We start from the raw sequence: 70825 nt of genomic DNA on the forward strand, positions 1-70825 counted from the left end.
CTTCATAAATGTCCATCCCAGCTTTGTTGAGTCCTCACAAAGCTGGAAAGTCACCACCCTGCCACAGACTGTGCAGCTGTGCCGCTGTTTGGGAACTCTCTGTTGTGTTTTGTTTATTGCTAGAAATGCCTTCAGCATTCTAAAGGTTTCATAGCAATTAAAAAAAAATCAGGAGGGAGGCTATAACATAAAATTGAGGTTATAGGTGCAGAGAAGCATAAGCAAATCAACCTTTCTGGTTAACATGAGATATACCATGAGAGTAGTCTTTTAATTATAGTGTTTCTTGTATACATTATCTGTAAAAAAGCACTTTTTTTACTTCTGGAAAGACACTGTATTGCTCTTCAGAGAATTCTGTATATTTAGGGAATGTACAAAGCTACTGTCAGATAAAGAAATGAAGTTCAGGAAACCTGAGTTGCAAAGCTGAAGCAACTTGGGAATAATTCATGCCAAGAAACAAATTACAGTAACAAATTAATTTCAGGAGTGAACCCGGCATTTGCCATAGAAAGAATTGTGTGGTGTAACTGTTCATTCCCCACAGTGGAGGGAAATGCAGAAAATTCCTGTTTTCTTTCTGTTACTTCTCTTTTGTTTTACTATTCTTTCTTGTTTTACAAATAAGGAATCTAGATTGATCTGACATCTAATATTCCATTATAATTTTGCAGTTGGAAAATAAACGAGATGCTTTCTTTCCACCTTTACATCAATTTTGTACAAATCCAAACAACCCTGTTACTGTAATACGTGGCCTTGCTGGAGCGCTTAAATTAGGTAAATTTACCTTTTTTTTTTTTTAACTTTGGGGAACAATTAATGTTTTTTAAAGAGAAGTCTCTCAGTTCTTAGAAGTGGATATTTTATTTCTATCATACTGTTTTACCTGTATATTCCAAGTCATTAGGGTAATTTGTCATTTCTCAGTTTGCTGCTGTTTCTAATCTTGGTCATGTCAAAAAAAACCCCACCACAAATACAGCAGATTTTATTGAGCACAGAGAGAGGCTGAGCTATGGATATGGAAGTTTACAGCCAGATATTTTCCTATAAAAAACTGGATGCATGTTTTAGTGTTTACATCTAATGATCTCTAGTTTGACTGTGTGCAATATTTTGAAGTCTCTAGATAGATAAACTATCACTGCTGGTAGGAAACATGTTTTATGATGGAAGTACATTCATAAAGCTCTGATCTGAAAAATACCTTCTTGGTAATAGATTTGAACATTGTTTGCAGATTTGTTTACCCAAGGCATGTAAAATGTTTTTTGTAATACAGTCTATAGCTGCCAGGATTTTTCTAATTTTCTACTGGATGTCTGGAGAAAAGGGTTTTGGGTGTCAGTAATTAATGTTCAGATGGGCAGTGTCATGAGGACTAAGGGGTAAAAATGATTTTAGAGTTAATATTTTGATAACTTCAGGCATTTTCCTGATTTTTTTAAAATTCTATTTTAACCTTCATTTATTCATTTTATTGCTGTTAATTAGATCTAGGACTCTTCTCTACTAAGACATTGGTAGAAGCGAATAATGAACACATAGTAGAAGTAAGGACACAACTACTGCAGCCAGCAGATGAAAACTGGGACCCCACTGGAACAAAGAAAATCTGGCGGTGTGAAAGCAGTAGATCTCACACAACAATTGCTAAATATGCACAGTACCAGGCCTCCTCATTCCAGGAGTCTTTAAGGGTAAGTTAATTGCTGCTATTCGAGTTATAATTCAGAGACTGCATACTGACTCTGGAGCCAATTAATAATGGCTGTTGGAAAAAAGCAGAAAGTGCTGAAGAAAAAGAGACATTTCCATTAGCATGAAGAGCACAGGTAAATTTTCAAAAACTATTTGGAGTAGAAGGTCAAACAGTGTATTGTTCTTCCCAAATGCTTAGTGTAAATTTCAGTTTAATAATGTAAAACTCATGGTCATTACATACTTTAAGAGTTCATTAGTTTAAACTTTTGTATTATCATGTCAAAATACATATTAAAATATTTGGAACTCGAGGGGTTTTTTATAGTTTGAATTGCTTCTAATTTCACACGTTTTGGAATCAGATTTCTTCGTTCTTCCTACTATCCTGAATTAATTCAGATGTGGCTTATTAAAAGTTTACACTAATACTAGTCTTTTGTTGGGTTCCAAACTTAACAGTTCATATTTAGTTTAGAAGTTTTTAGGCTTATATGACAGAGTGAAGTATTAGAAATAATATTTCCCCTTCCTGCCTTGGCAGAGGGGTTGGACTCCAGGATCTCCAGAGGTGCCTTCCAACCCTAACTATTCTCTTACTCTGGGATTCTGTGAAATGTGATTTTATTGGTATTTTTAACATTTTTTACTGAAGTTCTGAGCACAGTTCTTGAAACTGGCCCTGGAGTTTGGAGGCTTGTGTTACCTGGTATTACAAAAAGATTGGGCTACGCTAGAGCTAAGACAAGATGATCATTGTGACCAGTTGCTTGTTAGAAAATAGGAAAAAGGTCAGTGTGAGGAATTGACTATTGCAGTGTTCACTGCCTTTACACAGAAACAGGAATGATTTCAATAAGAAGGGAAGGAGAAATTCTGAATTTAAATTTTGTGCGTTAGAGGAAAAGATTAGAAGCAAGAAATCAATTGCTAGCTGAAGAGAACAGAAGGGAATCTAGCCATAAAGCTTTGAGCTGGTACAGGATAAAGAAAATAAACAAGAATAACATGGGAAGTGGGGGGCACGGAAATCTTTTAGAACTTGGGAATTTTCTTTCTCTGCAGTGGTAATAAACTTCAGTAGGATATTGGCTGAAGTTTTCTGGTGGCTGAAGGTTTCTGGTGCCCCTTGAGGAGTGGCACCAATGTTGTATTCCTGTATGTCATTCCAGAGGGGCTGGAGAACATAATAAATATTTCTCTGTCTATCTGTCTCTATCTATATATCTTTGTTTAAAATTGTACATAATTTCGCACATACCACTGAAAGCCTCAGCTTTGGATTTACACCACAATGTGTCCCATAGGGTGTTCTGGTTTTTTTTCTCCCTCACGGTTACAAACTGATGGTAAAAATGCAATACATAAAAGAGTTTTTAAGAGTGATGATTTTCATTTTTCCCCTGGAAATCAGAAAGACACTGTACATGTGTCCTTTGCCTAACACTGCTCTGACCTGTCCTTAGGTGACTTTCCAGTGTTTAAATGAAAGCTTTATTTCTTCTTTCTATAGCCACAGTTCTCTTGGCTTGCCCTAAGTGATCTTTTTTCTTTATTCCTGTAACAGCTATTGCATTGCTTTTCTAACATGTCTTGCAGCATTTGATAAATCCATCATCACTAGGTTCCTTTTTGTTTCTCTTTGTCCTTCATTCAAAGGATGAATAAGACTTTCTCAGGTACACAGGGCACTTTGAGATTTAACAACAATCCCATTCAAAGCCACGGATCTTTGGATAGAATCCAGACAGTTCCTTCTTCCTTTTTGTCTCTTTCTTTCTCCTTCCATGTCCTTATACTTGCCAAAATAGAAGTCTTTAGAATAGGGTTTTGAGCACGGTCTGCTAAAAAGATCAAATTGCATCATTTAATATTGGTTGGATTTTTTCCACTAGTCATGGTCTCAGCTACTGCTAGTGCTAAAATAGCATATGGCTATGAAAAATTCAAAAGATTTTATATAATGGATTTTATTAAATTACTTTTATAAATATTAGTCATCCTAGTTTCCTGTCAGAATACCTGCTTAACTTTGAAGGAAGTAGATGTTCTTATTTGAAAAAGTTAACAGAATTCTTTAGTACTGGATTCCAGGTCACCCTGGTAATGGAGCAAACCAATAAACTCATTTCCAACTTGAATGCAAGCCAGCAGAAATATTTACACTGCAGACATTTTCTGTTGGCCTGGCCTGAGTGTCATGGAATCTGCAGCCATGAAGATTTTTTTTCCAATGCATTTGGCTAACTTATTTTCTTCACAATGAAGAAATGTTGACAAAAATCTTAGGTCAATATCTTGAAATAAATGTACTTATATCTATGCCTATGTTATCACCTTATGCCTATATGTATTTTATCTGTTCTTTTATGTGTGTGTATGTATGTATATATAAAAACATTGCAAAATTGCATTTTATAGGAGGAAAATGAGAAGAAGAGTCACCACAAGGACCACTCAGATAATGAATCCACATCTTCTGATAAGTAAGTGTGGTATAACTCTATTAATTCTACAGTTGGTTATTTTTGCTATTTTACATCATTCCTTTTTCACATTTGCCTGATACATTTGTTACATTTGCAGCTCTGGGAGGAGGAGAAGAGGACCTTTTAAAACAATCAAGTTTGGGACCAACATTGACCTGTCAGATGACAAGAAGTAAGTTGATTACAATTTCTCCTGCTCACAGTGGGGTTCTAGATGATGATAATCCTTCTGGAAATCCAGTGTAGTATTCTCAGACATCAGTCAGTCTGTTGATAATTCCACTTGCACACCCCGTTTCCACAATTAAATGGTTACTTTTGGTCTTCAGACTGTTGTTGCAAGTCCTCCATATGCTAAAATATCTTTCCAAACTTCTCTTTCCAGGATTTTTGGTTTTCCAGAAATGAGTTTAAACAGCCATCAGAAACCTTTCTAGTCCTCCTTCTAATCCATTCCCTTTGTTTCATTGTGAGGCTTTAAATTGTTTGCTAACTACTTTGTTACTTCTGACAACACCAAGATTAAAAGGGCTTTTTTTTAGCTTTTTTTTTTCTTTTTGCCTTTTTTTTTGTTTGTTTGTCTGAATTTTTTGTTATTCATGGGTTTTTTCCTTTCATTCATACTGTCACCTGTTTCCACCTTTTCATAGCTCTTACTTCTTTATCCAGTAGGGTTCAAAATATATATCAGAGACCAGACCAGTGCTTACCTGTGGGTAAGCCATGATACCTTTCAAGAGCTTAAAAAAAAAAATTGAGTATTATTTAAGCTATATAACTTTCTGTGAGTAGATGAAGGTAGCATAGAAAATATTACAAATACTCTGAAAGGATGTTTTTATTGTCCAGTAATAATTACTTGGTTCAATCTTTGGTTAATAAATACTTCCATTAAAGATCCAGCATGTCTAGGCTGTCAGTCCCACCAGCTGCAGTACAGCAATTCTGGCCTACTTCAATTATAAGAAAAGAAGAAAAGTTTGTGGTGTTTGGGGAGTAAGGACCACTTAAGATGATGACATCTTTTGTGGCAGAGTCACTGGAACATCAATATGTGCATCTGTGGATGTGATTAGAGGTTGTTACAAAATTTTAGATATTGATGCCATTTTTCTCTGAAGGAAATTCCATCTGTCATGCAAACTAGTTGATAATTAACTATTACTCTGAACAAGCCATTGGGAGAGAGACTTCAAATGAAGCTAAGCTGAACTAACCTGAGGCTTATAAGGAATTGGATTTTGATATTTGGAATAGTTCTTGTAGGATCCTGGATTGATGCCAGATCTTCTGATCTGTAGTTTCAACTTTTGCTGCAAAGTTACGTTTCTCCTCAGCTAGCCTGTCAGATTTGTGATTGTATTAGGAAATATTTTAAAATTGAAAGAGTAACGCAGATACCTGTGCTAACAATTCTTTGAAAATGTTCATGTTTCCCAGACTCTTCTAAGAGTTTCAGGGATTCACAGTTTGTCAATTTGCTATTTTGCTGCAGGTGGAAGTTGCAACTCCATGAACTGACAAAACTTCCTGCTTTTGTACGTGTGGTATCAGCAGGAAATCTTCTAAGCCATGTTGGTCATACCATCCTGGGCATGAACACAGTGCAGCTCTACATGAAGGTTCCAGGAAGCAGAACACCAGGTGAGTGTAATCATCAAAATCACATGAAAAAAATCAGGTTCTACTGTGAGGTGCTGGATTTAACTGCACTGCAGATTTCCTATATCTTACAGCATGCCTAAATGTGATAAATATACATATTCAGTATTTTTAGAGTTCTTACTTAACTGAACCCTGCGTGTTCAAAGCACTTAGAGTGGAAATTTCTGGATTTCTGCAATGCTAGGGAATTGCCCTGCTGACCTCTTGCATACAATAGTGGATTCTTGAAGGAGAAAAAGAAAGTTTATTTTATCTATATGGACAGTATTTGTATTTTACATACCTTGGAAGTTTTTAGAGGCTTCCCAAGAGGGTCTGGTGCAATCCTAGAAGGAAGAGACTTCCACTTTTTTAGATTTTTACTGTCTGAGAATAGAACTCAAACCTCCATGATGAATTGTGCTGTGTTGGGGCCCTGGACTGGGACTTGAGGAATCTGGACTAAATTTAAAAAAAAGAAGGTTTTTTCTGAACTACATCTTCAGAAAATTCCATTAGGGATTTTGGCTCAGTTTTCCAGCTGTCTAAAGAGGGTAAAATACTGGGCATTTCTACATGAATCTTTCAGAAAGATTTTTGTACTCCTTGTCTGTTCAGTGCCTGAAGTCACAAAGTTTTGCACCTGACCAGAACTGTCAGGAGATAGCATGAAACACAAAATCTGAGCTTTTGAAGTATTTATTTTTACAGGAGGGAGGAACTGCTGAAATACTGGTCAGATCCCCAAGATTGGTAGTTCCAATTTTATTTTCCACAAACTAACAAGAGCAGAATTCTCATGTCACTGGTAGCTTAACTGTGTGAGGCACCTAAAAAGTGTATGTAAGTGTCATATAAAAAACATAAAAATACTTCAATTGTGGTGTAATTTTTTTAGTAGTTTTGTCTTTACATTTCGTGACATTGTTTTGATAGAAGGGCACACATAAAGTGTATTTACTTTTCTCTTGTATTTCAGGTCATCAAGAAAATAACAACTTTTGCTCAGTAAATATAAATATTGGTCCAGGTGACTGTGAATGGTTTGTTGTCCCTGAAAGCTATTGGGGTGTCATGAATGACTTCTGTGAAAAGTAAGCTGTTTTTCTCTTACTTTTATCAATTTTTTGTGCCTTTCTCAGACCTGAGAGGGGAAATTACTGAGGGTGTTCTAAGGGGACATTATTTTATGGGTTTTCCCTGTAGTCAGAAAAGTCTTTTAAAAGTAGGTCAAAATGCAAAATTCTAGAGTTCATACAAAATACCTCATTTGTACAGTTCACAGAAGCTTGGGTTGCCCTGACAAAAGCAAAAGCAGAATTCTCTTGTCAGAAGCAAATACAGAGTCACTGGTATTTTGACATGTTTTTTTGTTGCATTTAGAGTGAAAGCTTAATTTGCTCAGACCCCAGGAGGTGTCATGGCAGGCTTTGCTTAGACTTTGTATTTGTAACTCCCTGGAAATGCTGAGGTACCTTGAGCATTGAGGAACTACTCAGCCACCTCCAAGATTAGGATTTCTCTGCTGTGCCTTACATGGGGGGGGTTTTAAAAACAAACAGAACAATACTTGTTTTAAATGTACACACGAAAAAAGAGGGAGCATCAGTTGTGTCCCCTAATCATGCCAGTACTCAAACAGGAGCCTCTGAGGTTGATTGTATAGGAGAAGCTTTTTCTTACCCAGTTGAAACTGGATTAAGCCCTTGACTTCAGAACTTTTCCAGAGCTCTACAGATTCATCTGTGTCTCTGTATTTTCTGCCTGTCTACTGACAGCTGTTCTTATTTCACCCACCCTTACAAAGATAAGCCATCTCAAAAATGTAATTTCCACCAATGGAATTGCCATGTCCAGGCACAGCTGTCCCTTTTACTTGCATGTCACTGTCCTTCTGAGGCTGACAGAGAAACTGAGAGCTTGGTAACCTCACAAAATGCCTGCAGTGCCTCTACAGAGGCACTTGATTGTCTTGGAAAGCTGTGCATTGCAAATAATCCCTGATGATGCAGTATAAAAGCAGTATAATATTGGGATAAAGATGGGGGAGGAGTCATTTTACATGACCATAGGGAAGAGTTCATAGTTAGGAAATCCATATGGAGGTGTTTTTCTAGGCTGCTCAGGAGGATCAGCATTTCTTAGCTGAGAGCACTGACCCATGGATCACAGCTGAAATGTTGCCAAGAGGTTGCTTGATGTGTGGGTAAAGTGCACATGCACACACAGACAGTGTGGGTACATGTTCAGAACAGAAAACATCCTTGGGAGCTGCTGTGGTCTGTACAGATAGTCAGTGATGAAAAAAGCAGCGTTGACCACACTGGATCTGATCAAGGGTTGGTCTGCATCAGCATCAATAAAGTACTGGGAAACTTAAAGGAAAATAGAATTTAACTAGAAGCTATAAACTGACTTCAGATGGGCAGATGGCTGGGCAGGTGTTGTAATGTATTGCAGGATGTGAAATGTGGAATTATGATCAGGAATTTTATACATTACACTCTCCTTTTGGCTGCTCTTTGTGGGTCACTCATTAGCTGCAGAAAAATTTCGTGGTGATGGTCATTTTTTACAGATTGCACTGAAGTAACTGCCACTAACATGTCCAGTGCTAAATGCTGAAGACTTTATCTTTCCTCTTGTTTCAGGAACAATATGAATTTCCTAATGGGATCTTGGTGGCCAAACTTGGAAGATTTGTATGAAGCCAATGTCCCAGTTTATAGATTTATTCAAAGACCAGGGGATTTGGTGTGGATAAATGCTGGCACTGTTCACTGGGTTCAGGCTATTGGCTGGTGCAACAACATTGCGTGGAACGTTGGCCCTCTCACAGGTAGGTGTGACCTGTGTGGGGGTAATATTGCACTGCACAGGGCACAGAACCTGCCAGTTCTTACTAATTAGCCAGGCTTTACTAGATAAAAAAACCCAGTGTGCTGTGTTTTTAAAATATGATGTGTTGAAGCTTTAAATAATTTCATTTTAAGAGGAAGAGAAAGCAGCAAGAATGCAGTCTTGGTAGTCATGCTTTGAATGGGCCAGTAGAAGTAAAATGTGTATATTAATTCATGTACTGTCTTCTTAGGCCATTTCTTAATTCTCCCAAAATTGTTCTACCCAGCAAACTGCACTAGGGATTTCCTACAAATTTAAGAGCTAGTCCTCTAGTATTGTTGGGACAGTGGGTAACTAATAGCTTTGTGGTGAGAGCATCAGGAAATGCAAACAGTTAAATTTAGTTCATAAAGGAACATTAGGTTTCTCAGACCTGCTGCTCTAGAATTCTCCAGTTTTGAGCCATGGTCTTGAAGGATTTTTATCTGTGAGTGTGGAAGGAAATTCTGCATCTATAAGAAGAGTCTGTCAAGTGTTTGAAGAGAATGTACTTCCAAGAAAACTTCTGTTTTCTTAAGTAGTTTAAAATGTGTCTTTATATGGTGCAATAAAGAGTGTATCTCTAGGATTGTGTGATTGACTGATAGACCTCTCATGTTCAGTCACAGTAAGTTTTGTAAAACATTTTTAAAAGAAGGGTGGAGTGAGTAGGCTGCTTAATGAAAAAGTCTGACTCACTTCTTCTCTCAAGAAGGGATTATATACCACAGCAGTGTAGAATCATGATAAACTGTGAATAGAGTGAGATACAGACATTTCAAAACTGGATCTTTTTTAATCTGGAATATTTGAAAATTTACTAATTAACCATTTTTTAAATACTTCTCCATGTTCAGCAAAGAAATCAAGCACTTGTCAGTAACTTGGCTTCACAGGGATTTGTTGGTGCTGTGGTATTGTGTGTTCTTTCAGCATCATAAATACACTTTTTAAAAAAGACATTTTAAAGAATGGAAATGTACTTGGAATGAATGGCCTATTGTGAATGAAGCTGACCTGTAGAAGATATAAATTACTATTACAGACAGAGTGGTGTTGGTTGATAATTGTTCTTAAGCTGGCTGATTGCCTCTGTCCCTGTTTGTGCAGCCTGTCAGTACAAGCTGGCCGTGGAACGGTACGAGTGGAATAAGCTGCAGAGCGTGAAGTCCATAGTGCCCATGGTTCACCTCTCGTGGAATATGGCTCGCAATATCAAGGTCTCAGATCCAAAGCTTTTCGAAATGATAAAGTAAGTTTTGTTCATTTCAAGATTTACTCTGCCCTTTTCCCTTTCGCACATAGACCAGTGGTTGATTTATAAATGGTTCTTTGTGAGACTTTTCTGTTCCTGGGAACCAAATGAAAACTACTTTAAATTCTGTTTTCAAACACAACCTTTATAAGTATCCCTAATTTTATTATATTCTATGCAATTTTATTGTGGCATAGCTTTAGAATCATCTAAGTGACATTGTTGAGTTAAATGTGCCGTAGACTTAATTCAGGAATTTACAGAAAGTTGTCTTTGATCACAGCAGCTGTTCAGAGTATGCATCATCCAAAATAGGAAAATTAGGTCATCAACCCAAATATTAGAATTGGAATATATAGTCATTTTTACAGCAAATACTACATTTCCAAAACTTGGAGTTAGTGTTCTCATGCTGTCATTTGGAAATCCAGTATAAATCTTTTAAATAAAGGCAAGTAGGAACTTGAGAGCCTCCTTCCCTTTGCTCTTCTGAACAATGAATTGATTGATGTGTAAAATGATAATTGAGTTTAGTGACATTTCTCATAACACATATTCTGAAATGCAGGAATATTCCAGGCTTCAAGCATCTGTAGTGATTTTCTTTAAAAGGTGCAACTTCAAGAAATGTAAATCTCATTGCAGCACCATACTGAGGCTGGAGAATGAATGAACATTTCAGCATATAATATAGGTTTGTCTCAAAGTGGGGGAATGAATTCCAAAGCATATTACTCACCATGAGAATCCTCTGGTAGCAGCACACTCTGCTTTGCCTGAGTCTACCAAAGCACTTTTGAGCCCCTCTTAGTCTTACCAACATACTGGATCAACAAGCATTGAATCCTTTTATTATTTGCCTTGAAATGAGCTTTAAAAAAAATGGATGAGTTAACTTGTGAAAAAAAGGGTAAAGAAAAAGAGTATCTTTTTTTCCCCCAGTGGGATTTATTGGTGACATCTGAGTGCGACACCTTTTTACAGTAGGAATTTAATTTAGGCTTGAACATCTGTTGCAGAATGGTGGCATTGGGGAAATGTTAAATTTGTAAGAACTGAAAATGTTAGAAGTTGAAAACAGGGAGGTTTGTAGTCCCTCTAAAGCTTGATTATAGGGTAGGAGTTGTGTGTGAATACTTTCCTAAAATTTAGGATCTTATACTTAGGGTAAATAAAGTATTTGCTGAAGGCCTGGCAGTCCTGCCCCTTCAATTTAACAATTAGTGCTCATATTCCTAATGCCAGCTGTCATAAAAAGGAGAAGAGAAACTGAATATTTAGAAATGAGAAACAGGGGAAAATGCAGGAGAGTGTGGGAGGGAGAAAGCCAAAAAGTCCATTTAAAAATACCAAATCCCCAAGCTTCATTTTTATATTTATTTATATAAAATACATATAAAGCCCAGCAGACATCTATTGTAAAGCTCAAAGCAGTTCTGGAATGTTCTTGAAAAAATATGGATTTGGTATTTTGGCACTTGTATTTTGCATTTGCCATGGTTTGGATTTAAAAGGAGAAGAACGTGACTGAGCACAGCATCCTTCTCCAAGAGAATTGCTTAAAATGAAGAAACACAGAGGACAAAATGGAAATTTACTGTTGTCTTGCTGGCTGACAGCAGCCCAGCTTTTTCTAGCAAGAAACTCAAACTTCTGGTGTACATTAGAAATAAACAGAGATGCTGAGGAGCAAATAGAAGTTTGGGCTGTGCATGCATTGGCTTTTTCCAGTCTACTGAAACCATTTCCACTTTACTTGGATTAAGCCTCCCCCATCCAGGTTAGTTGTCAGCCGAAACTCAAGTTCCTGCTGTGAGTGCAGAGGGGGAAGAGGAGGGGATGATCAGCTCTGGTTTGTGAGGTGCAGTAGCAGCAGCCTGAGATAACTTTTTGTGGTGGTCACTCCTGTAGTTATGGAACAGCAGTTCCTGGAAATCTGTGTCAGCACAGCCTGGTGTCTGACCTTGGCTTTGTAAACACACTGCAAGAAACCTTCATGGATTTCCTTAAGATAGGGAAGCACTTGCACAGTTTTCCTGTGGACTCCTCAGCTGCAGGAAAAACCATCAGGCAAGCAGCTGTTTTCCACAGCACCTGGATTTTGTACGTACAAAATAGAGACATTTGTCAAATACATATGTGAGTGTATGCATGTGTATAAAAATGCTGGAAAAAAGAGTCATTTTTGATAGAGCTGGTTGAATTTCATCTTGGATAGCTGGCTTCATTGTCATCAGGAAATAAAAATAAGTGACACAGCTGTCATCTTTTTGCTGAGCACAGGTCTGTCTAAAATTGCATGTCAAAGATGCATAAAGTGTTTGGATAGTTTTGACTTCTGTCTCTGGGACTTCTTAGGTATCAGCATAGCACAAAAGATTATCTCTTGGAAAATGATAAAAAGTAGCTTCTAATTCAATTTGAAAGATAAATGCAAATATGTCTTAGTTGGTTATGTGACAGTAACGCCCGCAGAGGCAATAAACTAAAATCTGAGCATAGATACAAATATTAGGAACTAGTTTAGTGATGAAAAGAAATGGAGTAGCAGAAGAGAAAAAGCAGTAGAAGGAAACTTTGCTTTTGGAAGAAATCTGATGCCTCGTTATATTTTTAGTTAATGTGCAGTTCAGTGCTGTCTTGCAAGATAAAAGTCAAAGAGCAAAGCCTGAAACTTTCTCGTGAGATGTTTTTTGAAGATTTGATTTTAACAGTAGAAGCATGAGCAGGAGCACAGCAGAAAAAAATTATTTTAAACTTGGCTGAGGGAGGACAGCCCTCACTAAAGGAAAAATTAACTGCAAACCTCTTAGATGGAAGCCAGAAGGACTTTTAAAAATGCATCTGAAGAAGAGAAGAATTTTAGAGGTAGAGTGAACATAGTAATAAAGGCTTAAAAAATTAATTCCAAAGTAACTGAAATACTAAGTTCTATTACAGAAATAGTTTCAGAAATGTAGAAGAACATGACATGGGAGAAATTATTTTGCACTAAGTCATGAAGTCAAGTAAAATACTTTTCAGTATCGGGGAAGATGTATTAGTGGAAGGTACAAAGAGGTCAATTCTGCATTGCCATTGGGATGGTCTCCATGGTTTTGAGAAGTTTTACTGAATATCCAAATATCCAAATGGGTTTATCACTGCCATTCCAGAAATAATCAGGATTATGTCCATTTTTAATCCTCTTCTGTTGAATATTTGAATTTGACTGGACATGATTTATTCACATCTTTATGCCATACCTGCAAAGAATTTGAGAGGGGGATGGTCTAGATTTTCTTCCAATTGAATTTTCACTGTACCAGAAGAAAAACAGGCCAGCAATACTAAAAGCTGACCCCACTGAACTTGCACAGTCACTTTGCTAGGAACCTTTGTGGCTTTCTTAAGGCTTCCCAAACTTCAGGAAATCAGGCATATTCACAGTGATATAGTTTGTATCCTTTCCCTCATATTTAAACACATGAAATAGTTAATATTTACATTTTCAAGTGCTATTACTAGGATCTGAATTTTGTCCAAAGAGGGGGAGTTCACCTTCAAGCTATTGTTTTCTGCTTTGTTGGTGAATTTGGCAAACATTGTAGCAGTGTAAGTGGGTTACATTCTGGGCAGTTCTTTTTTCACAACTGTAACAATAGAAAATGCTTTGAAAATTACACTTTAAAAAGTCTCTGGAAGTCAAGAGTGGAGAACAATGGTGGCAGGTGTGCTTGCAGTTGCTTTTTGGGAAGCCCAAAGTCTTTTCCAGGTAACAGCAGAAGAGAAGAATGGCAGCTTTTAAGTTTATTTTAAACAGTCAGGCTAAATTGCATAGATTAATGCTTTCCCAAAATTACTGAGCTTGTCAGGAGCACAATAACCCAATGCTCAAATGAATTAATACTTAATCTATCACCTGTGGTTGCCCTTAACATCATAACCCACATTCACACCAAACTTCAAAAGTGCTGAAGGAGTTACAGCTTAATGAGCTGTATAATTTTCTTGAAATAGGGTACATGAAAATAAGATGTTTAACAGATCAATACACTTTGAGTTTTGTATTATCCTTCCAGTGAGGCTGTGAGTGAAGCCACTGTTCTTAGTGAAGATGAACAGTATGAGTGTAAAGAGGAGAGTATTTCAGGATCCTGAGATCCTATTAACTACTTGGAAACACATGAAAGAAACGTGGTGGTTTTTTAAACTAGACAATGTATGTGTTACATGTTTCAGGCTTTAAAATGGGAGAAGGATCAAGTTGAAAACACTTGATAGAACTCTTGAGCACTTTGTTTTCTGTCCAGTGTTTGTTTTTACCCTTAATTTTTTTCAGTCTTCCTTCTGCATCTAACGAGCATCTAAGGTAACCACCCTGTGGAGGAGAAAATTGAAGGCTGCAAAGGCTGCAGCTGAAATAAATAGGGGAGCTGAGAGCTAAAATTATTGTAAATAACATTGTAATTTAGAAATTTGGCAACCTATTTTGCCAGCTTTTTTTTGAAGAACATACATAGCTCATAAAATGCTAGAAAACAACTTACATTTTCTTGTGAGGAAGAGAACTGTATAAAATAGTGACATAAAATTATTTAGGGTTTTTTTCCCTTTATGGGGGGTATGACAGGGAATGGTTTTGTTTAATTTGACATTTGAACAGTTCTCTTCATTTATAAAATAAGTGCTAGAATTACTTTTTTGTGTTGGTTTTTTTTCTCATAATACCAACCTGTCTGTTCTTTTTCCTTTTGCATGGGAAAAGATACATGTTCATGGATTCTATTTCCGCTGTGTGTAAAGTGATTCCTGGCAGAACTTGGGATAATAAAGTTTAGTTGTGCTAAGAAAGTAACAGGAGTTTTGGGATGTTAAAAGAGTTCTTTGGATCAGGCTTTGGTCACACAAAATATAAACAGCTATGCTGAACTTGGCAGTTCAAGCCAACTTTTTGCTGACAAATTTATGGTTCAAAATAAAATACGTGGATTGCTTTTGAAAACACATTGTTCTATTGTGCTTAAAGGAGCATTCATGTGTTTCAGTCAAAAATGAAAGGTGCAGCCTGTTTGCAGGGCAAGGAGCAGTCCTGAAAGAGGTCCAGAAGCACAAGGTCTGACTTTTCCCTGAGCCATGAGTCCAGTGATTCTTTCTAGGCAGCTGTTTCTGAACTCCCAGAGGAAGAGCAAGCTCCAAGTACAGGGTCTTGGAAGAAACTGAAGCCTTCTTCAGTTTTTCTGTACAGTTGAATGTTGAACTGAACACACAATTGCTTTTTGTTGCAGGTACTGCCTGTTAAGAACTCTCAAACAGTGTCAGACACTGAGGGAAGCTCTGATTGCTGCAGGAAAGGAGATTGTCTGGCATGGACGAGCAAAGGACGAGCCAGCTCATTACTGTAGCATTTGTGAGGTCAGTACAAATGCGTTGGGTCATCTACTCTTGTAATATTCATTTAAATTTTGCCCTGTCTTTTGTTGTTGATGATGTTTAAATTTCATTTTTAAGCTGCAGCATCTGCTCTGTGCTGTAAGCACATCTGTGTGATGCAGTGCTGCCTTCCAGGAGCTCATCCAGATGTTTTTTTCTAGACATGGGCTGTGTTTTGCTGAAGGCTCTCCCACACTCCTTCCACAACATTGTTTTTCACTAGGTCGATTTTCAATTCTCAGTTATTATAAAATGTTGTTATCCCTTCCTGCATAAAATTTGATCTGCTGATCTTCATTTTAAAGGTTTATCTGTCTTCATTTCATAAGTCAACAACACAGCCAGAAGAGAGAGAACTTAAGTCCTTTTTTTCTGCAGGATATACCTTTTTTGCTGATTTTTTTTCATTTTACTTACTGTTAATAGTTGCTTTAAAGTATTGGATAGTAGTTTTCATGAAGCTTAAAAGAGAAAAACATTTTCCTATCCCCTGAAAATCAGTTTCTACTCATTTTCTGACAGAGCCTCTCGGGCATGATGAGCACATGGCTCAGTAGTAAGGAAATAAATAACAAACTTCTTTAACAGACAGTAAAGAGGAAAAATATGTGTAATTGTTTGAACTCTCCACCTTACTGAGTAACCCTATTCAGCAAATGAATCCTGCTTTGTCAATATTGACCCAAAGCTTTCCCGTGGTGCTGTTCATGCAGACATTCTAAGTGTAATATTAGTGGTTTTACACTGCTTCACTTCTCTGCCCGAGCCTTAGGAGAATAGATTTTCCCTGAAAAAATCTAATTTTTCTCTTTGCATGCACAGGGTAAGGTTGTAAATCTTAAAGAAAATGCAGTTTTCATGGTTTTAACTTTAAAAAAAATGAAATTGTAATGCTTGGCTTTCTGTTTGCTGTCTAATAGGTGGAAGTCTTTGATCTGCTTTTTGTCACTAGTGAGAGCAATTCTCGAAAGACCTACGTTGTCCATTGCCAAGACTGTGCACGAAAGATAAGCACGAACCTGGAAAACTTTGTGGTGCTAGAACAGTACAAAATGGAGGACTTGATGCAAGTCTATGATCAATTTACATTAGTAAGTCAAATTAATAAGTGGGTGCATAAATACATTATTTGTAAAGCAGTTGTAGACTGTCTTGGTGCTCCGTTGTACGAGTGCCGTGGACTTTCTGATTCAAATGGAGGTTTGGGTTGTGTGTGATATTTGCAGAACAAACCTGAAGAGTCAGAATTGTGTGAAATACTACAGTAACTTACTGCAGAACATAACCACTGAGTTTTCAGGAAAAGTATGATGTTACAATTCATAAAGTTGTGGCTTTAAAAATCCAATAGAGATCACCTGAAGACCATAACTGGATCAGATGGAGATGGGAAGAATCAGGACAGTGAAGCTTGGAGAAACTAGCACCAGGTTCAAGAGCATCTCTAATACATTGGTTGTGGTATGAAGTCAGTATAGCAGCAGAGCATCCTATGCACTCAGACCCTTCCTTCCCCTTCCCCACCCATCCCCTCCCAAATCAGCACTGTCCTTCTGCTTAGCAAGTGGATGCTCTCAAACAGTTCTGTCTCTTGGCTTGGGGCCTCCTTTGCATTTCAATTTAAAGCAAAAAAGCCTCTTGGCCATTATAGCTCTGTGCTATATATGGCAGCCTCCTGCTTTGAACTGTGTCAGCACAACTGTCCTAACATTTCACCCAGGTTTCATTGTTCCAGGCAAAGATGGCTTTTTTTGTAACCACGATGAAAGCGATGCTGGATGTATTTATAAGCCTTGGCTTTCTGTCGAAGGAGACAAACATTGGACTAAGTGTTATGGGAATTTCATGTTGGATTTAATATGACAGCCCAGTAAGGGCTCTGCCTTTTGATTCATTTCCAGGTGCTGCAGAAAATGTGTGTTTAGTTACTTCATGTATTGGTAGCATGCCAAGTTGTGACCTTCTGAGTTAAGGCCTCAAGATTTGTCAGTAGAGGCTGGCGAGAGTGTGGGACCATGTCCTGTGAATTTAATTCTCTTCATTAGTCCCACAGAGCCTGGGTTGGTTGAACTTCTAGGAGGTCACTGTCATTATAGTCTGTGAAATGCTGCAATTTCAAAGTGATGATCTGTTACAGAAAAACATACAAATAAACACCTGTTCTCAGATACTTCATCCAGTTGAGTGGAAATGGGGAAGAATGTTTCTGTATGGAGATGAGAGGGAGGAAGGGGTATTTTGTTATCTGTGCCTATACATTATATAGGTAACAGCAGTGATGCTGTCCCTAGAACAAGGGTTCTCAACCTGTGAGTAGCTCCTTCCCCCTCCAAAACCTAAGGCTGGGGCCCTGAAGGACATTGGTAATTGTTCTTGTGTGAAGTTGGTGTGCCATTCATTGCTTTTAAAGGGGATACACACTCAGTTGGGAAGAGTCACAGCCCAGCAGTGACATCACTCAGATGTAGGAGGAGAGTTAAGGTTTCTTGTAATCACAGGGTGAAGATAATCTCAACTGGCAAAGGTGCAATAAGCCAAAGACAGACTGGGGTAAAGTACCAGAAGCAAAGACGGGGATGAGCCAGGGTTAGAGTTCCATAGCTGGGTTCTCTGGTATGATCTAAAGTGTCTTTAAAGACTGTGAGCAGCTTCTTGAAGGGGTTCCACTGATGAGCAGGAAAAGAGGAGGTAATGCCATCAAAGACTCAGTACTCTGATGGAATGCCACAAGGTGCAATGCTGGGAAGCAGTTAGATGTCTCCTGGCAGCAGGCAGGAACAAGACACTTCAGTCTTGAGGCACTTTGTCCCCATGTCAGAGAATCTGAGACCCTTTCCACAGATACCTGAACCTCAGGAGGGTATGTTTTTGCTCAGGTAGAGGGGAGTAGGGAAAATGAAGCCCACAGAGGCTTTGGAGAGACACAAATGGACCATCTCCCCATGGGTAAACAGGTTGAGAATCCCTGTTTTAGAGTGTATAAAGATATGTCTATACTGAGGCCACATGGAGCCCTTTGCTGCCACAGTGGGACTTGTGGCTGCTCACATCATATTAACACAGACATCCCCACAGCATACTCCAGTCACCAGTACAGGCAAAATCCTAATGCAGAGTGTTCATAAAATACATGTTGTGTTTGAGTAAGGTGGAAAAAAATGCCACTGTTCTCTCAAAAGATTCCTGAAGTGTAAAAAAAATAGTGTGTGTGACTTTTAAACTCTCATGGTTACAGTTTGTGCAGGTCTTAGTTAAACACAGAGTTTTGCACCCTTGTAGAAAAGGTAATTTAATGTTTTCTCTTTCAGGCTCCTCCATTGCCATCCTCCTCATCTTGACATTTTTTCATGGACATTAAATGAAAACTTTTCTGATATTCAGGAAGTGACCCAGTTCTGCACCACTGATTTTTGTAGCTATCCCGTAAGGCTGCTGGCTGAAAGCTGTGTCTATGCAACCTTCCAAGTGCGGAGTGTCAACCAACTGGACAGGAGAGAGCACTGCCTCCTACTCCAGAACTCAAAACAAATAAAGCTCATCCAGCTGTACTTCAAAAAAATAATTCCATGTTTTGTATATATCTGACAAAACTGGCAACATTATACAGACTACTGACTTGAAGACCACCTCTTTTGTATTTCTCTGTTTCTGGGCTGATGAGTTGGTTTCATCCATTTTTCCCCTTTCAGAATTTCCCTTGGAAAAAGTACTAGCTTAGCTGGTCATTTCTTTGTAAGGTAGTTAGAAATTTTAAGTCTTTCTTTGGGCAACTTTTTTTTTCTTTTTTTTTCTTTTTTTTTTTTAATGTGAAGAGTAGGTGATATAAATTTTTTACTGCTTTTATGTTTTTCTGTCTTGTTTTGAAACCATGACGGTTACACTTTTGGTTCCTAAATAAAATTTAAAACAATTAACAGCCAAGTCACAAAGATAAATGGGTTGCACATAGACTAAGGAATAAACTTCAGATTTGTGATTTTTGTTTCTAATCTTGATGTAAATTTACACTATTTATAAATACATATTTATTGCTTGAAAATATTTGTGAATGGAATGCTGTTATTTTTTCCAGATTACCTGCCATTGAAATTTTAAGGAGTTCTGTAATTTCAAACACTACTCCTATTACATTTTCTATATGTAAATAAAACTGCTTAGCATTGTACAGAAACTTTTATTAAAATTGTTTAATGTTTAAAGTTTTTCTATTGTTTGAGTTTTAAAAAGATTTTATGTACAGTGCCCAGTTTTTGTTCTTTTTTGAATCTGATTATATATATTTTATATATACTCTTGTGCTTGTGTATATATATAATATATATAGAAACTCGAATATAAATATGTGTATAAAGATTTAGAGACTAAATTTTTCTCGTTTTAAGTTTTACATCTATGGTAGATTTGAGGTGTCTACTGTAAAGTATTGCTTACAAAAGTATGATTATTTTTAAAGAAATATATGGTATGTATCCTCAAGACATAGAATGACCTTCAGACTGGTTTATTGTTAAATTGCACTTTTTGCAATAACAGACCAATAAATAGTTGCTGCCAAAATGTAGTAGTAGAAAATAAGTAACGGCTAAATTTTAAAGCTCTTCAAGAAAATACCAACTTTGCAGGAAGTTTGGCACTAGTTTTAGAGGAGTGAAGAAGATTGAGTTTTGGTGGGGATGTTCTCTAGATTTCAACCAAATTGCAACTTATATATTACAATATGTTCTATTAACAATTTTAAAAGTTAAGACTGAATCATCTTGGCGTCATTGTTGACCCCGAAAAAGGACGTTGTTTTGTGGTATTCTATTGTATTTTCACATATTTTGTAATACGAATTCACTGGTAAATTTTTGAAGCACTAGGTTTATTTAGGACAAGTTTATAATATATCATTGTAACAGTTTGCAGTTTTAATGATGGTATTTATTTTAAGTTGCTCCTTTCTCATTAGCTTCTTGAAAATGCATTAAATCTAAATTTCAAAATTGATAGCTTTCTTATCGATCAGAGTTGACTGATGCGGAGGGTTCTGCATCGAACAGTTTCTCATAATTTCTCATTAGTGGGGTATGTTAGTGATTGCATTGTTCAATTTTTTGTAATCAATGTGAAGTGTTACAGGCACAGAGCATGCAGATAGTTCCTTTTGAACAAACAGAATCGCCTCTTACGTTGTAGCTTCGAACGAAGGGTGTTTTAATGAAGAATCAGCACAGCTTATCTAATGCTGTCACAGCAGTTACACCACAGTTAGGGCTGACTTTCTTGCTAGTTCTTACTAGTTGGGCAAAAGGGTGTAGAGATTAAAGAAAAGTGTAATGAAATGCTGTCGCCAGCAAAATTATCAACTAGCAGTTAGGAAGCCAGTATTTGCAGTTCTGTAAAGGTGTGAGTCTCAGCTCTTGATAACAAACTCTACAAATCATAATTTTTTTTTTATTTATGTATTTTATGCAGTCATAAATATTGTAATCTTGACAAACCATGCTGCAACTGAAAAGCTACTCCTTTAAAGTAGTCTTAAACCCAAATAAAAGCAAGATACGCTTACCTCAACTAATGGTAAACAAAAGGTCCTCATTTCTCAGTGCTGTAAAAGAACATTGCTAATTAGGCAAAGAGCTACTGTGTGCTAATCAGAAGGGCTTTGTACCTTTCCTCCCCTTTGGAAAAAAGGATATGGCATGACCCAGGAAGGATACTCATATTTTGCCCATGAGCAAGTAGACCAAATCAGCAGAGCATCAGGCAGCATTCCTTGTGCTGTGGGAAGGGTTGTCATGAATTGGAATTGCTGCAGGGCTTTAATATTTTGCAGTTTCCATATTTCTTAATCACACTCTGCTCCCGAGCGATGGGACAGTTTGGGTCTATAAGCTGCTATGATTTAGAATGCTTTTGTTTCACTTTATTAAAAAAGCACAAGTTAATATTTCGTCAGTTGTACTTCTTAAGGAGCACTTCTGCTTCTTCAGTTGTGAAGCACACGATGATGCCAAGTGAAGAGTTTGTAGTCTCTGGGTGTTTCCAAGCATTAGGATTTGGGCAGGGTGGGGGGAGGCTGGAGTCTGGAGCTGAACTTTCCAAGGAATCTTGGTCTTGGGGCCCTTGAGCTCCCCAGCTGAGCCCTGCTGCAAGGGATTCTGATCTGTTTGTGGCTGCTAATTGTGGTAGCAGGCGGATTAAAAATGAAAATAGCCAAAGACGGGGCATTTGTTGCAAGAATTTTCATGAAGTTACAGGCTGAGAGAAAAATGATACTGTTAGGGGATGGATGAAACCAGAGATAAAACCTGATGTTTTTAAAAAATAGTATGAAGTATAAATACAGATAAGAAGGAATTAGAGCAATTTGCTACTGAGCTGTGTGTCTGAGAACTCTCCTTGAGCTTGACAAAAAGGGATCCTTACATGGGGAGAACAAGAGCCGTGTGTTTGTCAGCCTAATGAAGTGCTTCCATAAATATATTCAACAGAGCATTTGATTTTAAAGCTTTACTCCAGATACATGACTTGGGAGCAGTTTATCTTTGCTTTTTTGGAGAAGTCCTACCAGTGGTTACAGTTTAGAAGTAGTGATGTTGGTATCTATGTATGAAGTATTTAGATAAAAGTCACTAGAAAGTGAGGAGTATCTAATGACAGGAAATCTCAAAGATTCCTTAATTTGTGTAGCAGAGTACTTGCTGATCCTGAAGACAAAGTACCCTGAATCTGTGCCTTGCTATGTGCATTTAATACTTTCCAAATAGCATTAAAATGAAGATGCTTTGCTTAAATGAGCACAGCTTGGCTAAGTTGAGCCGATTCTTGAGTCAAAGATGGGCAAGGCTTGGGGATTTCACAGCTGGTGATTTCCTGGCCACAAATACATTTATTGGTTAATAAAGAGGAAGATGCAGGGGCTCAGCCAAGACCACAGGGAAGAAGGTGCTTGTCCTTGGTTGCTGCCCTGATCCTACCCCTGGGAAGGGGTTCAAGCGTGGCACTTTGTGCAGGGGTTAGGAGGGAGGAGGGTGTTTAAACCTGAGCTTACCTAGGTCAGAACCTTTTTGTCTGGAGCCAGAGCAGAGAGCCGTGATGGGGCCAGCAAATAATGTGGTAGGAAAGCTTCGTGTAAGAAGGACTTTCCATAAGAAGGGCATGGAACTGTTGGAGCAGGGTCAGAGATGGGCCATGGAGTTGGCAAGGAGGACTGGAGCACATCCTCTATGGACAGGCTGGGAAAATTGGGGCTGTTCATCCTGGAGAAGAGAAGGTTGTGTGGAGAGCTCAGAGCACCTTCCAGTGTCTGAAGGGGCTGCAGAGAAGGTAGAGAGGAACTCTTTTGCCAGAAACTGTGGTGACAGGAAAAGGGGGAATGGTTACAAATGGAAAGAGGGGAAAATTAGCTCAGGTATTTGGGAGAAATACCCTGTGGGGGTGGTGAGGCCCAGGCTGCCCAGAGAAGCTGTGAGTGCCCCATCCCTGGCAGTGTTCAAGGCCAGGCTGGATAAAGGCCTTGAGGGACCTGCTCTGGTGGGAGGTGTCCCTGCCCATGGCTGGGCTTTGGGACTAGAAGAGCTCTAAAGTCTATTCTAAGCCCTTAACCAATATGATTCTGGAATCTTCCACGGCCGCTTTAGCCAGTGTGGGAACAGGCAGAGGAATCACTCCAGCTGAGAGTGCCAGGAGAGGCTGAGGGATGTGAGGTTTACCTCAGGGACAGGTCAAAGCCAGCCCGTGCTGCCTGTTCCCACCGTGCCGAGTGGAGGAAGGAGGGTGCAGGTGGTGCCCAGACAAGTTCAAGCACAAAATGAAGCTGAAGCTCAGCCCCAGGCGAGCTCAGAGCAGGGCTGCAGCCTGAGGGGAGGAGGAGGAGGAGGGCACGGGGTGCCAGGGACGAGGCTGCCAGCAAGGCAATAATGTGGGCACAGGGTGGGCACAGGGCAGCCCCATTCCAGGAAATTCTGGCATTCCTCCAAAAAGAGGGGAGAGCAGGGCATTTGGGGGAGGTGGGACACGGCCTTTCCCTGTTGGTGCCGCTAACTCCGTGCAAAGCTGGTCAGCTGGGTCTGACCAGGGGCACGGGGACCACCCCTGAGCCCCCCAGGAGCTGTCCCCTGTCCCCACAGGAGGGAAGAGCTGTGCTGCCAGCCCCTGAGCCCCCCAGGAGCTGTCCCCTGTCCCCACAGGAGGGAAGAGCTGTGCTGGCAGCCCCTGTGCCCAGCAGAAGCAGTGCTGGCCTCTCCTGTTGCAGCGGGAGCAGGGATGAGTTGCAGAGGTGAGGGGCGAGGTGGATATATCCATATTTATTTTGGGAAGCCATAAAACCAATGGAAGGTTGGAGGATGGGAAGAGGCACCTCAGGGTGGCAGCAGCAGGGAGGGCTCAGCTCCCAGCAGTGTCAGTGTTTCACTGCCAGGACCTTGTTAAAGGGTTCAAATGCAATTGCTGCTGCCCCTGCCTGGGAACAGTGGGGCAGTGGGCACACACAGCAGCTGGGGGACATGTGTGGACCTGGGATAAAAATGGATTTATCATTGGAGCCCTCTGCCTCCCTCCTGTCCTGCCCCAGGGCTCCTGATAGGCAGTGGCTCCTCTCTCACAGAAGGCAGCACCTTCCACTTTCTATCAGGATGGAGCACTGCTCTCAAATGACATCCCACAATTATTTTTATTTTTTCTCATAGGAGATATTTTCAAGCTGTAGGACAGAGCAATTTAAAAGTAGCAAAATCCCAGGCAAGGGTTAATGGATGGGCTAATGGTTAAACAAATGGGCTAAAGCACAGACTCCTTTAATTCATGGAGCTGGCAAGTTCTTGCTGGAGTCACACCCGAACAACTCAGCCATTGCCAGAGTCCCTGGGAGCACTGAAATGTGGCTTTTTGAGAGAGTTGGCTCCAAGGACATGCAAAAACTTAAAATCATTGAAAGAGTCAGGAAGGGACGCCACAGGAGAAGACTGGGAGAAGAAGTAGCCTAAGATGTGTGCAGTGACATGGCTGGGCTGTCATTGAGTTCAGCCTTGTGGGCACAGAGAAAATGAACAGGCATAAAGGATATTTTCACTACCTTTCATCACCAAATCAGTGGGAAACTGAGCAGTCCCTTGAGGAAACTGGGCTTTTCTTGTGGCAGTGGTCACTCAGCTGTAGCTGTCAATGCCATGTGCTGAGTGCAACATGCAGGTCCTGTCCTGGATGCTGCTGGAGCTTTAACCTGTTCATTTTTAGCACAGATAAAGTTTAGGGGTTTGGGGTTGGTTTTGTTCCCCCAGTTTGGGGCTGTCCCATGGGCTGACCTTTACAGCAGTGGCTTGAAGGATTCTTGTGGCACCTGCAGAAGGCTGAGTGGTGGTCAGGGCTTGGTCACCTGCCTGCAGGAGAGGTTCAGGTGTGTGCAAAAATGACCTATTCAGGAACCAAAGTGGTCCTTGGGTAGGAGTGAACTTTGGCTGCTGGAGGATGAGTGAGCCACCAGGAACAGCCTCATTTGGTTGTGATGAAATCCAAGAACAAGAACTTGTCAGAACTGGCAGCAGTCACAGTCTCCACGTTTAGGAGTTTTTTGGGGGGTGCAGGGGGGAGTGTGGAGGGCTTTTGAAGAGCAGTAGCACTAGGCAGGGTATCCAGTGCAAAGAGATGAGAGCATCTGCTGTGGTTCCAGTAGCTGAAGGTCTCCTTAAAGGTCAAATGCTTTCACAGCTGAAGATCTGGAAATGTATTCCAGGGGCTCAGGAACTGCTGGCAGGCTCAGCCAGCAGTTACAGCTCGGGGTTTATGTGCAGGACTTTGTCCTGTTTGAGATGCCAGTGTTATCTCTTCTGTCTTGGATTAAATGCTGATTTAGGGATGTGTCCCCTGCAAACAGAGCAGCTCTCCCAGCTCCTGCGTTGGGCACCAGGAGGAGGCAGGAGCAGGGAGGAGCTTGATGCCTCAGAAGGCTGACCTGGAACAGAGACTGGACAGAGCCAGAGAATCAAGTAGGGATTTATTGAAAGGCCTTCAGGACACACCTTGGGCAGGACAGGAGCCCTGCACCCAGGGTCACAAAATGTGAATGGTCACACAATGTCTGAGCAGTCATGAGATCTCACACTTTCATAAGTTTTGGTCCACTTGCATATTGGGGTTTAATTGTCCAATTACAGCTTCAGGTTGAGGTCCCATCCTTCTTGTTCCTCTCTTCAGCCCACCCTTGTTTGTGCTTTTGGGTCTGACAGTTGTCCTTGGTCTCCAGCAGGAAAAGGATTTGTTTTGTCTCCCTGCTCTGCAAAGAGAGCTCACTAACACTTAATATGAGGCTCAGAACTGCCCCCCTGGGCAGCACAGAATCTGAAAACATGAAAGACAAAACTCAAGGCATCAAGCTGGCACAAGACAGCAAATTATTCCAGCCCTGCCACAGCAATCAGCTGCTGGAGTCCCCTGGACTGTGTGAGCCTTTCAGGAGCACAGCAGCTCCTCAGCCTTCCCTGAGTCCTGTGGGAGGAGAGCCCAGGGCAGGGCTGAGGAGGGCAGACTGCAGCAGCTGGGAATGCTGGAGGGGCTTTGGGGCTGCTGCTCTTTAATATCTGCCCATCTTGTTACCTCCTGATGCTTCCCAGGCTGCTGCAACCCTGGAAACCTCGTGAGAGCACCCAGAAAGGTTTTTGTTTTTAGGTGGCAAAGTAATTGTAATCATGCATGAGGAGGCAGAAGTGCCTGGGCAGCCCAGGGATGCTGAAATGCAGCCATCAGATGAGGGTGAGGATAGCAGATACCTAGCTGGGAGATTTAAAAATAAAAAATTGGTTTCAGTGACAGGTTGAAGGGGTATAATGTTACAGAGGAATAGCAGGGAGGGTTCAGCCCAGGGGTGCCCATGGCACATGTTTTACATCAAAATACTGAGCTGTGGTCAAGAACCAGCCCACAACAGATCCTGGGCAGATGGACTTCTTAGGAGAAAAACACCTCAGCTCCACATGGAATAGATTTCTTTCATCATTATCCATTCCTGCACTCAAATGCAATGAGATTTTGGTATTCCTGAACATGGATGAGGGAAATTTCTGTGAACTGGGTGTTGTAACCATGTGATTCTAAGTCAAGTTGGAGCCTCACATTTAAATCCTGCTTTAGTATCTTCATTCTCAGGAGGAATTTCTTCACTGAAAGAGCTGCCAAGCATTGGAAGGGGCTTCCCAGGATGGTGGTGGTGTCACCCTCAAGTGTTCAAGAAACAGCTGGATGTGGAATTTAATGCTGTGGTTTGATTGGTGTGGTGGTGGTTGGTCAAAGGTTGGACTTGATGATCTTGAAGGGCTTTTCCAACATCAATGATTCTCTGATTTTTTTTGATCTTTCAGCCTTTGCCCGTGTTCTCCAGTCAGAAATTCTACAGGGTTATCTCTAAGATAGATACAGACATTTCCCTTGTAAAAGAAAAATCAGAAGATCAGGGGAAAAAAATCCCAGTTTTTGTGAGAAGTATCTTAGTGGTGCAAGAATACCATTTTTTTTAAAGTAGCAAATGAAGTAGAGGAGCAGATTCTAGCAGGGCAAAAGTCTGGGCAGGCAAAAAAATTGTTTGACTGAGTGCTTTGTAAACCCCCCTCAGTTCTGTTAACGGAGAAATAATGTGTGTCAGTAAGTGATGACACCTTTGAGAAGCTGCTTCAGCAGCCACAAAGTGAAAAGCAAAGGTGGAATGAGTTTTCCAGCACCGAGCAAAATGAGTTGGCAATTATCATAAGTGCAACTTCAGTTCCTAATTTTCAAAATCAGTGCAAAATGCTGTTTACAGAGCTCGATGGAGCCTCCAGCAATTACAGCTGTGTTATGAAGAATGCCATGGCTAATGCTCTCTATGGCTTATTTACACAACCACGAGATGGGAGAACATAAGACAGCATATGAATGAAGTGCTGCTGTGTTTGAATAGGTATTTGATTGCCCTGTGTGTGCCAGGAGCTGCCTTTGCCAGCCCTCCCTGGTGTTCCTGCACCTCCCGCCCCGCTGGCGCCTGCAGCCTGGGAGCCCCAGCCCTGCCAGCACAGCCCGTGGCTTCCTTCCCTGGGGTCGTGGCCACCGATGTGGGTGTGATGCTGGACCCTGCTGAGCTGTGTTAATGTGGAAACTGAGCTAGAAAAATCGATCTGGCCCTCCAGCACGGAAACGTTCCCAGCCCCTGTGCTCGTGGGAAGGCCATTCCCTGCCCTGAAACCACCTCCTGTCCCCAGCAGTCCATCCCAGGGGGACACAGAGGCACCTCTGCAGAGGTGCTGGCTCCTGAGGGAGGTGCAGGGACAGCTCAGCCCCTTCCTCCCTTGCTGCTCCTCATCAGCCAGGCAGGGCGGTGCTGCCAGGAGAACCAGGAGCGCCGTGTTTGCCCACACAGGCTCTGAGTCCTGCTGAGAAAGGCTCTTGGGAAGGAGTGAGGAGCCTGGTGCTGGTGGGTTTTGGTACCTGCAGAGAGGATGGAGGGGTGGAGCTCCTTGCTTCAGTGTCTCCTTTCCTCTCTGCCACATTGGGCATCCCTGCCCAGGGAGCCCAACACTGCAGGAATGGTGGGTGCAGGGCAGCAGGGGATAATGTGAGTTTAAAAAGTGATTTTTTTCTGTGGCTGAGGAGAAGGGACGTGCATTTCTTCTCATCTTCCAGAAGCTGGCTGGTGTGACTGCTTCTGAAAAACTTGAATGCACAGAAAAAAAAAATCTCACACAGAGAGGAAACGCTGCTCACTGCTCTGTGTCTTTTTTTTTCTTTGCACCTCCTTCCTCTTCCAGTTTGTTTGGCAAGCTATCTTGCTTGAGATCTGCCAGAGAAGAAGCCCTCTTTCTCTCTATTCTGGCAAATCTTTTCACTTCTTGAATGTCTCCTGTGCCTTATTTGTGTGCTCATTTTGGTGCTTTTCAGTGGCTGTGCTCATCTCTCCTTCTCAAAATACCTCTTCTTTCTCTTCACAATTATCTCCATGCTGTCACTGGCAAACATCCCCAGTGCAGCCCTTCTATTCATTGACACACTCCCTGTGTCTCAGCCATGCTCATCACCTTCTCTTGGTGGATTTAATGCTCAAAGGGGTGGAAAATTTGGGGTTTGAAGAATAGGTTGGCATTAGGAGAAACTTCCAGACCAAAGGATATCATAAAGCAATTAACTCAATCCTGTAGATAGGCCTGTGCCTGTCACTGATAATGGAAAAGCCACTGGGATACAAGAAAAATAGTTCTTTTTAAAACAGGCTTTTTATTTGTCTCCTTACAGGGTGATTCATTTGTTTGGGCTGCCTGAAAAAACATTAAATGTCTTTAAAGTTTTGAAAACTGAAGGCATAATGTCCCTCCAACGCTCCTCCACCTCAGTCCCCATTACTGAAACGCTGTTTTAAATGTTGGTTTGACTTGAATTACTTTGTGGTTCTTTACTTGTTTCTTTCACATTTGCCTCTTGCCGTGCTAAAATGCTCTGAGTCATCACTTCCCTGCCACACAGGGGAGTGTGGAAGTCTTCCCCTCCTCTGCCTCCCTCCTTTATCCCCCAAGGTTATTGACCAGTTATTGGGTCAGCAGAGGAAAGAAAACTGTGGTCCAGTAATTAGAAAATGAAGTAGAAAGAGTTGCATTTCCTGGGGTTTTTTTGCAGTGGAGCCTCCTTCACAGTTTCTGCTTTCTTTAGTGTATTTGCTATCCCTGTTTGGATGGCAGCTTCCCCTGGGCACAGTTCATCTCACCAGATGGGAGAAGCACAGAAACCCTCCTGCCCTGGGCTCCCCTGCCCTGCCATGCTCCCTTAATTAACCTGGAATTGGAGGACCCAGTGGTGGTTTGGGTGATAACCTGTCCCTATTTCTTCTCTTTGTAATTTCTTTCATCTTCTCTGGGTGCAGCATGGGGAAGTTTTTTCCCTGGCACCCCTCCAGCTGCAGCTACTTCGAGGAAAGAGTTTCTCTTCCCTGTCCCAAGCAGCTGAAGCAATCCTCACCCAAGAGTTATCTGGGCAAAGCTCACCAGTCCTCTCTCATTTCAGGCCAGAAAACATTACTGTCTCCATTTCTGGAGTGAGGGATTGTCCCTTAGGAAGGAGTCTGGGATATCTCTGGTCCTCTGAGAGAAATGACTCAACTTCAGTAAGCATGAGGGAGTGAGGGTGGTTAGAAGGAAAAACAGAGAGAGCTGTTTTGGGTAAGACATCAAGACAACCTGGTCATGGTAGTTAATTTCTCCAAAAACCCAAAAAGAACGAGAAGACAGGAGGAGGGACAGTTTCCTGAGCCTTTTCCTCCCAGTTTCACCTGGGAGGAAAGCAAATGCTCTGAGCCCAAGGGTTCCAAACCCTAAAAAGCAAACACAGAGGAGAACAACTCTCTTGGATCATTCTGACTCTGTGGGAGGAGAGAAACCTGCATCAATCCATGCACAGCCACTGAAAACTGTTTCAGATGTTGAAATAAAAAGTCTCTCGAGGGTACCAGCCCTTGAAAATTAAACCAGATGCATTTTTGCCAGATAACTTGCTTTTGATTATGATGCAAGTTTGTTCTGAATGAACATTTCCAGGCATGCAAAGTGGCTAATCTGGCAAACCAGCACTTTAATAGATCTGGGATCTCAAAGCTCCCATGTGCCATTACACAGTGTTCTCTCCCTCCTACTCACAGCTCTGATGTTAAGATGGTTTCTTTGGATCAGGATAAGGTTATTTCCTTCAAGTCGGGTTTGGTTTGGGGTTTTTATTCCCCAAAAGGAGATGTCAGTGAAAAATGAGGGTGTTTCCTTGAGAAGACAGTGAGTCATCAGTAGCTATGTTGCAATTTCTTTATTCATAAATATTGTAGAATTATTCACATCTTTAATTTTACAGACACTGCAAAACTTCAGACTCCTTTTTGGCTGAGGAAGATTTTTCCTTGGTCATGAAAAGTGGGCACCTGACCACAACCTGGGACATCACCCCAGGAGCCCCAGTCCCTGTTCCTGCCCTCCCTGGGACATTTGGAGCTCCCTTGGGCTGGCACACTGGGCCAGATCTCTGTGTTGTGTTTGGGGAGGAGTGTAGGACACACAGCAAGAGGAATCCTTGTCCTGCTGTGTCCTTGCACTACCCTGAGGTGGGGAATTCCTCGGCACTGCCTCCCCTCAGGCTCACACATCTTGCAAGGCTGACCTCTCCTGGGAAAACCCTCCCACGCCTGAACCCCTCCAGTTATCCTGCTTTCCTCTGCACTCTGCTGAATCCACAGCTCTTCCCAGGCTCCCTGGGCTGCCTGAGCTCCCTGGAGCCTCTGCTCTGCTCCTGGATCTCTCCCCATGAGAAGCATCTGCCCTGGATGGGATCACACACACCCTGAGCAGGGCTCCTCACTTGCACCCACTGGGTGCCATTTCCACCCCCACCCTTCCCTCATGTGCTCCTTGCTCTCTCAGGGGAGAGGGGAGGCTGGGGTGGGGTCTACCTGATTTTAGTCTTAACAGAGGCACTTAAGCTCTTACTCCTATTTCTTCTTTGAAACACCGCCTGTGACTGTCATTGCAAAATACTGATTTCTTCATTCTGAGGTTTCCTGCTGGCCCCAGCAGCTCTCCTGGCAGACTCTGTGCCTCTGATGTGTTTGAGAAAGGGTTCATTGTCAGCCTCCACGCTGTTAGCAAGTCGCTCCCTGGAATTCTCTTCTGGGGCTGCCTTACTGTAGCCTTGCATCTAATTTGCCTAATTTCTGCATCTGATTCCTACTTTTTGAAGGGTGTCTGTTTGGGTAGAATCACTCCCTTGTGCTGCTGTTTAGCCACCTGGGGTATGTGTATTTTTTTATTTATTGCCAGTACACATTTACTGTGAACTTCTAATGTGGTGTCTTTAAAGAGATCCCACTCTTGCAGGGTATTTCAGGAGAAACTTGGGCAGAGATCACAGCAGATCCCACTTTCCCATTGGGCTCCATATATGGCTTAAAAAAGACATGAAGCAGCTCTCAGCTGTTCCTGCAACCTGCAAATCCAGCCTGCAGAAGTTTCCCTGGGAATGAGTTCACTCCTCTGCCAGGGATCCATCCCTCTGTGCTTGTCCAGCAGCTGGAGGGGATTTGGGGGCTGCATCTGAGGGCCTTTGCTCCCACCTGCCCCAGAAGGAGCTGGCCAGGGTCTCAGAGTGTGCTTGTGGATCTGGGTCTGCAGCAGGGAAAAGAAGGAGCCTGTGGTCACAGCTTTTCCAAAGATTCCTGATTTTTGCCTCTGTAGTACTGAGAGTCCTCTGTGCTTTTGCTCAGTCTGTGTTTCTATCAAATTTATCAACAATCCCTCTCATAAAATCCCCTGAACACAGACACCTCTGGGAATGAGTCTTTTGAAGGCTCTGATCCAGTTGGAAAAGTCCTGGTTTTTTCCATGCCTTTTGACCTTTTATACTTCCTCTTTGATCTCAGCCAGTGCTGAGGGGTTTGACTTTTTTTTTTTTTTTGATAAATATATACATTTTTGGTGGCACCTCAAGGTCGTATTTGTACTCCTGTCCTCCATTCAGAAGCTCCTCTTTCCTGCCCTCCTTCCCCAGTAATCTTATCTTGCTGCACATGCAACCCTCCAGTCATGCAAAAGCTGTATTTTTAGACAGCTCTGCTTGGCTCCTGCCTAGGAACATGCAACCATAAAGTTCAGCACTGCCTGGCCAGCCCTTCCCTGGGGTTGGTAACCCCAGAATTCCTGGGTGAATAAAAGTCAAACTGCTCAACTTCAGGGAGCCTTTCCCTGAGCACTTTGACAGGACCAGTCAGCAGCTGGTTTTTAGGTTTTTCTGGTTCGTTTTACTCACAGAATGCCACAAGAACATTTCCTGCAGGTTGGGTTTTTTCTTTCACACCTTGTAGACACAAATGCCTGTCAATATTTGTCCCTGGTGCATGCAGCCTTTTGATGGAAAGCCCCCATCACCTCTGGCCCTGTTCCTCAGGCAAGTTCCCCAGTCCTTTGGGAGGTTTGATCCCCTGCATCCCTCGTGTAACAAAGGCTCCCCAAGGGGTGCTCTGCCTGCTGGAAAGGGACAGGCAGAACAAGCAGTGCTGTGAGTGGAAACAGGAAGGGATAAGGAATTAATTTCCTGAAATCTGGACAATTGTTCCCATCCCTTCCCCTCCTGCTGAAGGGATTTCCATTTTGAAACACCAGCACTGATGCATTGACTCCTTTCAGGGATGTCTGGCTGGGAGCAGAGATGTTTAACCCCAGCACACTTCTCCTCTTGTCCTTAGCAGGGCCTGAACTGTACACAAAGCCCTGGTTTGTTTTTGCTTTGTAGGAATGGTGCAAACACAGAAAGGCACTTTATTTTCTCCATCTTCATCTTCGGGTGTTGGGGAATGAAAATTGAGTAAATGTTTACAGCTGCTCCAGCCAGAGCAGAGAGAACACCCAGAGGTGATCTTCTCTCTTACTCTTTCTGCACCAAGAATGTGAACAGAGGGAGGTTTCTGTCCCTGTGAAAAGTCCCTGAATTATTCCCAGCGTCTTGATTATTTTTTTTTCAAAGCAATAAACCCCACCATTTTAAGGCATCACTAGAGGAATGAATCTGACAAGCCTTGATCCAAATGAATGTTTAAATTTTGAAAGAGGAAAAAAAATCCCATGTGACTGACAAAGTCCTTTTCAAGCACATAATATGTGAACCTTGCATGACATTTCTGTGGGTGTGAAGCCTAAAGAGCTATCTCTGCATGCAATGTAGCAAATGAACTGTGTGAGGTGAGGGCTGTCGCTCTGTGCATCCTTGCTGAGTAGTGCTAGAGCATTGTAAAACCTGACAAGCTGCTTCTTTCAAACCTGCATGTCCCCAGGGAACAGGCTGGTATATTCTCGTTCTTCCAACACCTGAAAATTTGTTCTGGACCAACTACTGTCATTTGTACTCTCTATTGCAAGGAGTAGATGTTGTGGGGCTTTGTGGAAGAGCAGAAAGGTAGAATGATGCTAGTAATGCCATGACTGAAACAAAACTGTTTGAAGATATTTACCAGGTGTCTCTCTCTAGTTTTCCACCTGTCTTTTCTTCCCTCTTCACTTTTTCTGGACTTTTGGATCACCCTCACCCTTCCTTGGGATGTCTTGTCAGTTGTTCAGGTCACCCTAAAACCCCACTACCCCTGCTCTGGCTGAGACCATCCTCCTGTGGAGGAGAGCAGATGGGTCTGCCCAGATTCTGCAATCCATAAGAAACAGTGCATGCATCTCCCAGCCCCCCAGCTCTTTCATTTAATTTTCCTTTCCCTGAAATTCCTGGTTTTTGGTTTTTGGTTTTTTGGGGTTTTTTTAATATATTTTCAGGATGGCTACCAAGCTCCTTTCAGTGCTGAATTAGGGGAACAGAGGGTACAGTAGCAGACAGAATCACCCATTAATCAAATTAATGTGTCTTGGAGAGCCAATTCAGAACACCACAGAGCTGGTTCTTGTGATTTCATAACATCTCATGACACTCAATATTTTTGTTAAAGCTCTGCTTTCCAGATTCATGGGATGATGGGAGACACTGAGGAAGAATTAGCAATAAAACATCTCGAGCACCTGGTTGTAGAGAACAATTGGCAAATGGGACCCAAGTGCATCCCAAAGCCTCAGCAAAGCAGAAGGCAAATAAAAAGCACCTGCAAACAACTGATGTTGGCTGAGCTTACTGGGAAGAGGCATGAAAGGTGCTTGACTGGCTGCTCCTGCGGGCTGGAGCTGTTGGGTGGTGGTTCTGAGTTCCCCAAAATGCCACACTGTTTTCTGGGTATGACCTTGGGGGAAGCTGGGAGCTGGCAGGGAAGGGGATGTGAGGGTGTGCAAAGCATGGCAAGAAATCATCACTCATAAAAGCTGTGGAGTGGGAACTCTGGATCTCCAACCCCAACACATCAGAATACGCTGCTGGTCAAAATAAGGCCCAAAAAATACAAGAGTTTTACAAACCTCTTGGCATGAAAACTTCCAAAATACGTGGGACATAGGGCACTAAGAGAGACACCTGATAAGCAGCTGGGCATAAAGGCAGCTGCAAACCACCCACAGATAAAGGAGGTGGCTGGGAGATGGGTGGAAGGGCTCTCCTGCCATTCCTGTTCTGCTGTGGAAACAGTTGAAGTTGTTACCAGGAACAGTTTGCAAAGGCTCAGACAAAGCCACTGACAGAAATAACTTGAACCCAGAGAGGAAAAAATTGCTTGAGAGTTCTTTTGGGAAGGATTAGGTTTTAAATAATTGCCATTTGTAAGTTAATTTCACATCCTTTTGGAGCTTGGCCTGCTAGGATTTGAAGGCTTGACTGAAGCTGGCAGACAGGGTGGGCACTGATTCCAGAGTTTGACTGCCAAGAAAAAGGAAAATATTAAGAGTAAAAACTGGCAATTCTGGGGAAAAAAGAAAAAAAAAGGCCAGGGAAATATAGAGAAATGAGATTTAGTTTAGGAAAATTATTGTTCTTCGAGCCATGGGCTGATTTTATGGCTGGCTTATTAATCACAGTCTTACATGAGCCTGGCCTTTGTAATCAATGTGTGCAAAGAAACTGGTGGAGAACACAGCTCCCAGTGCTTTAATAATTTGTAAATCCACAATTTCGTTATTTTTAATCATGAGTGGTTTTTTATTTTAATTCGTATCAAAGTCTATTAAAAGCAGTGGGGAGACTCCTCTCAGCTTTAACAACTTTGAATCAAGCCCTGTAAAAATAGATGCTACGTGTCTCAGGGCTTCTGCTGCAGCCTCGCCAAATGAGTCCAAGCAGCAAAGCAAAACCAGAGTTCTTCTGTTGCTGACCCCCAGCTCTTTAGGACTGTGAGTTACCAGGACCTGTGTGACACCTCCCTGTCCTTTTGCCCAATGCTGGACTGTTCCTGAGGGATCTGGGCTTGCTCCTGACATTCTCTAAGGTGCTGAGCACACACACTCTCCCTCTGCTTCCCCTGTGTTTCCAGCACAGTGTGGGAAAATCTCTGGAGGAAAAGGGCCCCAGAGCTAACACCCAGCTGTCAGGTAAACCCACACCCCAAGAGGCTGGAGATGCAGATTCAAGAAAACCTGATGGAAGCAGGTTGTTAGACAGCCTTGTGGATCTCATGAGGGACATGTTTTTCTTTCTGGAAGAGAGCCATGATGTAGAAATAGACTGAAACCAGGAAAGAGGTCTGCAGCCATAGCTGAGGCTGTATATTTAAACCTCTTTGCTGTCTGACCATCTGGGCCTGCAGCTAAACTTACCTACAAATTATTTTCAGTGTTTCTACATCTTGAGAAGTAAAAGATGCTCTTGATACTTTATGCCAGGAAGAAAGGCAAAATAATTGTCCTGAGTCAGATTTCCCCCATGTCAGACCTGTGTGTGTGGTTTTGGATGCCCAACCTGTTTCATCAGCCTTCACCCACAACTGCCTGGAACCCCAGGCTGGATGCTCTGCATGCACAGAGCCCCTCACAGCCAACACAAATCTGGATTTGCATTTCTTCTCTGTACAACACAAGTCAGAACAACCACTGGCAATGCAAATGCACTCACATCTTTCTCTGCCTTTATGTTGTCAACAATTTTTTTGAACCATAGCTAGGAGAAGAAGACTCTTTCCATGGTGAAAGTTGTTGTGGATGATCCAGAAAGCCTCGTTTCTCACTCAGCTCAGTCAAATTTGCTCAGTGACTCCTGCGTGCCTGATCCCAGGAGAAAGCCCCAAACCCAGGTGAAGTCTATCTGACCCCTACACATCCAGGAAGGCTTCTGACACCCCACAGGGAGCTCACATGAGGAGGACTGACAGATTCTGGGTAAGAATAGTTGTGTTTTGCCACTTTTGCAACCATCTCTTGCAAAATGAGGCACCTGGATCTAGTCCTGGACTGACAACTGCTTTGAAATGAGTTCACCACCCCAAATTCTCAGTGCCTGATTCACTCCTTTGGGGGCTGGCTTAACAATTCCTCCTCTGGAAGGCAAATGGATGAGGAAGGCTGTAGCTCTTGCTGGTCAGAACTTAGATCTCCCCGGCTCTTGGGGGGTGCCCTGGCACCTACACTGGAGTACTGAGTGTTTGGCAAGTCTTGTTAGGCTCAGTTTAAACTAATGTCTCATTCTCTGCCTGTGTTCCTTCTCCTCTTAAGTCAAGTTTCCCATCTGAATGGTTTTGCGCAAATAGTTCCTTCAGGCAGACTAATGTGAAAATATCTGTTGAAGCATCCCATCCCAGAGCTGGGTTTTTTCTCATCTTAAACCAAAGCCCTGTATCAGTCTCTGATTACTGTCCACTGACTTGGGAAAGACTAGAAGCAACTATATTTGCAGATTAGATAAATTAAGTCTCAAGAGATATGGAACCTTTGAGCTTTTTAATGCTGCTGATTGTGTCTTTCTGTGTGCCATCAAAGTAATACAATTTAAATATTTTATAAAATATTTATGTGATGAGCTGTGATGGTACAGAACTGATCCAGTTGTTCAGTTTGTGTATGATTCTTAGCACATTACAAATAGCCACAGGTGAAATCTTAAATGCTTCCATCCAGCCATCTAGCCATCCATCCATCCATCCATCCATCCATCCATCCATCCATCCATCCATCCATCCATCCATCCATCCATCAATCCATCCATCCATTCCTCCCTCCACCGATCCATCCATCCCTCCATCCGTCCATCCATCCATCCATCCGTCCATCCATCCATCCATCCATCCATCCATCCATCCATCCATCCATCCATCCATCCATCCATCCATCCATCCATTCCTCCCTCCACCGATCCATCCATCCCTCCATCCGTCCATCCATCCATCCATCCATCCCTCCATCCATCCATCCATCCATCCATCCGTCCCTCCATCCATCCATCCATCCAACCATCCATCCATCCATCCACCCATCCATCCACCCATCCCCCCCCCCCCCCTATTATTTATATATCATCTCCATCAGAAAGAGTTTCTTGGCAATAAGTGTCCTCTGTCTAGCTGGTTGTGAGCATCCTGCCTTGCTTTTCAACCAATGGCATGGGAAACTCTTCCAAGGCCAAAACACGTGAATGAGATTTATTAATCCTGAGGCCCCTTGTCAGCCACGACAACGATAACAATCCATAAAGCTCACATCACGTCTATATCCCATGTCACAAACTCATCTCTGGGAGATGAATAATAAACCCATGCGCGCTCTGCTCCCTCCTTCTCACTGAGAATGCCCTGGATTCAGGGCAGCTCTTGCCAGCTGCCCCGGCGGGGGCTGGCACTGCCTGGGGACAGCAGCCGTGTCAGTATTTGTCACTGTATCTGCAGTCGGGGTAGCGGTAGGCGAAGCGGGAGTCGCAGGAGCGCAGCGGCCTCAGGATCGCCGCCAGCTCCGCCGCGGCCTCGCCGGCACCGCCGCCGGTGCCCAGGCCGTGGGCACAGCGCTGCAGGAAGGCGTCGATGCTCTCCTGCACGGGCGGCGGGAATCGCCCCCTCAGGAGCTTCGGCAGAAGGTCCTGGCACACCAGGACCAGGCTGTGCGTCTCCCTGATGGAGTCGCAGGACACGAAGGCAGACTGGCAGTCCACAGTCAGGCAGCTGAAAATGTCTTTATGCTCCTGTTGCTCATCCATCAGCTGGCTCCCTGTTGGGGACAATTAAACCTGCTTGTCACAAACATAACCATGAGCTCCTGGGCAGGCACAGATATCCCTACCTCTGTGCTAACGTGGGGTTTGTTACTATCCAAAAGATGTGACCACCTTTCACTACAAATTGCTCAGTGCTGAAGCTGTGTACGAGCCAATTTTCTCACTCCTGAAATATGTATATTTTTCTGAATGACAGAGCTCTGCAGAACTGCCTGTCAGAGGAAATGGAGACCAGTCTGTCAAGTCAAGCTGGAGCAGAAAAAAAAGAGAATTAGAGTACAAATCTAAAATGTGGAATTCCTACTAAAAACTGCCACAAATAGCCAGACCTGTAATTTTTTTTTCCATGTTAACCAAAATCATTACATTGCAACAACAGCTCATCTAGCTGGAGTCAAGTTAACAGTCATAGCTGTTGGGATAAGAAAAGGAAATCCAGTGGAAAATTTTCTGACAGCTGCTTCTGAATATTTGAGACCTACTCAGCTGAATGTGTGAGCTGAGGAAAAACCTTTTGAAACTATGAATATTCAAAATGAAACTGTTAAATTACTGGAAGAACAGTCTTTGACTAGCTCTACTTGCAGGGGTAGACCAATGTAACCCGTGAAAAATGAATAGTAACCGTTGATTTTATGAAAAAGTGACAAAAAGGGGGATTTTGTTATTATTGTTATAATAATAATAACTGTTACTAATCAGTGTGATAAATGCACATAAAAGGGTCCAATTTGACTCACTACTTAGAACAAACGAAATCACAGAATTTCTGCTTGCAAATATTGACATTTGCGCAGCACAAAAAATTTAGAAGGGAGAATTCAAACGAGAGCATTCAGCACACTGAAAGCTGCTGCCAGCCATGGAGTGGTCACCAAACCACCACCCACAGCACAAACAGAACACACCCGCTGCCTTCCCGACTCAGAGCCAGGATGGCAGAGCTGCTGATGGTAAATCTCCCTGTGAACTTCTCATTGTTTAATTTAGTAAGTGGTGTTTGGTTAATTAATAAAAAAAACCCCAAAACAACAACAACAAAAACCCAAAAAAAGGCAGCAGTCGAGCCAAGGGTAGGAGGGGAAAGATCTGCCTGCCCTCCCGTGACAGACGTGTGGCCAGGAGCCCGCTGAGTACCTTCCTCCTTGTCGATGATGCCCAGCGTGCTGGCATCCCGGATGAAGAGGTGCCCATTGCTGAACACACCGAAGGTGCCGGCGTCCACGCGGGTGAAGTAGAAGAAGTAGTTGAGGTCGTTGGTGGCCATGGAGCGCAGCACATCCAGGAGCTGCAGCGCCAGGTCCGCGGCCACCTCGGGCGCCGCGCCGAAGAAGTCGCGCAGGGGCCGGGTGCTGGCGCTGACCACCAGGCGCCCGCAGGAGCCCAGGTACCGAGGGAAGGGCCAGCCCTCCACGTCAGGGAAGATCTGTGGGGAGGAGCAGGAATGGGGGGATTACCCCTTGCTCTCTGCCCATGGTCCCACCTCACTCTCAGCGTGCCCTTTCTGGGTACAAGCAGCAGAGTTGGGTTTCAGTTTCTGGGTCAGCCTTGCAACCCTTCCTTGCCCCATCCAGCCCTAGCAGTGGGAAAGGTGCTTACTAAGGTACTTACTACCCCATCCTTACCACCCTTACTATCCCAAATACCCTTACTACCCCCTATCCCTACTCCTAGAGGAGTTAGGATTTTTTTTTTCTTTTCCTTATGTTCATTTTTTTGTAACGGAGAAAGAATCTGGTATTTCGAGACTTATTCTGTTAGAACGGCTAACTGGAAAGTCCAAGATAATAATAGTTTTCAGATTCATGAAAATTTTAGCCACGGAACAGCTAATTTTAGGTGTCTTTGATGGGTCCCTCGTGAGCACTGAACAGATGAAGTCACAGCTTGGAGTTGAGGTAGAGCTAAAGCAGTTTTTGCTAATTGGTGAGAACTGCCAGGCTCATTTGTAAGAGACTTTGCAGTCTCAGGGGCAGAAGCGGTGGGTGTTTGCTCCAGTGGAGACACCTGGGCTGGGCTCCCTGCATCCCTGCAGCTCGAGCCAGCAGCACAGTTATCCCAGGTGGAAACCAAACTGTGTGTCTGCCGAGCTATGCCAGCACAAAACTTTGTCATTTGCATTAAAACTCATCTGTGTCCCCAGCACCTTGGACTCTGCCAGGCTATTATGAACTCATCCAGTTCCATGTTTAAGGTTACTTCTCCCTTCTCCTGTGAAAGCATTCTGGGCAACTTTGTAAAATCTACCTTTTTCTCTTTGGCATATTTTTCTCATCTCTTCAAGCTGTACCCCCTTGTCTTCAGAGTGCTAAGGGCCACAGTTTCATGTCCCAGTGACCCAAACCTGGGGAGGCTGAATGAATCCCAGGAGCCTCCCAGGGCACAAACACCATTCCCCTCCCTGGGACCATGCAGAGCCCTGTGAGGGCAGCAGTGGCCTGGGATGGATGGATGGATGGATGGATGGATGGATGGATGGATGGATGGATGGATGGATGGATGGATGGATGGGGGGATGGATGGGGGGATGGGGGGATGGATGATGCTGCCACTGCCATCTTTTCTTCATGGAATCATGAAGGGTTACAAGAACCAGCAGTGAGGACTAAAGGTGGGATGGGGAAAGGTGAGAATCCTCCCTTGGAAATATAAGGAAAGAGAGGAGCTGCATGCCAGGCAGGTCAGAAGGGGTCCAGGGGAAGGGTGTGAGGGCTCCCAGATCACCTCCTTCAAACCCAGAGTTTTGGAACCCAGAGCCAGTTACCAGTGGCAGGCAAATGAAAAACAGAGCAGTGGCATGTGGAGCATGGGAAATCATGCTCCTTCTCTTCCAGAAACAGGCTGTGATTTTTTTGTAATGCATTAGCAATGCACACCTAACACTTTGAAGTATTGGGGATGTGTAAAACCCTGGACTTCACAGTGCTCTAGCACAATAATGCACCTGGGGTTCCCTATCTCTCCCCAGCCTCACAGACTGATGCACAGAGCACCTCGTGAGCCTGCCTGGCTTCAGCCACCCAACCCCATAGAGGAAACACTTCTTGAAGGCCAGGATCTGACAAAGGCCAGGGCTGGGATTCCTCTGCCCCTGAGGCTGCCACACATCTCCTGGGAGGCTTTGCCTGTGGAGGGTTCTGGGGTGGTGCTCCAAGCTGGGGCAAGGTGGGCACGCAGCTCTGATTTTATGCCTGAGATGTTTTGGTTTGTGAAATTTCTTTCCCAGGCGATTTGCTGTAAACAAGAAGAGATGTTTTGTTAACTATATCTACGTTATTCATTCTTTTTAGAGGAGGGACTTCTTGATGGCCCTCTAGTTTGACCAATGTGGTTGAAGAGGTGGTAATTTTGCCATCCAATCATACTGGTCTCTGTAAATGGTATATAAAGAAATTGCATTTTGAATAAACCTCTTTGTTGCCTTCTGAGAAATCATGGGGTCAGTGTGGTTTGTTTTGTGTCCCACAGCACGCACCTGCAGGAGGATGGGGTGTGAGTTGACTGCCAGGGTGTAGAGCAGGCGCAGCTTGTCCCTGTCCGTCAGGTGGTCCATGTAGATGCTGCCGGCGTCCGGCACCTCCGCGTAGCGCCGCACGATCCTGTCCAGGAGCCGCTGGGACGGGCAGCGCAGCAGCGGGCTGGGCAGGCCCTGGGAGAGGGGAAAGCTGGGCAGGGAAGCCTAATTCCAGCCTGAGACATGTGTTTGGATCGTGCTGGGGGTATGCATGCCCCTCTGTGCCCTGCCCTCCGCGTGCTGCGGCACAGATCGGCAGGTTATGGGCACGCAGGGCGTCTCACCTTTCCTAGGAAAAGACCTGTGCTGTTGGAGTCTAGAACATCCCTCTGGCCACCCTGGAGGGGTTGGAGACCGGACAGGGGGGTCTGGGATCTGTACAAGGGGGTCAACCAGCCTCACACAGAGCCCAGGAGGACACTGCCTCTGATCCCTGGCCATGGGAGTGAATGCCCACAGTGTATGAAGAATCACAAGCTGAGAGAATTCAAAATAAGTAGTATTTAGTTTATCATAGAATGTAAAAGTAGAATCTAGGATTTTTAGTATATGGGGTTGAAGAGACAAGATGGAGGAATTGGGGAGTGGCCCCTGTGCTCCTTGTTCTTGCTCTCGTCCCCCATCTTTTGCTGAGTTGGATTTTAGACATTGGTTTAGAGTAGAAACAACATGTTAGCATAGGTAGTAGGCATTGGTAAAATTTTGTAAATAAAAAGTACATTTTGGACAGTGGTTGGGTCAGGGGTACCGTACATAAGGTGAGGGGCTCTCTGATCTGCCCAGTGCCACGTGTCCTGCTCTGCTGGGGATGCCTTGCAGAGCTGAGAAAGAACTGAGATAAGGTACCCTGCCAGGGAGGCCTGGCAGAGCTGAGAAAGGACTGAGATAATGAAGAATAAACAACCTTGGAAATGTGCACTGGCGGACTCAGCTTGTCGTCTCTACCTCTGGTGTGAAACACTTAGGGCAAAGAGAAGACGAAAAACCTTATTACCTCGGGGAACAGCAACCCTGAGGAGAATCTCAGGGAACAGCAATTCTGAGACTGTGCCACCCGAAAATGCCATTTCCCAAATCAGGTTTCAGGAATGGTCCCCATTTCTGGGCACTGCAAACCTCATATTCCCCCAGCTGCACAGCACCACGTCTCTCCACACCACAGGACTCTTCCCTCTGCCTGCGTTTCCAGCCCTGGCACTCCTGGAGGAGGCCCTCCAGTTGTTACAACAGTGAGTCACTTCCCTCGTTAAATAATCTTCTGATCACTTCATTATTTGCTTAACCTGAGAGCAGCTTTCTTGGAAATACTACTTGCTAAGGTCAGTAAACATGCTTTAAAAATGTAAATAAACATTGTGTGCGAGCATAAGCACAGGATATGTTCTCTCTCTGATAAACTCATGCATTAACTATCAAAACCAAATAGCCTGTGTGTATTTTTTGTAAATACCAGCAACAAATGGAGAACCGTTGGGCTAATGGAGTCAATTTTCACTGTATTTCACCCTTCAGATTTGGAGGTTTGGCTTGTAAAATTGCATGAGCAATCTATGGCTGGGATAAATGAAATAGAAAATTATACCTTCATAGTCAAAAATGGCTTTTTTAATTTTTTCAGCTAGTCTTCCTTAACAGCTAAGGAGAGTTTGTGTATGGAGGGTCGGCCACAGTGGCACAGAAGAGCTGCCCTGCCATGCCTCTGCAGGGGAAGGGAATCAGGTTTTTTAAGTTTCTTTATTATAAATGATCCCAGTAGCCAAATTTACTCTTTTGGGTTTTGTTTATAATTTGATGGCTGGGAGATGTGCTTCGGAGGAGAGGGAGGTGGAGCTCACGCTGCTCCCTGCCATCCTTCCTGCTGAGAGCAAAGATGTGATGCAGCATCTCCCCAGGTCATTTGGTAACTCTGAGGCAGGTCCTCCTCAGCCCCTCCTGAGTGAGTTGTTCATTTGGCATAAAACACCAGATCACCCAGCCCTGACAAAGAAATAAAGAAACACGGAAAGGATGAGTAGGACACTTTCCCAGCTGGAGGAGGAAAGGGGGGACTAGATGTCTAATGTCTCTTCCTCTGCTTTTCTATTGGCCCCAGTGAGATTCCAGCCACTCCTTCCTTGGCCATCAGTTGCACAAAACAAATCCAAAATGCCAATAGCTGGTCAAAACTACCTGAGAAACTCAACCACGACTGAAGTGTTGTTTCGCGAACACCAAAAAACCTTTCTTCCCCAAAAGAATAAAAATATTTGTCAAAAATAACTCTCCTCAGTTCCTGTTGCAAGTCTTCATACACTCCTCTCCTCTAGTGTAGCCTTATCAGGAAAACGTTTCCTCAATTAATTGTCTAAAACCACAGAAGGGGTGCAGGGGAAGGGATGGTTATGGATTTCTGTCTTGTAGCACTTGCAGGAACATTGTGGCTGGCTCTGTCACTTTCCCTTTGGAGGGGAAGTGATAAAAATGAGCAGAACAGAGCTGTGTTAAGTAAGAGATAAATGGTGGAGAAAGTCTCTTGCAGCTCTGTGTGTATGCAAATATTTGCAGCCAAAGTTAGAAAGCCTTGCTGCTTCCAGGAGTCTGCAATACAAAAGCTGAGACCCTGAAGGGTACAGAGTAGGAACATAAATCACAGCAGGGAAGGCATGGGCGGTGTAATTAGGGTTTTTCTGAGGTCAGAGCTCATCCTCTTAACAAAAATGTGGGCACACACTACCCGTGGGGCTCACGGCTGCTGGTTTCCTGAGGAACTGGCTCAGGCACATCAGCAGAGGTGTGGGAGCAGAGGAGCAGGGCTGGGTGCTGACACCTTTGCATCAAACTTTGGTGCAGCTTCCTACAGTTTAATGAAGCCCTGACTCACAAAAGCTGGGCAATGGAGCCTTTTGATTTCAGCAGAGACAGTCAACAGCCTAAAGCTCAGCATCTGCTTGATTGTTTCAGTGGAGAGGGGTCTCACCTTCCTGCAGACTGATGGAGACATCTTTAGAGCAGAAAAGGAGCTGGAGTTGTAAAACTGTCAGACAAAAACTGTCAATGGAAGAAAAATGTGAAGGACACATACTCAAAACACCGGAGATTTATCTGAGACTATCTTAAGTCCTTTGCAGTGACATCACCCCAGAGAATAAGAACTGACAGACAGCCTGATGTATTGTTTGTGACTGATATGGAAAGCTTCTTATTTACTTCGATTAAATACCCAAATTTCTATATCTGATGGTGAGTAGTTCCTGAAAAGCCTACCTGCACTCAGCTGTGCGATTTTAGCCCCAGTTACACAGTACAGGATGCATTTTAAACTCCATGACTTCATCCATATGAGTGTGTCATGCAGACACACCCAGGATTCACTTGGATGTAAAGACAACTTGTGGAAAGACAATTTCTTGCTCTGTTTTCTTTTCAGTCAGCCCAAGGAGGGATGGCACAGACCAGGAGCACAGCTGCTTCCTGCTCCATGAGCCACCACCTGGGTCCAGCTTCACCAAACTACCAGGTTCAGGATGGGTTCCAGGAGGAAAGAGCTCTTGGCCATGTGAATCCAAGGGTTTCCTTAATTCCCAAAAGAAAGAAGGTAAGAATGCCCTGAGAAACTCCTCCCCACTGCCAGCAGGTTTATGGAAGTCCCTGATGATGAGGCACTGGGTCAAAGAGGTGGCAGGTCTAGGAGGTGGTTCTAGGAGCCCCACAGTGCCCATCCTTCCTTAGGATGGACAACTGGACAAGTGAGTGAGCTGCTGCCCCTGTGCAGCAACAAGGGATGTGGACTGGACTCAGAGGCCACAAAACTGGGGTGTCTGTGCATCTGCTGTGGGCAGGACGAGGTGCTGGTCAGCAGCTGCTGCTCAGTAGTCTCAAACAGCTCATACTAGGGTCTGCAAATGCTGGATTTTCATCTTGGTGCTGCTTTTCTCTGTCTGCCTTCAGCATTTTCCAGGCTGTGCTTTGCAGGCAGGGCTGTAAATTTTCCCTGTGGGGGATCTGTGCTGAAACCAACCTGCTTTGTTGCCCCTCCAGCAGGAAAACACCCAGAGTGGTTTGAGGTGATGGGCTCCTGGGCAAAGCAGAGTGCCTGGGGCTGCCGTGCAGGCTGAGCCCCAGCTAAATCCTGCTCATCTCTGAGGCAGGCTGGATTTTAAGACTGAAGACTTTGCTGCTCCCAATAAAGATTTTCATTGTGGCTGGTGAAATAATCGCTGTGGCAGGCGGCTCAGCTGATGGCTGGGTCAGGCAGGGCAGGCAGCGTAAAGTGGAAAAACATTACTTCATGGTCTGTCATCTTGATTCAAGCACGTCGGGGTTTGTCGTAATGCTCTGTCTATCAGACACAATTACCTGGGCCCACTAGCTTTCCCCAGTGCTGCTATACAGGATAAACTGCAGGGAAGGGAGGACAAGCTGTGTGACTGCAGCCCTGTGAAACAGGAGGGGCATCGTGTCAGGCCTTGGGAGAGGTGTTCTGTTAACACCTCTGGAAAAGGGAGAGCAGGAAAACAGAGCCATGAGAGCAGTTCCCCTGAAAATAAGTTCTTCAGGTAAGTATTTGCAGAGACATTTGGTACTCCCAAAAACCCCTCTGCAGAGGCTTGTGCTGGGTTACCAACATATGTCTGCACAGCAAACCTTGAAGAGGGCAGAGGTGCTGGGCTGGGTGCAGGCAGAGGTGCTGGTTTCCAGAGGGAGGAGAGTGGGTGGGAGGGCCAGGGAGGAAGGGGATCCCCATCTCTGTGGGGCTGGATGGACTGGGGAGGTCAGGCTGTAACCTGTGGTGGCCCACACAGCAGGGGTGGGACGGGGTCTCACACACAGGCTCACACACAGAATATGACTGAAATGTTGTTGCCACTGGCTGCTTTTCAATAAGACCACTGTGAGACCAGAAGCCATTTTGCAGAGCACTGGCTGATCTTACAAAGGGATTGCTGCTGAAATTTGGCAGTGGGGAAGTAGGTCCCAGGGTCTCTGGATCACTGTTTCTCTGTGTATTCAAATCTATATGCTGTTAGAAGGGATTTAAATTCCTATTTTTGCTTCTCTGATTGATTTACAGAACCAAAGGACCATAAAAACATGAGCAGAGCAACCCTGAGGCTGATGTTCAAAGGTCTGGGCCTCCCTGCAGGGCCCCATGCCCTTCCAACTAAAAAGCCGCAGGGGCTGATGACATGTCCCAGGAAGTTTGTCACTGGGCATGTCCCCCCAGGCTGGCCCTGAGTTCACTTCAGAGGAGCCCTGGAGCTGGCATCAGCTGAGCTTCCCACTGCTGCTGCACTGGGAAATTCCTGGGAGAAACTGGATAGGTGCAAAGCCAGGGTGCCCCAGCCAGGTCTCTGCTGGTGCTGTGCGTGCACACGTGCACCCATATATGTGTGTGTGCCTGTGTGTGCAGCCCAGCCAGCTCAGCTGGCATTTCAGAGCCCGAGAGGACAGGGGAGGGAAAACTGTAGCACATGAAGAGCCTTTTAAGGAGAAGGATTTGGGCTCAGCTGATGGTTTAGCTTTGCAGCAGGTCTGAGACACCGCAGAGCCACATTTCTCCAGTTAGCTTTTCACCCAGCTCAGCAAATGGAAGCTTTAAGCTCTCAATGCCTTCCCTTTCCCTCAGGGTGGGCAGCACAGCTTGGCATAAACACTTGGGACACTCCAGCAAGGCTGGAGGACTTGGCAGCCCCACTCTCCCTCCTGCAGGCCCCTGCAGTGCTGCCTGGGGGGACAGTGGTGGCCTGGGCAGCTGCTGCCTGCCAGCCTAAGGAGCTGTCCCTGCCCACAAGCCCAGGTGAGGGATGCTCTGAGTGGAAGTGATACACCATCCCCTCTCTCTAGTGCCCCTCCCGAGGTTACTGAGCAAACTACAGTGTAGCTTTGCTCCAAAAATTTTTTCCCTGTCAGGCATGTGCCACCTGGAAGGGTCCTGACTTCAGGGTGACCTGCTGTGCTGCACTGTCAGGGATTTGGATGAGTCCTTTTTGGTGCAGCCCAGGCATAACCCCAGTGTATCCCTCCCTCTCTCTCCTCAGGTGTGCTGCTCCACAGGGAATAGACATTTCCCAGGAATTTCACAGGATAACAGAAGAGGAAGAACTAAAGCAGCAGCATAGCTTTAGCACTCACCAAAGCTGAGTGGATGCAGCGAGCAGCTGCCTATATAGAAATATAAATGAAGTCACTTTTTCACAGTCACTTCCCTCTTGGAATGGGAAGAAGTACTGGAACAATCCTTCCTTGTCTCTCAGGGTCTTGTTCAGCATATATCCAACCCCCACTATGGCCCCTGCCCCTTTCCAGTGGTTATTGCAATCTTTTGCTGGTGTTTGGGTAGGGTCAGGGGGATGTCCTGTGCCCATCTACCTGGTGGTGGTGTGGGTACTCACTGTGTTCCTGTCCTGGCTTCACCTGTGACACGCCAGGACTGTGAGAGAAAGGGCAGTGTGCTTCTTTGTGCCTGAGGTCACTTGCTATGGATGGCAGGGAAATGAGTAATCGAGGCTTTGGCTCTGACTGCCTGTGCCCCTCATCGTGCCAGCCACAAGCAAGAGAGACCCACTCTGACTTGGCTCCTGGCCCAAAGCAAAATCACTCTCAAGGCACTGGCTGCCTTTTTGGGTACAACTTTATGATCAAAAAAACCACAACAACCCAAACCCCCTAATGCTGAGACATGATGGAAAACTAGAAAAAAAAAATAGCAGCAGTCTCCCCACTGGAGCTGGTACCACGTTAGTGTGCACAGCCTGTTGTTATCCCTGTGCCTGAAGCCACCTGTGCTATGGTTTTCCACAGGACTTGAGCTCCAACCTGCACAAGGAGCTGTGAGTTGGGGCTGAGCCCACCTCAGTCCTGGACAGGCTGTGCCACGGCATTACCCATGTCTGGGAGGGCTCGACCTTCAACCATGGCACTTTTCTTCCCATCAGGGCATCCTTTTGCCTCTTCCCTTTGGCACATGGGCTTGGCTGGGGGCACACAAGGCTGCCCCATCTCCACTGACCAGGCAGGACCGGTGCCAGCCACCACCCAATCTTACCTCCAACCACCAAGATCCAACCATATCCCCACGGGGCCCTTCCCACACCCCCAAACCACGGGACACAGACCTGGACCAGGTCAGGGGTGAGGCGCTTGGCCCGCAGCCACTTCTGGAAGCGCGGGGTGCGGCGCAGGGCGCGCTCCAGGCTGCAGGCCCTGCTCTTGAGCAGCGAGGTGCAGATGCGCTTGTCGGCGCGGTCGTGCTGGTACTTGGAGGTCAGCCGGGTGATGTCCACCAGCCGCCAGCTCTTGGCATCGTCCGTGTAGTTGCCCGAGTAGCTGAGCAGGGAGCTGGGGGGCAGCTTTAAATGAGAAGAAAGCCAGGTGTCAAACCTGCCAAACCAAAACGAGAGCCCCACGGAGAGCGGGTTAAAAGCAACACGGACACCGGCGCAGCGCCCGCCCCGCTGAGCTGCTCCAGGCCGGTCCCCAGAGCCTCCGGCCATGGCCTGGCAAAGGCCCAGTGACCCTGCCCAGGTGGCCCCAGGCACCAGGGGGAGGACAGCAGGCTGAAACCATCAGCTAAGGAAATGTGCTTTGGTAAGGAAGGCCTTCTTTGCCTCCCACCAACACCATCCCTTGTCATGAGTGCTGCCATGGTGTGAAGGGTAAAGCTCCAAAATAGGCTCTCTTTGGTAGAGAGAGGGATGGAGATGGATATAAGGTTTTGGTTCATGAAGAATTCCTGGTGTTTTAAAATTTTCCTGTTTCTAAAGAAAGGGTCCCAAAAAAGGAGTACTTGACACTTTAAAGGACCCTCCCAATATTAAAACCTCCTGACAAAAAATGAATTTGGGAATATCAAAATGACCTAATGTTTTGAGGTGTTGGCTTTTGTCAGTGCAGGGGTCTCCCTGTCTCCCCCAACATCCCTGACTGTATTTCAGCAGCTGGGATGAGTGACCTCCCCGACAGCAGCAGAATTTGGGGTGTGATGGGGGGACAGGGTGTGCGTGCCCTGGGCGTGCAGCGCCTCTGTAGCCATGGAGATCTTGCACTGATTTGCTCCCCCTCCACAGGCACAGGAGGGAAGCATATGGGCTGGGTAATTAGGTAATTTTTGTGTTGTTTCAGCAGCCCCCTCAGCCCTGCCCACACGCGCGCCAGAGCTGAGGAGCGCGGTGCCTGTTCTGGGAGGGTGTCTGTAACCTGCTCTTGGAAAATGGCCCAGCTCTGACCTTTGGTTTGGCCAAGGTCCTGCCCTCGCTGCCTCTTAACCCTCCTGCCCCGAGCTCCTTGTCCAAGTACGAAAGCACATCCTAATTCAATCTCACCATAAATTAAAGCCGGTAGCTCAGAAGTGAAACAGGAGAGGCAAGAGGTTCCCTGCAGGATTAGCCTAGCTGGAGTTTCAGAGAGCTTACAAGATATTAACAAATCTGAAAGCTGAAGCTGGTCTTTCCTTTCAAATTCCATTTGGGAAATTGGCACAGATAAATTTGGGGAGGATTAATTTTCTATGATTTCAGGCAAATGACTGACTCAGTGACACGAGCCACCATCTGCAAACAGAGACTGATCAGATGATCCCTCCTGAAGGCAGCACCCCTCTCCCTTTCCCCACCACAGACCCTGTGCAGCTGAGCTCTGGGGCAGGCACAGGTGCCCAGGATGGGTGAAACCCTGGTGCTTCCCCTGCTTTGGCTTTCAACTCCTGCCATGTGCCTCCTTCCAGAAATTTACCACGAGGCCGAGCAGAAGTGGGAGAGCCTTGTGTGAACAGGTTGGTGGATTCCAGCATTTCAGTTGTTTGGCCATTTTGCCTAATATGAAATTGAAGATTCCCTACAATTAAGGCACCTGACATGATAATAAATGTTTTGTTTGGGTTTTTATTTTGGTGAGGTTGTTGGGTTTTTTAGGGGTTTTTTTTGTGTGTTTTTTTTTTTTTTTTGGCCTGGTTTTGAGCTAGGATTAAAGAAAAGAGAATAATTGCTGTGCCTCACTGTGACTGTTGTGCATCAGAACTCCTCCCAGTGCCTAATCTGCAAAGAGGGCACAGCGTGCCAGGCACGTACTGGGAAGAGATGGCTCTGGGCTGGGTTTCTTTCTCTTTCTCTTTTCTTTTCTTTTCTTTTCTTTTCTTTTCTTTTCTTTTCTTTTCTTTTCTTTTCTTTTCTTTTCTTTTCTTTTCTTTTCTTTTCTTTTCTTTTCTTTTCTTTTCTTTTCTTTTCTTTTCTTTTCTTTTCTTTTCTTTTCTTTTCTTTTCTTTTCTTTTCTTTTCTTTTCTTTTCTTTTCTTTTCTTTTCTTTTCTTTTTTCTTTTCTTCTTTCTCTCTTCTCTTTCTCTCTTCTCTTTCCCTCTTTCTCTCTTCCTGTCTTTCTCTCTTTCTCTCTCTCTCTCTTTCTCTCTCTCTCTCTTTCTCTCTTTCTCTCTTTCTCTCTTTTTCTTTCTCTCTTTCTCTCTCTCTCTTTCTTTCTCTCTCTCTCTCTCTCTCTCTCTCTTTCTTTTTGCACAAATTTGCCTTGAGACCTGACTCAAGCTTCTATGTCCAGGGGAGTTCATATCATGCAGAGAGCAGGAAAGTGCCGCCTTCTGCGTGCAAGCAGCCCATGGGTGTGTGAAACCCAGGGCTGAGCATTAATTTGGGGGTGGCTGGAGTGATTCTCTCTGCAGATCTCAGGGGGGAGAGCCACCCTGGCCTGGGAACCTGGCATGGGCTGCAGCAAGTCTGTATTTGGCATCATTTCTGGGCAGCACAGTGCTGGCCTGGCACATTTGCTGGATACTTTCAAGATTCATCATCAAGTTGTGCTGTAACAACTCCCTCTTGTGCAGAGCTTTTTAGCCAAGGGCCTGCAAATGCTCTGAGACCTTCAGTGAGATCTATGCGAGTTAGTGAGTCACAGATTACAGATTTGAGATCAACCCAGAACTGAATGCTGAAGAACCCCCAACTTGTTTTTCTTTTTTTTTCTGACTGAAACGAGGTGTTTTCTTTCAGCCAGAATAATTTTGCTTGCATTTGGAATTTCACATTAAAAAAAGAAAAAGTAAGCTAAGTCTTAAAACAAAAAAAATAAAGAAATAATCTAAAAACCCCCATCTGACTGAAGCATTCCAGCTTTTTCAGTCTTCTTTCCCATTATTTTTGGACAAAGCTCAGGACCAGCATTGGCACAAGTCTTTGAATAGTTTTGGTCGTCTCAGTTCTGCAGTGTTTTGAAAATCTAATATTTTACAAAAACTTTCACTGCACTCTGCTCTCAGTACAGTTGGTAGACAGGCTTGGGATTCTCATTTACAGATGGATAAAGTTGGGCAAAGATAAGGGAAGTACAGAACATTAGAGCACAAGATGAGTCACCAGCCATTCTGGGAACAAACCCCACATCTTCTCACTGTGAATGCATGTCAGAGCTCCCAGGGATGATGGAGAATTAATGAAGCATGTTCTCATGTGAATTAACACAGAGCAGCCCAAGTGCCATCTACCTTTGCAAACATGTGAAAAGGTACATGAGGGTGGATCAAAGAGTGTAAGCACCATTAAAATTTCCCTAGTTTAAGCTCCCACTTGCCAAAAAATTATCCCAGTTTTTCGAGAAATCGAGTGGGAGAACAAGTTTTACCCATGCAAAGGAAACCCTGAAGCTGAGTGACTGCTCAGGAGAACAATTTTAAGTTCCCCTTCCTGAAGTGCTCAGAGCAGAACCTCACGTTATCACCTCTTTGTGGGAAGCCAGCTGCAGGCTGGTGGGAGAGAAGAAGAAGTGTCTGGCTTAGGGAGCCCCTCTGTCTCCCCTGAGGCAGAAGTGCTGTGTTTGTGGCTCTGCACTCCTGGACCCCAGCGGGACTCTCTGCACGCCCGCACCCCTGGAGGGAAGCCAGCTCGGGGCCCCCCTGCCTTGGCTCGTGTAGCTCCTCTCTCCCACAGCCAGTGCACTGTGCAGCTGGAACCCCACAGCCAGAGGCACTTCTGCTATTTTTGGAAGGGCTGAGGGAACCTGCACGGCCCCAGCCTCCCCACTGGCCAAGTGGGAGTAACCTAAGGGGAGCTGCTTCATACCTGGCAGCAGGTCCCTAAAAACCCTGCACGGGTAAAGGCTGCAGCAGGCTGGGCAGGGAGCAGGAGCAGCTGTGGTGCCATCCTGCTGCAGTGAAAGAAATGCAGAGCAGACCCTGCCCTGGATGCACCCCTGGCTCCTGCAGACCCGTGCCAGCCCGTCAGCCAGCTGAGCATTGCAAATCCACGCTGCATTTTGGGACAGGAATCCAAAGCCCAGCACTCAGCCCCGTGCACCTCATTTGCTGCTCACTCTGGCACTGTGGAAGTGGAAATCCAGTGACAAAAAAGTGCCAAGGACTGGGACCCCCCCGTGTGCAACAGCAAGGAAGAGCAAAGCCACGAGCTGCCTTTTTGCAGGCAGTGGAAGGATGGATCTCTGGTATTACGAGTCCATCCCAGACAAACCATTATGGTTTTACTATGCTGGATTTTATAGGATAGTTTAAGATAAAAATGGTGATTTGTCTAATACTATGCTACTTACATTATAGCATTAAAAATACAATTTTACTATAATAATTTCTTCTCCCCCAGGCTTTTATATCTATAAAAGAAAGTGCATATGGCTCTATAAATCATATCAGACCCAATAAACCCTTCCTCTGCCAAGCACTGCCTTTAACTTTCTCCTCAAATACGAGCAGCAACATTTTCCCTGCTGTCATCAGATACACTCTGCTTTTGAGCCTAAAAATGATTGGATTGCTGTGATGACCACTTGGACAGTGCGTGTCTCATCAACAGCGAGGCAGATGCAATTTCTGCCTTCGAGTTCTCACACAAATCTCCCCAAAATGTACCAGTAATTTAGCTGTGTGCTATTTTCAAGCGTGTGGGTAACCTCATGTGCAGAAGTCCTCATGCCTCAGGCAGGTTTAGATCCCTTTTGATCTTAGTTGAAATGCACGTGAAATTCTGCACATTCACGCTGTTGCACCTGGTACAAAATTATGCAGCATGTTTATATGTTTGTAGTTAATATACTCTGTTGGGAGCCTACAAAACTAAACCCCTTTTGCTTTTAGTCGGTTGCTCATAATAAAATATTTCCAGTAAATCTAAACAAGCTGATTTCTTCCTTCCCTCTTCCCTTCCCCCATCGCCGCCTTGAATTTTTTCAGAGCCACTGTCTAGGCAGAAATTTGTGGCTTTTACTCCTGCTTTCAAGTTATAGTTCAGGGCTGAAGTCTGATCATGTTTGCATGATTTAAAAGAAAAGAGACAAAGCATCAGCTTACAGGCACTAATTAAAACACTAAGTGCTGCAATCGCAACTGGGTGCTAAGTTGCTCTTTGCATTGTTGTTCATGAAAGTACTTGGAAATCTAACAGGCAACTTTCAAATTGCTATACAGAATGCTTTAAAAATTACTCTGCTGAGTTTCTGACCTTATCTCCTCTTTAAAGAACTTCTTGCATATGGATGTCCCAATGCAGGCGTTGCATTTATCAAGTCCCAGGAAGGTCCGGCCAAAACTGTAGCTGGGTTTGACGTGGGGCACAGGCGGAGAGGTTGTTGCTGCTGTGGAAAGGTTACAGCCCAGAGCCAAAACCAGGAGCAGCATCAATGGATCTGCAACTCTGGGGCAAAGGCAGCATATCCAGCGCCCCATCTACAGTAGTGGAGAGCTCTGTTTTTTCAGGTTGTCCCTCTCTAGGATTTCGGTCTCTTTTTGGTGACTTCAGCCTGCAGTGTTGAGCCCTGAAACACAGCGAGACACTCTGGGTGCAGGAGACACTGCTGCAGTCCCCATCCTGCCAGCTGGTCACTGGCTCTAATGCTGGAGGTTTGGGTGGGAAAGATCTGCTGTAGGGTGGGGAGAAGGAAATACATGGAGGATGCAGATAACTTGGGTTGCCATGGTTATCTTTCCTTTCCTTGTTGCAGCTGCTTTGGCCCCTGCTGACCCTCCCATCAGCAGACTTGGAAAACAGCACGAAGAAGTGCTCATCTGCTCTTGGTGCAGACAAATGAAGGATATCCTGTCGCTGGAGAAAAGGGCACATGTGGGACACTTAGTGAAAAAACTGATTTGGTGGGAGTAGTAGCGTGGCAGAAATGCACATTTTAGCAGGAGCCAGACCTTTGGTGTTGCTTTACCCCTGGAGATTTGTGATGGTGCATGACATGACTTCTCAGATGCTTCCTTGGCTTGGTTTGCCCTTCTCGTAAAAGCACTGGAAAGGCTGTCAGGTGGAATCATCACTGTTCTGCTTCTTGAAAAGAGCAATGTAAAGCAGTGACTGCACCACGGTGTTTCGTGCCACAGAAAGCAGGATAGCCTGCAGCTTCCCCAAAACTCCCAGCTGACAGAGCAGCCTGACCTCTACACCCCTCTTGGAAAATGAGGATTTCAGCAAGACTTGTGTGCTTTGGAATGTCTTTCCTTGATCGTCCTGGCACTGGAAAGAAGCTAGAGAAAGGGATGGGGGTGAACTCAGGAGAATGTCAGAGGTTTCAAATAGACTTAGAGATTACTGCAATCACACTAAAAGCTGTTCTTGTTAGGACAAAGACTTGGAAGTTATGGAAACTGGTGGGTACCCATCCTGGCCTGAGTGCTGGGCACAGGACAATGTCAGGAGACCTGGCAGGCTGCTGCTCAGGGCCAGGAAAGCACACCTTGAAGGAGCAAGTGGTACTCTGGCTGCAGGCAGCACATGTTGCTGTGGTGGCATTGCACCTCCGTCCTCCCCTGTCCCCAGCTGTCGTGTTTTCATTGACACAGGAGACTCTGCTGGGCCAAATCTCACCACGGGAGCAGTGAGGAGCAGACTGAGGCTTTGGAGACCTCTTATCCCTCCAGCTGGACTACTTGCACCAAGTGGCCAAGCCATTTCCTAGCACATTTTTAAAGGAAGAAAAGGTGCACTGTAGTCATCTTCTCTTATCCCTCTGGCATTTAACCCGATGGGACTAAGGGATGTGAGAGCCACAGGGGTGTGTGTTGGGCTCTGTGATTATCCTCCACTCTCTGAAGGGCCTGCTGGGTGATCCTAACAGTGCAAGGCAACTATTTAAAGCACAGATACTCATTTGTTGTGGCACTTGGAAGATCCAGGGTCTCTCCTTGGCTCCACACCCTGGTGAGAGGTTGCTTCACCTCCTGGTGCATCCCTATGCACAGAATGGAGATGTTCAGGGTTTGTCTAGAGGATACAGCACTGACAGAGGAGGATAATGAACCCTCTGAGAAGAAAGGGGGGGTATAATGAGCCCTGCAGAAGCTGCAAAGCAGAGGGGCTGGGCAGTGCTGATACACCAGCAAGAGCATTCAGCACACAACTCTGCATTGAGCCACCCTCACACACATTTGGCCTAATACTCCAGTATAAAGCTCTTTGAAATATATTAGTGTAAAGAGTCAGAACCAGAGCTAAACAAATATTAGGTGTGTCCCAGTTCCAGAAGTTTATCCCTGGCCTTTCCTATTGCTGGTACATTGCTTCTCTGCCCTCTGCAGGAATCAGCCCTGCCCAAGGTTTCCTGCCAGTGGCTCTGCAAATTTGCCCATGCCCACATTGCTCCCTGCCCAGCTCTTCCCTGGATGGTCCCAAAATTACACATCAGCAATCTGTCTTTATCTTCATTATGTAATCTGTAAACCACGTAGCCTTCATTTTTTTTTTTACTAATTCAGTTGCCTTCCTTCTGTCTTCAGTTCTCTGTTTTAATTTTAAGAGCAGACACACGCAGGCTCCCGTGGAGCCCCAGCCTGTGCTGCCCCATGGAAAGGGGAAGGCTTCAGCCTCTGGGGATGGTAATTGAGCCTTTCTCATGACAAACCCCGGGGTCTGGCACAAAACCCAAAACATGGGCAGTGGGGTTTCTGTGCTATTAATGATGCCTCAATGCCTGTGTTGTTCTTGCACTTTTTTGTCATTCAGGCACAGGTAAAGCAATGTTTATATCCCCCTAGAAAGAGCACATGTAAGGGTGCTTTTGTACAGTGTATCACACCTAAAAACCTTGAAGTGTTGTAAAAGCAACTTTTTATTCAAAGAATGGGATCTGGTCCATCACATTCACCTCAAGCTTGCTGCTGACGTTTGCATTTACCCCCAGGGTCAGAGCTCCTTCCTTCCCTCAAACACTTCTGCTCAGGCTGGGCAGTCTCTGAGCACGGATGATGTGTGTAGGAAACACTCATGCTCACAGCACTGAAAACCCAAAGCTTAGAAATGAGTAGAGTTATGTCTGAACTACCCAGAGAGGGAGATGAGAAACCACAGCTTGGTGAATGTTGTGAGAGTGGCAGCGCTTCTGAACGTGGCCTCTCTTTTACTGAGGTCATTCAGCAGGTAATGGCAAACCTCTGATTTCCTTTCCTTCTGGTGACATGGCACAGAGCTATTGTGGTCAGGTGGCTAACAACAGGTCTGAAGGAGCCTTGTGGATCTTCTCCTTGTGCCAGGATTTGGGATTTTCGGGGCATGGATCACAGTGGTGTCTGCTGGAACAAAGGGCTGTCCCTAACAACCCAATGGGACCTTCACAAAACTTGTAACAGGAGACTCCTATGCAATACCATTAACCACCTGAGAACATGACCCTAGGAGAAAATCTTTGTTAGTGTTCTAAAAGTTATAATTTCTAAAAATTTCTTAAAAGGATCAGTATGAATGTACTGCCCTATCGAAGTCAGACCAGTTGCAGAAAATCTTTTGGAGTGGTTTCTACCAACAGAGGTAAAAGTTTTTATCCAGCCTCTGTTCCCTGATCCCTCCTTTCCCCACATGCCATGAGGGGAGTGGAAACACACCTGGAAGTACAGCCCCACTTCTGGTCATAACCAGGTGGGCAGTGGAGCTCCTGGGTCCCAAAACCACCCAGTCCCTGCAGGTTTGGGTGGGTATGGCTGTGGTCTCCAGCTCCTCATTGAGGTGGGAGAGGGGCTGCCCTCCCTTCCTGCTGGCTCTGGAGGAGATCAGGAGAGCACAAGCTGATTTTTCCCAAGTATTCATGGGACAAGATACACCTTTTATTTAACCCACCTCCCAGTTTCCACCCAATCCATTAATGCTATCCAGCTGTTCCCCACTGCCTCTTTCCACCCCAGTCTATTCCCCACCCTCCTGACCAGTGCCAGCTGCCCTTGGGGTGGGTTTAATGCCAGCAGAGCCTTGCAGCCTCCCTCTCCCCATCTCATTGGTGCTGCTGGCTGGTTCACTCAAAGCAAAATGTGGTGCCAGTTCCATGCTCTGGATCGAACTGGGACACTGGAAACAACTTTGCAAAGCAGGAGACCTTTTAAATCAGTTAAAATTAATTAAACAGTTTGGGATAATCACCAGTAAGTGTTTCAAAACATCCCAGATGCGGGAGCAGAAGGTGCAATGCTGCTGCTCCTCAGCTGACATTGCTGTCATTGACCTGCCCATGCTCATTGGGATTTTGCTGCTTGGCCAGCCTAAAGAGCAGGTTTTGGGTGTCACATCTTCTCCTCTTCCTCTTCAGCCCAGGTTTGCAGAAAAGCCTGCTCAGCAAGGATGGGGTTGCTGAGCAACAGGGTATTGCCGGGCGGGTTGCAGGAGGGCTGCATCTCACTGCCACGCACAGAAAGGAAACAATAGACAGGAAAAATCAAAGTTTTGCTGGAAGAGGAGAGGCTCCTGCTCTTCCTGAGGCCCTCAGTAATCCCAGCCTGGGTCATGCTGCCTGCAGGGCCCGGATAAGACCTTGGCTGCCACACAGAGCGGCTTCGCAGGACAGGGTGGAAATCAGCTCAGGGTGTGGTGCAACCGTGATTATTCTTAATAGTATTTTTCATTAATCACATCCAAGATAATCATTCAACTATTGCCAAACAATCAGTACAGACTTGGTATCAAACTGCTTATCACTTCAATCCCAGTTCAGGCTGGATGTGTGGATTAGCTAGAGCAGCTTGACACATTTTCAATTCTTTCTAAACGAAAAATGTGACTCTTTGAATGCTACAAAACTCGCAGCACTTGGGAGGATGCGATCACTTCCTTTTTCTCTGTTTTCCTCCCGATTGCATGATTATGAAAGAAACATCTGTTTTGAAGCAATCTGCAACAGAAAATGTTTGCTCCAGTTGGATTTTTAATGGACATCTTCTGTTAAAATCTTATTCTCCCCACCCTGTTTCTTTTCCTTTTTCTTTTGCTGAAAGATGAAAGAGAAAGGAAGTGGAGGAGAAAAAAACTCAAGAAAACAAACCCCACTGCCCAGACTACAAATACAGACAGAAAAAGGGGCCACTGAGGTGTGGATGGTGTGACACACCACAGCTGAGCTGGCAGAGAATGTTTGCACTTCAGTTCTCGTTGAGAACATTTGATGTTGTGTGTGTATGGATTTTTCTACATTTTTAATAAATAAAAATGCTAAAAGAGGGATACAATGTTGACTTTTTTTTTCCATTACCAGGGAATAATTTCTATTGTTTGATAATCTTGGATGTAAATAATCTGAACATCAACAACCTAGTGTATTAATTATATATAAAAATAGGTATTGTTCTGGATCTGTGGTATTTTTGGATTCTCCCTGACTCCATTCTTCTGCTGCAGAAGAGGAAACCTGTTGTTCTTTGGGAAATCTTTACATGCTGGTAGGCAGCTGGAAGAAAAAGCCAGTGAGAAAAAAAGCCTCAGGCACTGCAGCCAACAGATAAGGCCAGTTGTAGTTTGTGAGAGGCTGAAATGTCAGTACAAAAGGCCACTGAATGCTATCAGCTGCTCTGGTGTTTGCAGCATTGATGGGAGACCATGCCAAGCAGCAAAAACTGTGGAAGAGGATCCTGGATTTTGGTGCATCAGTACCCACAGACAGAAAATGAGATGCAGGAATCTCGAGCCTGGGGGAAAATGATAGTGAAGAGAAAATTGGCTGCACACCAGAACGGGGTTGTGCTGGTCACTCTCTGTACAAAACATGAGGCAAAGAGGGGGGCAGGAGCTGCTTGGGAAGGGAACAAAGCTCCTCCTCAAGGAGCAGCTGCCCTTGGTGGTGACTTTGCATGGGCTCCTGGGCCACTGGGACAACCCAGCAGCTCCTTAGGTCCAGTCCAGGCCCGTGTGGCTGCAACTGCAACACCAGCACCTGATCATGACTTTTTTTTGTGATACTGCAACAAAGAAACAAAGCATCACTTCCTAGGCTAAATAAATAAATAAATAAAAATACCTTCCCATCAAAAAAACAGGAATATTTTTATGTCATACAAATTTTCAGAGGTGAAAGACCTACCCACAATGTTTTTCTTGGATATGTGCTATTGGTTCAGCATCCCAGCAGGCAAAAGGATTAAAAAATAATGCAGACTTTTTGGTGTAGTTCAGATTTTCAGTCACCAACCTCTGCGTGGCAGAATCAGACAAAACATGGTCTAAAACAAAAATGGCATGGCAGGGAGACCCTTTTGGAATAGGTTGGTCAGTGAAGGAGAGTTAAAAAAACACAGCCTGCTTTCCAAGACCAAAGTGAAACACTTTTAAAATATGAGTACGAAAAGATTCCTTCTGAATTAGTTACTTGGTAAACGAAAAACTTTTTAAAAATATGCCCTGAAAGAATAAAACACGACAGATATTTGATCTAGTGGTGGACTGTGAAGTCATAAATTTGTCAAACCATGACTTTCTTTCTAGATACTCATTGTCTGGCCCCATTTGTTTGCTGTCCATCAGATTGGAATCTCTCTTTTAATCAGCTGTGCCATTCCAGCTGTCTGGATGGAAGGAGAAATAGTTTGGGGGAAAGATGTGGAGAGTGCTTTGAGTAACCTTGGGAGTTGTTTTGACCCATACCCAGTGCTAGGACTGAGGAATTTCAGTATGAATTTTAACAGTACAGGTGCACTTTAGGCAGTGACCTTTGTTTTTCCCACATACCAAAGGGGATATGTGCCCTATAGTCTCAAATGTTTTTGTAAGAATGCAGCTGACATTTGCAGGTGACAGTTTTCCATATTCATAAACAATTTTTGATATTCAGGCATTGATTCCTGTTCAGGTGGGATCAGGGCTGGTACAGACCCGGTCCTGCAATGTCCAGTGCAAATATGAAGATGTTCTTTAAAACTGGCAAGTGTATTAATTGGAAGAAAAAAATGAATCAAGACATGAAAAGTATTGATTTTCTTTGTATTTTTTTTTCATTTCTCTTAAAACCTTGGCTTCTATTCTCTTCTGGCTATAAATATAGTATTTTAATATTTTAATAACTAGATGTGTGACCTAGGCCACCTCTATTCTCTTCAGCCATTTTCTCCCACCAGCCTCCTCCTTGCATTTTAGAAGAAAATCAATTGCAGGAGAGTCCTCAAAAGCCCCCCAGGTCTAAGAAGATTTACTATCTGGAAAACTTTTGCATTTGTCCAGCAGTGTGAAACAGCGGAGTGTAGCCATAAATTATATTTGTTTTGGCTTTTGGAGGACTCAGGTAGATGATTCAATGCTTTATTACATTGGGCTTTGCGTGTCTGGATCAGGATTTTTTAGGATAAGCACCAAAATCCCTGCTAACAAAGCAGGGTAAGTGAATCAATTCCTTAAACATGAGCTAATCTCAGATGAGGCTCAGCCATGAACTCAAAGAAAACCTGCATATCTCATGCTCCACGGTCAATCCCAGCCTGCCCAAACTCTGCAGCACAGCCTGAAATGCTCTGGCTCCACATCAAACTTTGTGTATTACCCAGCACCCCTGAAAGCTTGTGGCACGTGCTCTGTGTGCTCTAGCACACTGCCAGATCAGGAGGGGGGAAAAAAAGAAAGAAAAAAGAAAAAGGCATGCCAAAATCTGAGTTCCAATGGGTTTTCAGCCAAAAAGAAGACCACACCTCCCTTCAGAGGAGAAATACTCTAGAAAACTCCAGAAAACGTCGAAAGCCGTAGGCAAGAAGTGCCATTTGTTCTCATCAAACTGCTTTTCCTGCACTGCCACTTTATTCCTTCTGCCTTTAGCCTCCATGGGGACAATCATGCATGTTAGCCTCCCTTACATCACACACTTCTTTTCCTTTAGCACCCTCAAAGCTAATTGGAGATTGCTTTGAAGATTCATGTTAGGAAATGAAGTGCACACACGTACTCGCGTGCACACACCTGCACAGGCTTGTGAAGGCAAATCTGCATTTCCAGGGACTTTGTGTCTGCATTTCTGGCAACAAATTAATCTGGAAGTGGAAAATCAAGAAAGGGTTAATTAAAAAAAAAAAAAGAAAAAAAGAAACTTTGCCTTGTTGGAAGTGATTTTGCATCAGTTTCCATGGAAATGGAAGTAGAACAAGCCAAGAGCAGTGGTGTAGCCAACTTCAGCTGCTGGCTTCTAGTTCTTGCTCCTGTTTCCATGGAAATAGATGCCAAATCAGCAAAAAATAAGGTAACTTGTTTTAAGATAGTAGAGTTTTAAGGGCTTGTCCTTATTTAACCTCAGTCAGGAAGATAGCTGGTGAGGGGAGGCAGCCAGCAACTCAATGAAAACTTTCAGAGTCTCCATCAGCAGCCGACTGCTTGTCGAACTCTGTAGAGAGTGAATTCATGGGGCAGCCACCAACCTTCAGCAACATTCTGCCACTTTCCAGCAGGTTGTAAATAGAATACATTTTCCTCTTGGCATGGATGGTCACAGCAGTCTGTGGGAGCCCAAGCTAACATCTCCTTGCAGTGCAGCCATGAAAGTGCCTCCTCAGGCTGCCTTTGCCTCCCAGAGTTCAGAAGGAGATGTGCTTTTCCCAGCTGCAATATGCAAACTATTCCCATTCCAAAAGCAAAACTTTCTGTTTCAACCTATGGAGAGAGAAGCAAAGGGGAGTTAGCTGGGGGAATTCCTGGCAGTGTTTTACAGCAAACACCCCACTTTCATTTTTTCCTAATCCATGAAGGCAAAATCTCCCTGAGATAAAAGAAGTTGGCCATAACTTTGCTTATACCAAAATGTGGATGGGACGGCAGAACAGAATCCAACCAGAAAAAAAATCTGCTGTAATTTCAAGAACTGAAATTTCATCCAAAGCTCATTTTATTAAAACAAACTTTAATAGAAGGCTATTTCAAGGTTGGCTTTTGATCCTGAGCTGTTGCTGTGATGTAGCTGTCTGTGGGGAAGAGTATTTCTGCCTGGGAAGTTGTGTGAAGACAGAGATGAGAATCCCATCCTGAGCCCCACTGTTCTTTGAATTGCTCTTGAATTGGGATCATTGCCAGCTATCCTCCACCTCTTTCTTTCCCCACAACCCCTTTGCTTACATGCTCCTTAGGCAGCTCTTTAATGAGCTGCAAAGACACCTTTAGACAAGGGATCATATCACAGGCCACTTGTGGCCCCTTTTTTGGTAGCAGAATATATCTGGAAGCCATAAGTGTGGGTATATGTTTAAAAAAAAATTCTTGGCTGGCATTTGTGGTGAAGTAAATGTAATTCTAATGAGGCATTCCTTCATTTGCAGCATTACATTTTTGCTTTTAGGGACATAAAATCTGCTCTTGCAAGGGCACGTGCTTTGCTTCACACACGAAGAATATTCCCTTGGGCTGCTGGGTGAGTAAATAAATGAAAAGTGCAGGCCAACCTAATTTTAAAGAAGTGAATCAGGTCTAGACTGGGGCCTCACAGTTGTTAATTTTAGGTAGTACAAGGAACGTGCTCATTTTCTGACTGGTTTCTGTGGATCTTCTTTGAAGAAAACCCAAGAAACATCAAGCCCTTCAAGAAATTGCCAAAAAAGATAGACTTTTTTTGCATAATGAACACTTAAACACATGGGAGGTTTTTTCCTTTTCTTATTTGACAGCACACATTGTCTTAAAATTCATGGAACTTTCTCCAATTGCTCTATCAGACATTTATTGCTGCTGTTGCTGCTATGATGTGATTTCTTTGAGGCTGTTTTTGAGCTGTTGGGATCCTGTTTGAGGGGGGGGGGGACCCAGGGCTGTGTTACTGATGTTCCTCCAGGACATTTCACTAATATTTCCCCTGGAAAAGCTCTAGCCTTTTCTGTAATGGCAAAAAACAAAACAAAACACTTATCAGGGGAGCAATGGAAAGCCAACTCACACGTTTCAAGGGCGATGTGGAGGTGGAGCTGAGAGCACCACTGCTCCCCAGGTGTTTGTAATTGAGCTTTCAGTGTGTTTTTGGACTCTCCATTACACAATGGACCTCATCATCCTCCAGGCTTGCAGCAGCTTCCAGGCCTCCAGGTCACCAACCTGCACAAACCTCATCTCCTCCGGCTCTCCGTGGTTAAATCACAACGGGAGGAAAAACGGGAGCTGTCTGCCAGCTCCTCTGCAGGCAGCTCAGAGCACCATGGCACAACTCAGAGGATCATGAGAACAAGGTAGAGAACAACAAGCCGTGGAGCCAAAACCGAGATAAAGCATTAAAAAAAAAAAAGGAACAAGGTCTGACATGAGGTGCGTGCGGCAAAAAAATGATGCACATGCGCTTTTCTGTGAGTTTCACAATGTTGGCAGAACCGTGCAGCTCTGTCCTGGAAATCCAGCTCTTCCAGCCCACCCAGCCCTGCCTTGGTGTCCCCAGGAGGCTGTGGCAGGTGGGCACAGAACAAGGTGTGGCAGGAGGGGCGGGGGCGTTCCAAGCGAGCACAGGCTGTCCTCTGCTCCTCCTGCAAAGTGACTGCTCCCAGGGCACAGCCTGCTCCCAAAAGGAGGGAATATCTCAGGGGAAGGGCAGCAGCAGCCACCAGGTGCTTGCCATGGGTGCAGGGAGATGTCACACAAAATCCCTTCTCTGGGCTCTGGAAAATAGTCACCGTACCTGAAAACCTCCTCCCAGAGACACCTGGCAAAGCTGGGTGACAATAGAATGACTTGTAAAACCACAATCACTCCATCCCTGCCTGTCCCCTGTGCTGGGCAGGGCCAGGTGGACAGACAGAATGTGGGGCTGCTGCCCCCCTCCTGGGGCTGGCACCCCTGGGTGCTCCTGTCCTGGCCCTGAGCTTGGCAAGACATCCTTTCTTACTGGCTCAGGTTATCATCCATCTCAATTCCAGCTCCATCTCCCTGATCCTCCTTGCTCTCACAGCTTTTTGGGGCAGGCCAGAAAGGATGGGCACGATGTTCCTAAACTAGGGTACACCTTGACCTGTGAGAGCCCCTGCTGCAAGTGAGACACGGAGTTAGCAGAGAGCAAATGTGAGCAGTGCAGCACAACCTCTGCTCCAGAGCTCAGTGTTGGCTGAGACCTTTGTCCAGCCATCTCACCAGGGGACTCTTAATGTTTGGGAGTTTTCTTAGTGTCTGCAAAATTTCTTAGGTTAGTTTAAAGTCTAATTTGTCCTTCAATCACAGAGTCATGTCATTGTTTTCCTCCCTTCATCCATGACTAGGTAAGGCTGCCTTGTGTATGGCTTGCATTATGTACCTGTACAGATCTCTTTATTTTATTTTATTGTTTGTACTAATGATTTTAATCATGGAGGTTTTTTGCTTTGGAAATGGAAGGCCTGTAGCTTTCACAGCACAGATGGGAGATAAAAGCACTATAATCACAGAGTGCGATCAATGAGACTTTTTCCAGGAAGATGCTAAAGGCATTATTTGGCATTAACAAAGAAAGGGATAATTAGAAAATAGGCAGAGAAGCCTTTATTCCTGTAATTAATTTCAAAGTTGGAAGTTCCCTAGTGCTTTTCTGTTCAAAAGTGACAGCATATGAGCCATTGCAAAGGAGATGTGTATTAATCATAAATCAGAAACAGGGAGGAAATTGAAACCTGTGTTTCCACTGACTTTAAAAAGAAAAAGCTTCTGCCTGGAGTTAATGTGTATTCTGACTGTATGTGAAGGAAAAAACAATTATAAATAGTTATTGACACATTACATGGAAGGCAAGAAGAGGATGTAACCAAACTTGGTTTCCTGGGAGACTGGGCAGTCCTCTCCAGAGAAAAAAATAATACTCAGGAGTCACTTTTATAGCTTGAGGCTGTACCTTTATTTACATCTGCTTTTTCCTGCACTGATTTCCTACAATTGCTATCAGCCCCACTGATGGCCACAGTGATGGAAGAAGTGTTCAGCAAACTTTTTCTGCCTCCCTTAATTTTAACACTGTCAAAGCTGTTTCTGAATGAGAATAAGTGGATCTGCTTTGGGAATGCCAGCAGCCGCAGCCGCCTTGCTTACAGCCTTGCTCCCATCTGGATCTCCAGTTTTTTAGCAGGAAAACTGAACATCTTCCCCCAGGGTAAGAACAAAAATTAGCAAAGGAAAAAGGCATGCACAGCCTTCTGTAGAGTTTTTTTTCCCTTCTGTCCCCTGGTCTGTGGCTGTTGTCCCCATCATCACGTCCCCAGCTGTGACAGGAATTGGTGCAAAGTTCCCAGCTGGGGAAGGCACCAGCCTTGCTACAAGGGGTGAGGTTGGAGAGCTCTAGCACTGATGTTTTTACTCAGAAACATTGGATACCCTCAAGATAGCTGATGCTGCACACAGAGACACATATTTATTTTTTGTTTTATTTTTTTTTAACATAGACAGCTTTACAATTAGTTTTTTTATTTCAGTCTGGGTTGAACTGATATTGTTGGCTTTGTGGCTTGGCTGATGGCTGGTGTAGGTGAACATAACACTCAATGGTGCCTCCTCACACCACGAGGAGTTCACAGCCTACACACCCTTGCAAGTTCCCATTTGTGTAATTTGGGGTTGACTGCAGAACAATCGTTCAGGCAGCTGCAATGTAGAATATATGTATTTATATATACCATCATTCACATGGTAAAATTTTGCATGTGCACACACACACGCCCTCTTTTTAATCATTTTCTCACTTATTTGCTCATGAGGTTGGTTTCTTTGTCTCTAGACCTTCAGGCAGGTGAAGCTGGCATCTCACTTTACAACTGGATCCAAAAAAATGCATAAAGGGAAGAGGATTACATACAGGTTCTATATGGTTTTATTTCTTCAGAGTTCATTCAAGGACAATCCTTCTTTTAGGTCCCATTCCTAAAGTTTCTTTGCTTAAAGCAGAGAAACATGTATATAAGCTTATCACAGAGCTGTACCCAGCATTTCACAATGTGCAGTTGGCATTTGCTGATGGCAGCACTGGTGGAGCCCTGTGTGTTTCCCAATGCATGGAGACAGTGTTTGAAACAACAGTTTTCTTTTCTATTGCTTTTTAATTTCCATATTCTGTTCTCATTGCATGAGCTCCAACACTTTGCTCTCAAGCAAGTGATGCTATTTAAGCTCTCCTGGAAATACTTCTTACACATGCAGGAATAGAAAAAAAAAATGATTTGCATGTCCCTGGCAGAAATATCTTCTGAAACCGCTAATGGTTTTCTTACCTCACAGCTATATCCACAGAATGTTCCTGCATTTACCATTCCAAATCACTGCAGCCATGCCTTAACTCAAGACAGACAAGCTGTTCTCCTTCCAATGAAATGATTTTCTCCTGATGTGTGTCCTTCAGTCCCATTTTTGAACATAACCAGGGAAAATCACCCCAATCACTGTCAGTGGTTAGTCTTTGGCCAGTGGTTGTAAAGGAAGTCTTCTTTTTCTTTTATCCATTTATTTCCTCTGGGAATAAAGTTTATTAACTTTGACAGAAAAAACTTTTAAGTTTTAATGGTATGAATCATTTTAGAAGGTAGCACTAATTACTTTTGATTTATAATTATAAATCAAGTTTGTAGAAAGGCATATATAAGAATGTCAAGGACCTAAAATATCTTAAGAAGGTACAGAATAAGACAAAGGAAAAAGGCTCCAAAATTACAATTTTCCAGAACATTTAGATTTCATACTAACACAGGCAAAAATACTTGCTTAGAATACAACTTGAAGACGTGACAGGACACAGTGTCATCCTTTTACAACCCACGTAAGATATGTTATGATGCACTGCAGTCACTGCAAAACAAAAAACTTTGAAGACAACTTAGTAATACCTTGATTAATGCAAATTTTATGAAACATTCAAAAGGATATTAACATGTACTCGAATTTCATCCCTCGTTGGCAAATGTAAATGTAACATTTGGCTAAATAATTGTCAAAAGTTCCACATTCAAAACCTTTCAGTAGTTGATTAGACAGTGGAATTAACTTTTGTGTAAATCTTCTTGAACCTTTTGATTAGCTTCCCAATTGTCACTGGGAATTTATAATAAAAATTACAGTAGCAGGCTTAAAATTATTTGAACATCCCTAGAGCTAAGAGCCAACTAAATTGAAATCTTTTTAGTTATTGAACTATTCCTCCTCTTTGCTCCTCTAGAAGACAGAGCAACATTTTAGCTTGTTCTAGAAAGGAGTCCAGCTTGACTGCAGGCAATTCCAGCCCATGAAGAGACCCAAAATAGACACCTGGCTCATTCCCAAGCCATAGTTTCCAAGTGAACCAGCTCCCAGCTCAGTCTCAGCGATCTCTCACTCACACAGAGACAGAATCTGCTGCCCCATTCATGCTCAGCAGTGTGTTAGCCCTCAATTAATAACACAGGCTACACCCAGAATCAGGCGTTTATTCTCTGCGAATAGGTTTAACACAACCTACATCTCCAAAATGGCCCTTTCTGTGTGGAGATAGACCTTGTTTTCTCCAGCCTCTAGACAGTGGCTGTTCTGTTTAGGCTCTGTTGGACTACTAAAAAATTCTCTCTTTCAGCCCAAGTCATCCTGGCCAGCAGCACAAGGAGATCTGTGTGGGACACGCAGTCCCAAGGTGCTCCCACCCCATTCAGAAGATCTGACACCGACCATTGGCAAGGTATTTTGGACTTCCGGGCAAGAAAAATAATAATTTATATTCGTGGTTTTCTCTGCTGTGAAAGGGAAATTAGTTTCTTACCCACTCCTCCTTCCAGACCGGGATATGACTCAGATCCTGATAGTTTAAGGATGATCAGAGCAGATATGGGATTTCTTTTGTGAGATGTGTCGTAGCTGTACTAAATGCTGAGGATAAAATTACCTTCTGCTGCAGTCTGCTGCTGCTGGAAAACGAGCAGGACTTCTTCCTGTAGCTGGAGGTAGATTGCCTTTCATCTGGACTTCAGTCAAATTCACAGTTTTATGACTTCCCATCTAACGCGATCTAAAATTCTTGTAAAAATACCCAAAGGAATGTACTTGTGGAACTTTGATAGTGCTGAAAACTGGGGGATGTATGTCGTGGGCAACCCTTTCAGAAAGGTTTACAATTTTGCTCGGCTTCCAAATGAAAAATATCACAAGGAAACACGGGGTTATTGGTGGTGCTAACAATGCATATTTTTGAGGGTCTCTGGTTTCCTGTGGCGCCTCATCCTTAGGGCACTTCATTGTGAACGTGCTGGCACACATCCTTTTCCCAAGCCCAAAGCCACCTGGCAGCTACAGCAGGAAGAATGAAAAGCAACATCCCTCTTTCAATACTAAATTCTCAACCTATGCAGGATGTGTTGTAACAATCTACCCGTTTGCTCTCCTGCAGGGTTAAATTGCTGGTGTCTGGACTACGTTGTAGAAGGGGAAATATTTCATAACAACCCCATAGCTTGTACTCCAAACCATGAAGGTTTCTCCTTTATTTTAAATCGTGGGAATATCTAAAGCAGTATTATTCTCCCCTTGTAGACTTAAAATAGTCCTGAAAACCCTAGTTTTATTTTCCCTCTGAATTTGCCTTTAACTTAAATTAAACATACAAACATGCATCTTAAGGAAAACAAACTCAAATAATAATAATTCATTTTCAGTACTTGGTTTAAAATACTGTGCAATTCATTGATTTTTCAGAAGGCTGGAATTGAGAACAGTCTGAACACCAGGTATCTGCTGAGCCATTTCAAACAGTATATCCCAAAGCAGAGCACTCAGTAATGTTGTTTGCTTTTGAAAATCTTGACTGTGGGTGACATTTCTGTTGGCTGGATCCCTTAACTCCAGGTAATACACAGCAGAAATGAACTGCCCCTCTGTACACACGCTCATGCCTTTTTTAAATGATATTTTAAATGCAAATAACTCCCTGAATACTCGAGATTCAATCAGCACATGGTCCTTATACGTAGGAAGCCTCAAGATGGCACTCTTGAACTGCAGAGTTTTTCAGGGAGGCTGGTTATGAGTTTCTTGCAAGGGGAAGAAAAAAATAAAAGGAGAAAGAAATGCAATGATGAGCGTGAACCTGTGCAGGAAAAACCAGAAAAAATATCAGGTAGAACAGCAATATCAGAGTAAGGCATAAAAACCTACCAGAGTTCACACGGCAAAATGTGAAAGCACGGGTTATTATAAAAATTAGGGTTGATAACCCCCCCAAATTTTGTGAATAAATCCACAGTTTTTTGAAGCTTCACCCAGTTTTTTATCCTGCCCACCATCCCCTATCCACTGCTTCCTTTTCTCTCTCTGAAGGTGTTTGGTGTCACCCTGTGAGTACCCTGGGGCTGGCCGCGGTGTCGCTCGTGTTTGGTGGATGTGAGGCAGAACACTCTTGTGTAGGATATTCATGCCAGAGGCATGTGAATAAGGGATGGTGAGCAGGAAAAAAAAACCTGGATGAAACTTTAGTCTACAGAGCATGGGTAGAATTCTGTGATGTGCAAAGGTTGTGTCTCTCAGCTCCCCTTCCATCGCCGCCCTCCATGGAACAGAGGCTGTGCTGTATCTCTGACAAGAGACCCTGATGGCTCCTTCCTGGCTGTTCCTGCTCCTCCTGCAACACAGGGACAGAGGAAGGAGGCCCTGATGTCCCCAACTTCAGAGAGGGGGCAAGGACACCTGCCTGCCCTTCCTTTGGGTGCTGCAGAACTCACCTACTCTTCAGATGTCACAGCATTGTTCCCGAGCGGGCTCCTGGGTGGGAATCCTGCGTGGGACTGTGTCAGCCCTGCCTGGAGGTTGGACAGGGCTGCTGTGCCCTGGATCCTGGGCAGTTCTGGAGCAGCTGGCTCCAACCAGGCACTGTGGTGGGTGGGAAAATGCTGGCACCAGCAGGTCATCAGCCCTGTCCCATGGGGGAAGGGGGACCCAGACACGTGTGAAAGAGGAGCTGGATAGGGGGACATCAGTTCCCAAGTCTCCTAGAGCCTTTCTCTCCCCCTCCTCCTCTCCATCCTCCTCTTCCTCCATAAAAGGAATTTTTCTGAGAATCAGGGAGGTGCAACAGGAAGCAGCCATGGGCAGGAGGATGAAGACCATGGTGGACCTACCCTGTCTTATCAAGGCTTTGTGGTGTTTTTGTCCCAAGGCATTTGCCTTCCCTGCCCCAGCAGTTTTCCTCAGGTGTTGCTTCTCTCCCTGTTGACCTTGGTGGCTGTGTCCTGGCAGGTCAGGGTCACAGCTGGCACCATCCCAGCCCA

The 70825-nt window shown here is 44.3% G+C and overlaps 2 protein-coding genes across 17 annotated transcripts in view; one reads left to right on the forward strand and one right to left on the reverse strand.

Moving 5' to 3' along the window:
* KDM6A (lysine demethylase 6A) overlaps positions 1-20943 on the forward strand; it is a 149282-nt gene extending 128339 nt beyond the window's left edge. For 8 of the 16 annotated variants that reach the window (XM_063393057.1, XM_063393063.1, XM_063393062.1 and 5 more), the window contains 12 exons: positions 678-783; positions 1501-1706; positions 4129-4193; positions 4294-4368; positions 5692-5840; positions 6820-6934; positions 8492-8679; positions 9831-9972; positions 15243-15369; positions 16308-16478; positions 16739-16817; positions 18696-20943. In XM_063393057.1, the coding sequence (XP_063249127.1) occupies positions 678-783; positions 1501-1706; positions 4129-4193; positions 4294-4368; positions 5692-5840; positions 6820-6934; positions 8492-8679; positions 9831-9972; positions 15243-15369; positions 16308-16478; positions 16739-16795 (1401 nt within the window). In that variant the 3' untranslated portion in view covers positions 16796-16817; positions 18696-20943. Of the gene's footprint in view, positions 1-677; positions 784-1500; positions 1707-4128; positions 4194-4293; positions 4369-5691; positions 5841-6819; positions 6935-8491; positions 8680-9830; positions 9973-15242; positions 15370-16307; positions 16849-18695 lie in introns of those variants that run through there. The other 8 variants (XM_063393058.1, XM_063393069.1, XM_063393061.1 and 5 more) reach the window with 3 other exon arrangements.
* A 16340-nt stretch (positions 20944-37283) lies between these two features.
* Positions 37284-54278, reverse strand: DIPK2B (divergent protein kinase domain 2B). Its single transcript, XM_063393072.1, has 5 exons — positions 53904-54278; positions 48574-48838; positions 41441-41614; positions 39103-39391; positions 37284-37958 (listed from the first exon to the last, which is right to left on the reverse strand). The coding sequence occupies exons 1-5, from the start codon at positions 54125-54127 to the stop codon at positions 37618-37620; spliced, it is 1293 nt and encodes a 430-aa protein (XP_063249142.1). The 5' UTR covers positions 54128-54278; the 3' UTR covers positions 37284-37617.
* Between the last annotated feature and the right edge of the window lie 16547 nt (positions 54279-70825).

Source organism: Prinia subflava, chromosome 3 (assembly GCF_021018805.1).
Source record: "Prinia subflava isolate CZ2003 ecotype Zambia chromosome 3, Cam_Psub_1.2, whole genome shotgun sequence".
Classification (NCBI taxonomy): Eukaryota; Metazoa; Chordata; class Aves; order Passeriformes; family Cisticolidae; genus Prinia; species Prinia subflava.

Coding starts and splice junctions, on each gene's coding strand:
- DIPK2B (XM_063393072.1), bottom strand. CDS start 54,127: ATGGGGCGCTGGATATGCTGCCTTTGCCCCAGAGTTGCAGATCCATTG. Junction 41,615..48,573: donor TCACCCCTGACCTGGTCCAG/GTCTGTGTCCCG, acceptor CCCCTCTCCCAG/GGCCTGCCCAGCCCGCTGCT. Junction 37,959..39,102: donor CATCATCGACAAGGAGGAAG/GTACTCAGCGGG, acceptor TGTCCCCAACAG/GGAGCCAGCTGATGGATGAG.